The sequence below is a fragment of the Vipera ursinii genome (assembly GCF_947247035.1).
Source record: "Vipera ursinii genome assembly, chromosome: 1".
Lineage (NCBI taxonomy): Eukaryota > Metazoa > Chordata > Lepidosauria > Squamata > Viperidae > Vipera > Vipera ursinii.
This window is the reverse complement of record NC_139512.1, coordinates 239,408,324-239,480,412: the sequence shown is the minus strand read 5'-3', so window position 1 is coordinate 239,480,412 and position 72,089 is coordinate 239,408,324. Positions and strand designations below refer to the sequence as shown.

General features: G+C 41.3%; 1 protein-coding gene across 5 annotated transcripts; it reads left to right on the top strand.

The window, feature by feature from the left end:
* Positions 1 to 35,690: 35,690 nt before the first annotated feature.
* TENT5A (terminal nucleotidyltransferase 5A) lies at positions 35,691 to 45,754 on the top strand. Of its 5 annotated transcripts, none has more exons than XM_083377463.1 (3): positions 35,691 to 36,372; positions 38,954 to 39,522; positions 40,661 to 45,754. In XM_083377463.1, exons 2-3 carry the CDS (start codon positions 39,073 to 39,075, stop codon positions 41,438 to 41,440), a joined length of 1,230 nt encoding a protein of 409 aa, XP_083233589.1. In that variant the 5' UTR covers positions 35,691 to 36,372; positions 38,954 to 39,072; the 3' UTR covers positions 41,441 to 45,754. The 5 variants fall into 5 exon arrangements, with proteins under 5 accessions (XP_083233589.1, XP_083233591.1, XP_083233588.1 ...); XM_083377465.1 differs by having other exon boundaries at positions 35,691 to 36,467; positions 38,957 to 39,522; XM_083377462.1 differs by lacking the exon at positions 35,691 to 36,372 and adding an exon at positions 38,363 to 38,545.
* The last annotated feature ends 26,335 nt before the right edge of the window (positions 45,755 to 72,089 follow it).

Here is a 72,089-nt window from a genome sequence, read left to right as displayed (position 1 = left end):
AGACTTGCCTTTCTCCATATGTGCCTACTGGAGGAAAACAGACTCTTGCAGCCTGCTTTAATGAGTGTCAAGGCACTGTAAATTTTTAAAACAAATGAAAGGCCTTAAGCAGAATGGATGAAGAAAAGCTGTTAACAATGAGGGATTTTGACATCTAATCTTTCTACAGGTGAACAAAATCCATTGGAAATCCCTAGCACATTTTCTGGGGAAAGAGAGGGAAGTCTTTTCAGAAACAGAAGCAAAAGATGAATTGATCCTCACGGCCTTACTGAGAGACGTTGTGAAAAATAGCTGCCAGGTGAATCACAAATCAGGGATCATTAAAACCAAATCTGAACCAATTTGTCTAAATGATTTGGATCAACTGTACATACAATAAATTATCTCCTCTTTCCCCAGGCTGGAAACTCTCCACCTATCTTCAGTATAACAAGCCTTAGTTAAATCTGAGCATGTGCAAAATTAGAGCAGATGCTACATCTTTACCACCCTAGTCAGTGCAAAACCAAGTACAAAGGAGCCAAACCTAACCTAGTGAGTTAAATCAGGGCTTTTCAACCTTTTCACCCATTGTACCACTTTTAGGATATGGCAACATCCGAGTACCACCAGTCACCTAGCAAGGTGTCAAAAACTTGATGACCAAAAAAAAAGAGGAAAAAAGTGATGAAGTACAGATAGTCCTCGACTTACAACAGTTCGCTTAGTGACTGTTCGAAGTTACAATGGCACTGAAAAAAGTGCCCCCTGAGCCACAGCCGAGCAAGACACCTGCCTGCCTGCCCAGCGACGCTCTTCCTCCTGTCCAAGGTTTTCATTGTTGTGAGCATTTCTGCTGAGGACTGACAGCGGGGGTGGGGTGGGATGGGGCTGTTTGGTTTTTATTCCCCCCATCTACTGGGTGGTTACAGCAGGTTTTGGTCACTTCACGTGACCTTGGGACACTGTGATCATCATAAATATGAATCAGTTGCCAAGCATCTGAATGTAAATCACAAGACACTGGAGATGCTGCAACATTCCAGCTGATTGGCGCTTCTTCTCGGCTCAGAAGTGCCAGGATCAGCATCAAGCTCTGGCTGGAACCTGGCACTAATCCTGGCACTTCCGCTGAGCCCTGACAGCCCTGAAGAAGTGCTGATCCTGGCGCTTCCACTGAGCCCTGACAGCCCTGCAGCTCCAGCCATCTCTTGCTCAGGCCTGTGCAGTGCTGCCACCAGTTCAACTCATTCTCCTCCCCCGCTACCACTTTTCTAGGATGGTTGCGTACCACCTGCCAGGTCCCAATGTACCACAGGTGGTACCCATACCACTGGTTGAAAAGCCCTGAGTGAAATCATACTTGTGAGAGCTTAATGACAGAACAAACATGATTACAGGTAATCCTGGCTTAGTGACCCTTTGAAGTTACCAACTTTATGACTAGTCCCTGCATTTATGGCTGTTGCGGTGTTGCCATGATCCTGTGTTTGAGATTGGTTGCTTCACAGCTGGTAGCTGTTTTATAACTATTAGAGCAGGCAGTGGTCTTGTGATTGTCATTTGTGCACCTTACAGTAGTTTCTGGCAAGCGGCATCAATGGAGAAGCTGGAAGTAAGTTGTGGTCACCTGATGCCTCGTTTAAGAACTGTGGGTGACTTGCTTACTGATCATAGCAGAAGAGATGACCCTTGGTATGTGATGTCTTTCTTAACAAGTGCATCACTTCAGCAATGGAATTGCTAGTCCCAATTGTGGTTGTTAAGTAAGGACTACCTATATACCAATAGCAATGAAGCCTCTTTTTTTCCTTCTCTGTAAGGCCAATGGTGGGATTCAGCCAGTTCGCACCACTTCAGCAGAACAGGTAGCTAATTTTTTGTTGCCCAGGCCCAGAATGGACTTCTGGAAGTGGCATCCACACAGAGAACCGGTTGTTCACATATTTGAATCCCACCACTGGGTAAGGCTATGTTTTATTGTCATTTGGGGATCATTTAAATTTTTGCAGCCCAGATATGTTATGCCTAAATTTGGGCACTGATTTCAAAACAATCTTGCTCTTACCCTGACTGGTCATTTCATTTCATTTCTTCCTAGGTATTTCCCATTGCCCTGTTTCTCTGCACATGGTGCACCCATTTCTCTCCAGAAGGGAAATTAGTTTTAGGGTTGCACATTATTTTTGCATGGAAAAATGGCATTTAGAAAATGACTGGATACATAAGAAACCTTTGACTAAGCTAAGTGTTGAAAGGACATGGAAGATGGCTATAATTGTCAAGGATGTGTACCAGCAGGTAGCTGCTGTCCATGGAAAGGTTAGAAAGGAAGTACAAAAAACGAAGTATACCAGGAAAGTTATAAGCAGTGAAAAAACTCACTCTCTCTCTTTTTTTCTTACTATGTTAGTTGCAAAAGGAAAGAAAAAAGAGGGGTGGTTTTTTCCAGGATAACAACTGGTGATAGGGAGCGGGCAATAGTCTTCAACTCCTTTTTTGCTTTGGACTTCTCACCAAGGGGTAACAGTGTTCAAATGGACCTAAACAGAACAGTTGACACAAGGAGGAAGTGGCAAGCCCAAATAAATGGTTACGAAACCCCTGGAATACATTTAAGCCCACAGAATCAGACTAGTAATATCCAAGAGTCCTGAGGGAATTTGCAAATGTTAGGTCCAAGCACCTTGCTGTGCTCTCTGAGCTTGGTTGTTTTCTTGCAGATGTTTCACTACCCAAACTAGGTAACATCATCAGTACTAGTAAGTGTAAAACCTGAGGTATGAACAAGTGTAAAACTTGTTGTTGTGTTGTTGTTAGCTGCGAAGTCGTGTCCGACCCATCGCGACCCTATGGACAACGTTCCTCCAGGCCTTCCTGTCCTCTACCATCTTCTGGACTCCATTTAAGCTCATGCCTACTGCTTCAGTGACTCCATCCAGCCACCTCATTCTCTGTCGTCCCCTTCTTCTATTGCCCTCGATCTTTCCCAGCATTAGGCTCTTCTCCAGTGAGTCCTTCCTTCTCATTAGGTGGCCAAAGTATTTGAGTTTTAGCTTCAGGATCTGGCCTTCTAAAGAGCAGTCAGGATTGATCTCCTCTAGGACTGACCGGTTTGATCGCCTTGCAGTCCAAGGGACTCGCAGGAGTCTTCTCCAGCACCACAGTTCAAAGGCCTCAATTCTTTGGCGCTCAGCCTTTCTTATGGTCCAACTTTCACTGCCATACATTGCAACTGGGAAGACCATAGCCTTGACTATACGTACTTTTGTTGACAGGGTGATGTCTCTGCTTTTTAGTGTGCTGTCTAGATTTGCCATGGCTTTTCTCCCCAGGAGCAAGCGTCTTTTAATTTCTTGGCTACAGTCCCCATCTGCAGTGATCTTGGAGCCCAGGAAAATAAAATCTGTCACTACTTCCATTTCTTCCCCATCTATTTGCCAGGAATTGAGAGGGCCAGATGCCATGATCTTGGTTTTCTTAATGTTAAGTTTCAACCCAAGTTTTGCACTCTCCTTCTTCACCCGCAACAAGAGGCTCTTTAGTTCTTCTTCACTTTCTGCCATTAGAGTGGTATCATCTGCGTATCTTAGGTTGTTGATATTTCTTCCGGCAATCTTAATTCCAACTTTTGATTCATCTAGCCCTGTGTAAAACTTACTTGATGATATTACTTAGTTTGGATAATGAAACCTCTGTAAGAAAACAAGCTCAGAAAGCACCAAGGATCCCTCATGTACAAATAGGAATGCAAATAAGAAATAGTATTAAAGTTACATAGCTAAGTTAAAAATGAATACAGGAATAAGAGGAAATAAGCAAAGATGGAAAGCACAGTCAATAGAGTGAAAATGAAGATAAGGAATCTATTATTTAAAAAATTAATGAATGATTGAAGAGGATTAAGCAAAAGTTTCCTGTGGTTTTCTAGGCAAAAACTTAATGCACCCATATTACATTCAGTCCTAGGGTTAGAAACTTACCCTGTGTTTATGTTATGTCAAACTCCTCAAACCCTGTCAAGAGACTCTGTATTTTTTCTTTCTTTCTTTCTTTTTTGTGAAAAACAGTACTGCCTAGCAGGAAACCTCAATAGTTCTGTTTCAGAAAAAGTGATGTATGTTTGCTGTTGTTATGTACAGATTGCTGCAGAATGATGAAGCACTGTTTGCTCTGCTAATATTTTTCAGGCATCAATATTAGGGCTGTGCAAAGTATGTGAAGGAGGTGGTTTACAAAGGACTTTGGTGCAAACACAGCATTTCTCTTTGGAAAGGTAGAGTAGCAGCAAATTTTGCAAGGCCCATCAGCTGCCTCAAACGCTGGTCCATTCTCTGCATGAGAACAGACAACCCTTTTGATGAAACCCAGGTCAAGTGAAGTGGCTGGGCACCCCACTGCATATGCAAACATCAGGGAACAGTTTTTCAAGCAGCCATGCAAGGCTTGCAAAAGTTGGCTGTGTTTTAATCCTTCCTTCTGGTTCATGCACAGCTTCATTGACTGACTGGAAAACATTTCACAAAAACAGCCAAGGCTCGTCCCCACTCACAGATCATGTGGCCAATGTAATTCTCAGAACCAGGTTATGCAGTCCGAACATGATATATACATTTTTTTTCACTAACAATATCAAATGTATGAGCACTCATTGTTTTAAACTGTTGTAGATGCAGGATTAATTTGCTAATGTTTGAGAAAATATTCTGTTTTGATATTGTCCATCCCATTAGATAGACCAACCACGTAATCAGTTCTATAGAAAGACTTCACTGAGATTGGCTGTAATAACAGAATCTTGCAAGTATAATTGTGCTCTACTCTTCTCCCCTCTTCTACCGTAGTAAATCAGGGAGGTATTTGTTTGAGTTGTTTCTGAAAATTTTCTTGTTTCCTAGGACTTAAAGAATGCCCCATCCCCCTTTGCCTAGGTAGCAATTCTTGCATGTTTCCATCAAGGTCATCTTCCTTACTCTATACAATTTACAATTTCTTGTTGAATTCAGATTCCTGGATGTGGAAGCCTGAATTTGTGTAGACATGAGGAAACCACACTAGATTATATTGCATGTGTAAAACTATTTCATAAATATGCACTTTATCTATGGAATAACCATACATGTTTTAAGAACTAAAGAGCCAGTATGATGTAGTGGCTAAGCTGTTTGAACAGAAAAATCTCCATTTTGCCTTGGAAGCCACAAGGGTCAATATCTCTCAGCTGAAGATAAATTCCAGAGATAAAAGGGAGAGAAGAAAGAATCAGTTTTTTCCACCTTGAGTTGTTGATAGTTTGGTGGACTATACAGTTCTTGATAGTTTGGTGGACTATAAAACAACAAACAATTTGTGCTGGGAGAATACCATAAACAAGCCAGCTATAATTTCATCGGTTATCTACCAAGTGTAGGAAAAGCAGTTGCAAAACCTGGTGGTGATGGTGGTGGTGGAGTCAAAAGAGAGATCAGCCTAGAATCGCTATGTAGCCACAAATGGACCAATTCCAACCCCTCTTGAATTCCATTGACCCCTTATCTAGCACCAAAACAGTGCTAACGGTTAATTGAGTAGATTCCCATGCACAGGCATGAGTAATAATGAATCAGTTTAATTGGAACTTCACATGTGGTCCTGGTCTTTTGTGCCTGACACAAGTCACACCTTAGTGAGAGTTGGTCAGATGTTGAAAGAAGTATCAATAATGCAATGCAGACATCTTAGTATGATGAAGTTGGGATTACGGCCACAAAGGTAATACAGCTTGTGTTCATAAATAATTCTAAACCAGCACTAAGCATGGCTTTTTGAAATGAGCTACTTCATCATAATATTAAGTCTTTATATAGAACTCATGCTAAATGAAAATAAACTACCTGGTAGCTTAGTTTTATGAGCAAGGCCACAAGCTACGATATGCTTCCAAATACACACCCTATGTATCAGCGTGCAAGAACGACTCTTCTTCCAAATGGAAAAATAATATAAATCATTTAAGAGAAAGATTTTTGTAGCAAACTTTTTCATTTATATGCAGGGCTAATCTTTGTGCACTTACTCTGAAGTAAATCTTTCTTGTCTTCAGATGGTTACTCAAAAGCCAAACAGGATATATCAATTCAGTTATTTCAGCAAAAGCCTCATGTCTATAAAAATGAAATTAATAAATATTTATGAATAATGATAATAAATTTAAAAAAAATAAACTGAAACATAGTGCAAAGAGAAACGAACAGTCTCATCTTTGTCTTTTAGCTGTTATTTCCCACTGACTACAGTATAAACTTAGTTAGTATTATAGGGAGGGGATTTTTTTTCCAAATTCAAGTCCTCCAGATCTATTGAACAAATACACTCTTCATCATCATCATCCTAAAGTATATGGCCACTGACTTCCCTCTATTTTCCATTACTGCTATCTGATGCGTGGGGTGATGGGAATTATAGTTCAACTGATCTGAGGATATTAGTTTAGGAAAACTAACAAAAGAGAACTTTGCTTAATGATAAAGATAAAGGTTTCTCCTGTTCAGTTGGGTCTGACTCTAGGGGGCAGTTCTCACCCCCCATTTCTTAGCTGAGGAAGCCAGCGTTGTCTGGAGACATTTCTGTGGGCACCTTCCCACCAAAATGGTACCTATTTATCTACTTGCATTTGCTTGCTTTTGAACTGCTAGATAGGCAGGAGAACGTTTGTTTATCTACTGTAGATTCATATATATTGTCCAAAATAATGACAAATACATAAGGTAATGTGCATGCTAATCAATATGTATATTAACAAGTACAATAATAAGTACTTTTGTTTTTCAGACTAAGACATTTCAAAAAGCTGGCAGCAAGTTTTCTTAAACGTTGTTTGGGTTTGTCTGACATACGGAATGCAAATCTGGTTCAGCATTTGGGGACAATAAAGTGGATTACATTTTTCATGAGAAAAATAAAAAAAAATGTTCGGTGACTGTTCATTTTCATTTCATGTCCTGTGAGCACTTTCAAAAAGGGTTTTAACTGTTTCTCTCATTTAAATTTGTTAAAGTAGACAGCTTTTGAAATCACTTCATTAAAATGTTTGGAAAGCAACGTAAACTGCAGTGACCTCATTAAGATTCTGTTTGGGTATGTCTCTTGCTTACATCTTTTTTTTCCCCACTACATTTTCAAGAAACATTCTGGAAAATAAAAATCTCAGAGTGTTGTTCCAAATAATGTTTAGACAGTACAAATTTCTCTCCTTAGACCTGCTTTGTAAGTCATGTCTTTGCAGAAATTGCCTGAGAGATTGCAGGCTGGGTTTCTAGTGCCGTTGGCAGCCCATCAAGTGGCAGCTGTGGCTAGAAGAACCTTTACACACCTTTGGGTTAGGTGACACTTTTACCCATTCCTGGACTAGGAAACTCTGTTGTCATTCATGCCCTCATGATCTCCTGTGTGGGCTTGTGCTGCCCTGCTCCCCCTCCCCACTCTCACATATGGCAAGAGTCCTACAGATGTTTGTTCAAATCCTCCAAACAGGAAAGCACCCCTGTTGCACAGGTACAGATTCCAAGCTCAGTACAGCAAGAGTCACTGGGTAAGCGAGTCTAATGGGCACAAAGTCCAGGAAAGCAGTCCAGCAGTCAAACAGGCCAGAATACATGGCAAGAACACACAAGGCACAGAACTGGGCATGTTGCTCCAGCAATACTCAAGTCCTCAGGGCAGAGTTAAGTAGGCAATGCTGGTGCGGCCTTTCATGAAAGGTGAGGTTGCCTCCTCATGAATAATCTAGCTGAGCGGCATTGTGCCAGTCTTCTCTCTGCTCTACATGTCCTTGGATCAGGAGGAGGGGTGGACTCCATGTCCTCCTTGTTGCTAATGGGTGGCAGCTGCTCCCGGTCCTTGCCTGGAACCTCCTGGCCAACTTGCTGCTGCTGTGGCTCACCTCTAGCAACCTTGGAGGGTGACAGTCTCCTTGCTGCTGTGTATTTTAATTTTTCTATTTATGATGGAAGGTTGCTTTTAATTTATTAAGATTGTTCACTGCCCAGTCACTTCTGAGATGGGTAGCCATAGGAAGGAAGGAAGGAAGGAAGGAAGGAAGGAAGGAAGGAAGGAAGGAAGGAAGGAAGGAAGGAAGGAAGGAATTTGTACTAGCTCTGTTCCCAAGAGGAACATGTAGTAACTTGAAACAAATTATCCAGTCCCATTACTTTATTCACCATTTTAAACCAACCGATTGTAGAAAGTCAGCACCCACCCTCCTAGAGAAGGAAATATTTTGGTGAATATTAAAAAAGGCAGAACATTATATTTCCCCAAAGGAATAAAGAAGAAAAATATTAGGAGAGGCAGAAACCAACCCAAGTTTCCCCAGGCAGAGGAGGAGGAGGAGGCCGGCTTTTAGAAATGCAGATTTGGGGCACACAATTCATAAGCAAAATACTTTCCCCTACCCAAAATCTAAGGAACATGACCTTTAGGACATAATAGGATTAATTCAACACCCTCTTCAGACTAGCAAAAGACACAAAAGCCCACCTCATTGCACAACTCAGAAACATTTCCACTTCAAAGGCTCAGAGCCCTATAAAGATCCATCCACTCTCAACTCCATTAGTCAGCTGTCCCAGAACTATATACTGCTGGTAATTCTGCTCATCATTAAATCTTCTTTCCAAACAGCCAGCCTCCATTTTATTTCCAGTGTCTTAGCCTCCATTTTATTTACTCCCAGCTTGGAACTGGACCTGATGATTTTTCTCTCAACACAATAGCCTGTATTTTAAGAGAAGGGATTTTTTTTTCTTCCCCATAAGTATACTGAACAGTGTAATTGAATTTCCACTTGCCTTCTCTAAGACTTTTTTCCAAGTACCTCTGCCTGGGATTGGGTAGCAATGACTTACTGCTTGGAGCTAAATTTGAACTTTATAAATGCATTAAAATAATAATAAAAAACCTCCCACGAAACTCCCCAGCAAAATAAGCTCAATGATTAATCAGATTTTGCAGAAAGTAAAGAACAAAAGAGATACCTTAAAATGTTTATGAGGCAGACACATATGAAGCCAGAATGAGAAAATTACATTATTGCTTTGATTCCAATGTCATACCTTTCTAGAGCATAAACATAATTGTTTATCTATGGTAATTGCTCTACTAATTCAGCCACCTCTGTTTAAAAATGCTGTTTGTTTTGGCAGAAGCAAAATGTTCTTTTTACTTTTATTTTAAAGCAGGCTGTAGCAGGATTGTAGGGAGGATAGGTTGTGTGCAAATTTGCCTTGAAGAGTATTTATTCTTCTAGTGCTGTGAGGGAAAAAAAAATAGCGCTCTTCAATGACACTTTCCAAATCAGGGAAAACTGTTTTTACACTAAGGATGCTCTCGCCTTGATTGCATAGCAGTCCACAGAACAGTGGGAAGTGACAAAACAGACTATATGATCTCTTGACACAAAGCAGGTGAGTTGCACCACTGATATGAAATCACTTTAAGTATCCAGGGGTGAAATTTCTCGTGTTGCTATGATGCATATTTTGTTTTCTTGGTTATTGCGTATACCTGTGTTTGAGTGATGCACATTTAATAATTATTATTATTAACAACAGTAACAATAATAAGTTGGAAGAGACCTTGGAGGTCATCTAGTCCAACCCCCTGCTCAGGCAGGAAACCCTTTACCATTTCAGACAAATAGTTGTCCAGTCTCTTCTTAAGAACCTTCAGTGTTTGAGCAAGACAAAGTGTAGTTCTAAATTGCTTGTTCCTTTCCTATGGATGGCTGATCCTAATAGGCACCTCCAGTGTGGTACTCCCTTACTGCGGCCCCCAGCCAACTGGCAGAGCCAGGACTTCAGGCCCTTGAAGAAGGTCAGGAGGGTCAGAGCCAATCTCACTTCAGAAGGCAAGATGTTCTAAAGGGCTGGAGCCCAGTTGCAGCAACCTGGAGTTACATAATTGTGCTTTGTGCCTTTTCTCCCCATTTTCCATGAATAAAGGCACATTGGATGAGCTGGCCCTGGACTTATAGCCATGCAAGTCACTTGACAGCTACGTGATTTATTTAACAACTGCAGTGACTTGTTTAATGACTCATAAAAACAGTCGTAAAATCAAGTCCGGTCACATAGTAGCTTAACACACAATGACCAACATTCCAAACTTAATTATAGTCATAATTAAGTCCATATGTGAGGTGACCAAAGCATGAGTAACTGTGAGAAGGGAGTCACAGTCCATGGAAAGGCACTATTGGTCCTTTTGCAATTGAGAATAATGAATTAATGGAAATGCCAGTAAGTTTCCATTTTTTCATTGCTTCTTCCTAAAACTTATAGGTATGGAGTCACTAATTACTTTAGTACAATACCCACATGGTATCTAATAATTAATAGCATGATAACAACAACAACAATAATGTTGGAAGGGACCTTGAAGATCATCTAGTCCACCCCCCTGCTCAGGCATGAAACCCTATACCATTTCAAACAAATGGCTGTCCAGTTTCTTCTTAAAAACTTCCAGTGTTGGGGCACTCACAACTTCTGGAGGAAGGTTGTTCCACTGATTAGTTGTTCTGACTGTCAGGAAGTTTCTCAGTTCTAGGTTGCTTCTCTCTTTGGTTAGTTTCCATCCATTGCTTCTTGTCCTGCCTTCGGTACTTTGGAGAATAGCTTGACTCCCTTTTCTTTGTGGCAACTCTCCTGAGATATTAGAACACTGCTATCATGTCACCCCTCATCCTTCTCTTCATTAAACTAGCATATCCAATTCCAGCAACTGTTCCTTATATGTTATAGCCAGTGGTGGGATTCAAATATGTGACAACCGGTTCTCTGTGTGGATGCCACTTCCGGAAGTCCATTCTGGGCCTGGGGAACAAAATACTAGTTACACTGCTGGCTCATATTTAAGTGATTGTCCACTAGGACTTCAAGATCCCTCTTACAGTCACTACTATTGAGCAAGGTACCCTCCCCAACGTTCAAGTCTGTCCAGATCCTTCTGTATGTTTTGAGGAGAGGGGCATTGTATCTTAAGAAACCACCATTTTATTTAGTTACAAATCCTTCCTTAATTCTAAGAGCACATTTATTTATGATAGAACTGGAACAACTCCAGGAAATCAATACAATTCCTGATATTAGAAGATGTGCAATGCAACTCCAAAAGATGGTACGGTAGTCTAACTTCTACTTAAATTTAGTTTCTCCTCTGGTGTCCTCTGTCCCCAAGAACAATCTATGAGATGATCATGTAGTTTCAGCTTTTAGGAAGGGTGTTTAGTTGGTCTGCTTTTAAAAAAACTTCCATTATTCTAGCCCTAGAAGAACAATTTTTCCAACTTATAAAGACTTGATGAAAAAAGAGAACTACAACTGAATGTGATCTTCATACTGTTGCCATTTAAATTCCTTTACTTCAAAATCTCAGATAATGAATTCCAGTGGTGAAATCTAAAAGGCTTAAAACATGGGAGGTAAGCTGGAACATTGTGAGAAACTGTTACTTAAATCCCATAGATTCAAACAATAATCTTAGACATCTGGAAAAATGATACTGGAATTAGGTCTGGAACCTTTTATTACTGAAATTTGACTCAGAGATAATCCAGAGTCAAAGGCAAGCTAGTCACAAGTTTGCTATGTGTTAAGATCCACATGCTCTTCTATGACTCTAATATTTGTTATCTATAAAAGCATCAAAAATAGTTAACATGTCATGGACAGGAGTTGGCTAAAAGAACTATTATACAAAGCTGAAAGGAGAAATCTACACTTGATCTGCAACAATATGTTACGTCATTTGTTCTCTTTGAGTCAAGGTTTATGCAAATTTCATATTATGGTCAAACCAAGAAATCCAAACCTGATTGCAAGGAATAATTCTCATTTTCAATCAAAAGTGATACATTTGTTTGTTGTTTTTAGTCTAGCCTTAGTGAACATACCTAAATATGATGGAATGTAGCAAGAAGGTGGATTCTAAGAGGGAAGGGTTACATTCCAGAGGAGTAAGAGACAATTCAGTCCTCCTATCATGTGTGAGAGAAAGAGGGTGAGGACAGCCCCTCCCGAATTGTTCACAGTGTATATTGTGGATGCAATATACAGATAGTAGAGTGCTCAGTCTGGCAAGAATTTTAAAGTGTGAAACAATAAACTCAGTTTGGAAGAATCACTACAAAGCATTCTTGGTTTTGGGCCTTACACTACTACCTCTTCCTCTTCCTATTTTCACCACAACACTATGAGATTGGTTGGGCTGAGAGAGACTGACTAGCCCAAAGTCATTTTTCTAGTCCATTCACAGTCTTCTGGTTTCTAGCCTGGTGCCTTAACCAAACTGGCTCTGTGTACTACTAACAAGACTGCCAGGCATAGTTTGCTGGGTCCTGAAGACATGACTGTGTCCCTGGACTTGGGACTGGAATGCCTGTTAGAGCCCGTGAATTAGTTTGATTGAGATGTTTGTATTGTATTTGCATTGTGATCGTTTTTTTCATTGGTGATGCTGATTGTCTGTTTGTTTTGTGTTTGTTGGTAGAGGGGTGGCTTCTTTTCCCCCCCCAAATTGTTGTTAATGTAAAGGGCATAAAGAATGTCCTTGAAGGACAATAAGACAATCTATTATCAAAGTAATAATCAGACAAGACTAGCTTAAGTCTTTTCCAATTTAGAAAACACCTCAGATAGACCCCTCCCTAATTCACAGAAAGATGAAGCGAGGAGGGCGGGAAGCACATTCAAAGGGGACTCTGATTGTTCTGGTTGATCGACCATCTCTCGGGCCAGGATCTCATCTTGGACCTCCTGCAAGCAGAGGGCCACCTTGAGGCCATCTAGTCTCACCCTAACAGATTTTCAGCAAATGCCTATCAAAATTAAGGGGAAGGCAACACTTGCAGTGTGCTCTGGGAGATTCCAGGGGCAATTGGATGTCCTAGTGGTTGAAGGGCAGAGGACTAGCCTCATAGGGTTAAACTGGTTCAAGCCCCTGGGCATCAAGATAACAGGAATACATACCACCCGAGCTCACTCTCAGCCCCCGTCCTTCGAATCACCAGAAAGAATGAGTCCGGAACGAGAGCTGGTTCTCCTGGTTCTCCTCATAAACAGTCACTCGAAGACAGACGAAGTCAATGTTGATTCCACAGCACAATCAACGCTGCTAAATAGCCGGCAAGGCCAACACCCACCACCACGCCCTTAATTGCTTAATCACCCCCTCACCCTACTTAACCACCGCCTCCCTTGGCCCCTGCCCTTTGGCACCCACCCCCAGGTACGTATCCTCCCCATCCCCATCCCCCCACCATTGCAGCCGGTAAGCCACCCCCCAGCCCAGACCACCCCCCTTTTCCCCTCGGCTCCGCACACCCTCGCCACCCCCCTCAGGTCCCCAGACTGCCGCGAACTGCGCCGCTTGGACCACTCGCCGTTGGTGCTTGCCATGCAGTCCCTTGGCAGGCGAAGAGGCCGGCAGGGCTTCAGAGCGAGCCGTCTGCGGGAACGGGTTTCCAGGGGAACGCTGTGCTGGTGTGCGTCCTTGGCCCCTCCCCGTTCCGCCGGTAGGCCCTGCCGCCTCCTGGGCCACCCTGGACCTCTTCCTTGGCCCACTGCATCAGCGCTGAACGACGGCCGGCTGCACGATCTTATGGCTGCTCCCCGGCCTGCCGGAAGGCCCCGGTGGCTGTTGGGGCATCGAGGGACGTGCGGGTGGCTGCTGAGCCATCTCAGCGGCCGCGCTCTTCCCTGGCTCATCGGACGGACGCCGGCAACTGGTGTCGGGGTCCGGTGAGTCACTCCGTGGCCTCACCGGGTGTTGGGCGGGTGGCTGCTGGACCGTCCCAGGGGCCGCGCTCTCCCCCGGCTTGTCGGAAGGCCGCAGATGCCGACAGCTGGTCACGGAGCCCAGTGAGTCACTCCGCGGCCTCACCAGGTGTCGGGTGTGTCGAGCCCGACATGCCGCCCCCCCTACCAAGGGTCCTCCTGCAGGTGTAGAAGACGAAGACACACAGTCATTCACCCCGCATACACCGCCACCCCCCGTCCTCCTGGCCTGTTAGGGTGGGCGCGGTGGAACGCCCGAACTAGGCATGGAGCGTGAACGTCTTTCCCCGGCACCCACGTTGCCTCCTCCACCGGGTACCCCTTCCATCGGAGAAGGTACTGTATGGCGCCCCTCTGCACCCTGCAATCCAGTACCTCCTGCACCTCGTACTGGTCGGCCCGAACTGGCCCGGGGGCCCCCTCCCCTGCCGCTGCAGTAGCCGCGGGAGCGGGCTTTAGCAGGCTACTGTGAAACACTGGGTGGATCTTACCCAGGAACTTCGGCAAACGCAGTCGCACCGTTACTGGGTTCACCACCTGTACCACCCAGAACGGCCCAAGGTACTTGGGTCCTAGTTTTCGGCACGGGACCTGTAGCCGTAAATACTTGGTCAACAAGTAAACCAGGTCCCCCACCTGTGGTGTAACAAAGGGCCATCGCTTCTTGTCTGCCTGTGCTATGGTCGCAGCGGCAGACCGTCCCAAGGCTTCCTTCACCACCCCCCATGCGTCCTCGACCTGTCGCAACCACTCCCATGGCGAGCATGCGGGCCCCTCCTCATGGGCACATTCAGCGAAGGGGACGAAGTCGCGGCCGGTGACCACCCGGTATGGAGAAAAGCCAGTACTGCTATGAACCGCGTCTGAGATCACACGGCGCGGCACCCCGTGCAATTGGTACACCTGTGTGATAAACAGCCACGCCAGCCGACGGGCTGATGGTAACCCCTTGCAAGGAACAAAGTGTGCCCGTTTGGAAAACAGGTCGACTACTGTCCAGATGACGGTGTGGCCCTTGCTCTCCGTGAGGTCCACGACAAAGTCCATGGCTATGTTTTGCCATGGCCGGGTAGGGTCAGCCACTTGCTGCAGCAACCCCAAAGGTTTTCCAACCTGGGGTTTTGTGGTAGCACAGACATGGCAGCGCCGTACATACTCCTTGATGTCGTTCTTCGTGCGGGGCCACCAGAATTGTCGGCGTGCCAGATGTAAAGTCTTCATGAACCCGAAGGGTCCCACCTGCTTGGCATCGTGACAGCCGAAAAGGACCCGTGCCCGCACAGATTTGGGGACATACAACCGTTTCCCGTGCCATGCCAGGCCTTCCCGCATGGTCAACAGTCCCGGATTGCCCCGCAGCCAAGCGTCCTCCTGCAGGGCCCTTTGGAGCGCCTGGTCCAACCCCTCCTCTGTCACTCGTCCAGCGCTCTCTGGTCCATCCCCCTCCTCCATCAGTGCTGGGATGAGTGCCTGCACCACCTCCTCCCTCTTGCTGTCAAATTGCGGCATGCGGGATAAGGCATCCGCCAGAAAGTTCCGTCCCCCCGGCACATACTTCAACACAAACTGAAAGCAACGGAAGTACAACGCCCATCGGACGTGTTTGGGTGACAAGCATTGAGGGGTCTGTAGGGCCTCCAAGTTTTTATGGTCCGTCCACACCTCGAATGGACGGGAGGCCCCTTCCAAATGGTGCCGCCAAGTCTCCAAGGCCCAACGCACCGCAAAAGCCTCCTTCTCCCACACTGCCCAGGCCCGCTTGGTGGGAGTCAGCTTTTTGGAGGCATATGCGCATGGCTGCAGGACCCCAGAACAGTTCCACTGGAGGAGGATGGCCCCAAGAGCAACACATCCGCCTGCACTACATAGGGCAAGTCGGGGTTTGGGTGCCGCAAAATGGGCTCCTTAGCGAAGAGGGACTTCAATTCCTCGAAGGCCCGCTAACACGCCGCGGACCACTCCAATCTGAGCCCTGGCCGTGGGTGTATCTTCAGTTGTGTTCGAAGAAGGTCTGTTAACAGCAGGGCGATGGCCGCGAAGTGTGTGATGAACTGTCTGTTGAAGTTGGCAAAGCCAAGGAAACTCTGCAACTGTCGACAGGTCCGTGGGGCCTGCCATTGTTGAATGGCGTGTACCTTCCTGGGGTCCATCTCCACTCCTGCTGCCAATATGCGATACCCAAGGTAGTCCAGCTGGGCCCTGTGGAACTCGCACTTGGACAGTTTAACGTAAAGCTGCGCTTCCCGCAGTTTTGTTAATACCTGTCGCACAAGAACAACATGCTCGTCCAAGGTGTCCGAGTAAATGAGAATGTCGTCCAAATACACTAAGACCCCTCGGTACAAGAATTCATGCAGGACCTGGTTGATCAACTGCATGAACACAGCTGGGGCCCCCTGCAAGCCGAAGGGCATCACTCGGAACTGGAAACTGCCAAGGGGACAGTTGAATGCAGTCTTCCACTCGTCCCCGGCTCTGACCCTAACCCGGTAGTAGGCCTCCCTCAAGTCCAACTTGGTGAACACACGGCCCGTCGCCAAATGGGCCAATAGGTCCTTCATCAGAGGAAGGGGATAGAGGTGCTCCATGCACACCGCATTAACCCCCTGGTAGTCCACACATAAACGAAGGCCCCCGTCCTTCTTCTCATGAAAGAGCACCGGCGGCGCCACTCGAGACCGTGCAGGCTGGATGAACCCCCTCTCCAGGTTCTTGTCGATGTACCTCCGTAACTCCTGCATCTCTTTTGGTGACATAGCGTACATGCGGGGCTTGGGCAGTCTGGCACTGGGTTTGAACTCAATGGCACAATCCGTGGCCCAGTGGGGCGGCAACGAGTCGCATTCCCGTTCGTCGAAAACGTCCATCAGATCAGAGTAAACCCGGGGCACGTGTACCTTTGGGCCCTCCGCAACCCTGCAAGCCTTCTCCCGCTTCCCCGTGTCATCCGGGCCCAGAAAGGAATGGTGGAGAGGGGGCTTGGGACCCAAGCCCAAACGAAGATGACAGCAACCCCCCTCCCACCAGATCGTGGGGCCCCATTTGTCCAACCAAGTGAGCCCCAGGATAATGGCTTCTGTCATGGAGGGCACCACGACAAAGCGCAAGGTCTCCCAATGGGCCCCCAACTCCAGCCCGACCAGTTCAGTAACATGGGTGATAGGAGCCCCTCTGAGGAGCGACCCGTCCACTTGCTGGAAGCGAAGAGGGGTTACCAGGCGTCGTAACCGGATACCCACTGTGGCCGCGGTTGCCTGGTTGATAAGGCACCGGTTGCTCCCTGAGTTGATCAAAGCCCTCACCGCCCATCTTTGCCCCGACAGGGGGCTCACCAGCACCACTGGGAACACAAAGGGACACAGCCACCCGGAACCAGTCCTGCAGATGGGCCGGCATCCCCCGCACCACGCAAGCCCGCCGCAAGGCACTGTCGAGCCCGGCCTTAAAGTGATGCACCAAGAGGCGTTCTGGCCAGGAACGCAGCATCCTGGCCACCTTCCGGAACTCCCCAACATAGCGCACCGCCGGCCTTCCTTGCTGGCACAGGTCTAACACCTCAGCCTCGGCCGGGAGCACCCGCGAGATATCTTCAAAACGGGCCCGTAGAAACTCCAGGAAGAGGCCAAGGTCCCTGAGTTCACGGGCATGGTCACAGTATAGGTCGGCCGCCCAGGCCACGGCTTCTCCCTGTAGACACGCCATCACGGCCACGACCATCGCCCACTGGGACGTGTAGGCTGGTCCGTATTGGTCCATGTGGTTGATCACCTGGCTCCAAAACATTGCCAGGCGATCTGGATGTCCATCACAGACCGCGGTCAGGGGCGGCAGACCCCACACCGCTCCCAGACCCCAAGGACCCGGCAGCAACCCCTGGACTGGGGGCCCCACGTCTGATCATAGCGGCTGCTGTCTTGGTCTTCCGCCTGGCCCGTCCCAGGGAGCCATGCCGCTCGGTGCCATCGTTGCGGGAGCCGGGCCTCCGGGAAGAGGACCTCTGTGGGCCTTGGTTTGTCGGGGCGGGCCCTGGAACCGCGGGCTGTCCATACGGAAGCGGGGCGGGCTGGACCGCCGTGTAGGGACACCTGGGAGGGGCCACTGCCCCGGGTCTGACTCATCTGGAACAGACCAGAGACCAGGCTCCCGACGCCTCACTTCCCCGAATCGGTCCCTGAGCACCTCCACGGTATGGCTACCTGGGGCGGTGGAGTAGCTCCATTCCTCTCCGCTGTCCTCTGTGTAACACCGCTCTCTCCACTCTGTAGACGTACCTTTGGGCCGGGTCGTCTGGCCCTGACCGGGCCCTTTGTGTTCCCCAGCGGAGTGTGTCCACCAGTCGCTGCTGTGGGCCCGATCTCCAGCCTCCTGGGAGCCCGGACCAGGCCTTTGAGAGGGGGAGGCCTTTCCTTCCGCCGCACCGAGGGCAACACCTCCTCCCCCACTTGTACTGATCCTTACTGAGTTGTAGCATAAACCCAAGGAGGTAGCTATGTGTTATAAGAGCTGAACAACCCACTCCCCCCAATAGGTGGTCTTCTTAGACTTTGGAAGCACAGTCTTCCTAGGTCAGGGGTAGGCAACCTTGGCTCTTTTATGACTCATGGACTTCAACTCCCAGAATTCCTGAGCCAGCCATGCTGAGGGGAAAGGGAGAGGTTTCCAAACTGAGCCATGCTGGCTCAGGAATTCTGGGAGTTGAAGTCCATGAGTCATAAAAGAGCCAAGGTTGCCTACCCCTGGCCTAGGCATAGGCCGCTTTATGACTCATGGACTTCAACTCCCAGAATTCCTGAGCCAGCCGTGCTGAGGGGAAAGGGAGAGGTTTCCAAGCTGAGCCATGCTGGCTCAGGAATTCTGGGAGTTGAAGTCCATGAGTCATAAAAGAGCCAAGGTTGCCTACCCCTGTCACTGATGCAATATGGCTGAATTGGGTTTCACAGCTTGGAGTAGAAAGCTGGCTTTTCCTGATCATCTGGATCTAGAATCAGACAAGGAGTAGAATACCAAGGCCCTTTCATAGAACTCATCTAAGTCCAGCCAAACCATGGTTTCAGGAAGTCAAAGAGCATGTTCAAAGTAGTAGGGAGCCCTGTCAAATCCCTTCCAAATGTTTGAAGATTCTTCTAATGCTTTGAGGAACAGAACTCTGTTTACAAGTTTCAAAGAAAAGGTAATTTTTCCTTTGAATTAGATCCAAAAATAAATGTTTATTTTATTCTCCACTTTCAAGTAAAGTGGTGTCTGTGCAAAAGGTGTTCTTCACATGTGTGTATGTGACTGCTACGTCTTGTAAAACTCTCCCCCTCTTTGCTGTTATATGAAGCCTCCAAAATTCTGCCTTTCTTTGTTGCATCAAGGACCTTCACATATCTCTTTCTGTTGTCTTCTGAACATTATCTAAGGTGAGTCACTCTACAAGTATTCAGCTTCCCCCATTTTTCCTTCTTTTCTTTTAAACTCCATGACTTATCTGTCTCTTCATTCAGTGTGCTATTCCTCAAAGCAAATGCCGCTCTCCCACTGAATTAATGTAACAATATTGGAACCTCTTGTATTTTTCTCATTGAACTGACAATGTGATGAATTCTTATAGATTATTATCCTTTGAATGCTTTGTATGTTAGCTTTAAATACTCTGTGCTATAGTCCCCATAAATTGTCAACTGCTTATTATTTGATTTCCATTATACCATCAGTCTCAAATTTCAGGTAACAACTTTTTTAATTTCTGGAACATACAAGTTTGTTTATGTTAATATATGTTAGAATTTAGTGTAATGTTCACTCCAGAATTGCTGCTGAAACAGGCGCCAGTTTGCAATAAATAACTTATTTGTCAATATTTGAATAGGACTTTTTTCAGTCAAGGGCCAAAGTAATACAGGGAATAAGTTCCTTTGATTTGGAATTATTCTATATATAATGAAAAAATTCCAGGTCTTTCTCTCTTCTGCTATTAATGTTTATAATTACATAATTATTTGGTTATAATTATTGGTTTTGTATATATACTTCTGTTTCTTCTTTGTATAAATGCTATTTTCTTCTGTTTGTTAGTCTGATATAATAAAATCTGATACTTTTCAAATATTTTGAAAAGAACACTAACAAATCTATCATGGCATAAGCTTGCAAGGACTTCATCAGATGACTTATAAACCTGAAATGTCAAATGTATGACATTACCTGTGTTTCCCCAAAAATAAGACTGGGTCTTATATTAATTTTTGCTCCAAAAACACATTAAGGCTTATTTTCCGGTTAGGGTTTATTTTGGGGAAAACACGGTGTTAATTATATTGAGATCAGCAAACAGGAACAATTGTCATCAAGGTATCTGTGACACTACTGAATTTTTGATTTTCAATATTTAAAATCACTTTTTAAACATTAAAAAAAATCACTGAAATCTCATGAAAGTGTGTGTTGCTAAACGGTATAAGGTTTTGAATACCTTCAATTTGTTATCGTTGCTGTTATAAAATGATCATCCAATATGTCAACTAGTTGAAAAGATTTGTGCTTCCCCTCAACTCATTTTTTTTAAAATTAAGGCATTGCCTGCCTTAATTATCTTTATTTCCCTGCTTTCAAAACTTTAGCTATAAACCTTTTTGTCTCTTAGATCTATAAAGTGTCCATCAGGTCAGTTTTTGAGTTCTGTGTAGCTTGCTTGACAAGGTTTTTTGGAACTGGTTTGCTGTTGCCTCCTTCCTAGGGCTGGGAGTGACTGGCCCAAAGTCACTCAGTTGGTTTGTGCCCAGGGCTTTTTTCCTCATAGAACGCTCAGAACGGAGTTCCGGCACCTTTTTTGGATGGAACCTTGTAGGGTAGGCAAGGCGGGTTGTATGACATGTGTGAGTTCCGGCACCTTTTTCTTTTACAAAAAAAGCACTGTTTGTGCCTAATCAGACTTGAGCTCAAGGTCCACTTGTTTCTAACCTGGTGTCTTAATCACTACCCCAAACCGGCATTCTTATTTACAAGAGAATGAAAAGCTCATTCTCTTTGGTATCATCTCAAGACTCAGGGTCAGACCAGGTGAATTTATATAACAAAATTAGCAGAATGGATCAAATAACTTGGCTGCAATGAATGGGAAAACACCGTGTCCACTGATATTTGAATATTTAGATGCTGTATTTGTTTAGTTTGGAGTGCACAGATGATTCTACTTAGGAAAAATACTATTTCAAAGACTGCAATCTTTTGTGTACAATTTTTTTTAAAAAAGCTCTTCTTACCCTTTAACATTATGATATCAGTTGATCTTTCTATACACTATTACCTGAATTTGATCTGAATGCTAAATAGCTCTATTATTTTCCAAGAACCTTGTTTTTACTCATTTTTACAGGTCAGCAGCTAACTAATCAGTCACCTTCCTGAAAATTAATCCTATTTAGCTAAAGAATTATTGGCTTAGCTCTATATTATAGAGATGTTTTTATAGAGCTTTGGCTTCAGTTTATTAGAGCAAATGATAATTCTCTGCTCTCCTTTAAATGGACAGAACACTAGTTAGATATGAGTCATCTGCACATCATTTGACCCATCTCTATTTTTCTTAATTCACTTGTCCATCATTAGGACATCAATAGCCAAATAGTATCTTAGTTACAACTCATCCCTGCTGTTTTTAAATTGACATTTTAGCTGGTGCCTACAAAGAAACCATTTCAAACTGATAGGTAAGCTCTTCCACACTTAACTATATTTGGAAACATAATGAATTTGAAATTATAACATAGTTCCTCAAAGTTTCCAACAAGGAACCAATCTGTACATTAATTAGACAGCTATGCAACATTTCTTTTTAGCCTACAGTGCATTCTCATTTCGGAAAAATGTATAACAGAGTTATAAACATAAAAGTATATATCTATGGAGATTCTCAATCATCCAGGCCATGGTTATCCCAAATGTGCTTTTCAAAAGGTAACTGGACTTTCTGGAACTGAAGAAGCTTCTTGGATGAAAAGCAAAACATTTTCAAGAAAAAAATCATGAAAGTCCAGTTACCTTTTGAAAAACCCCTTTGGGATAACCATGACCTGGACGATTGAGAATCTCCATAGCAATATACTATGACACTGTCCACTGTCAGACTTGGTTAAATGTCCAGGTTCTGATAGAAAAGACAAAATAAATCAGAACTCCAAGGCCTGAGATTTTCTCAAAGAACATGTTTATTGGTTACTTGGTATCAGCACGGTCAAAAGTGAAACCATGTCTGAAATCCCCTTCAAAGAGAGACAGTATTACAAAGTTGAACTTCCCACTCCAATGCTATGCAATCAGCTACTTTCCCAATAGAACAGTTTGATGGGCTTTCTTATGAAATGCTCACACCCCCTATCTAACAGACATAAATGACCTTGGTACCCATGGGACAATAAAATGTTTAGACTAGTAGAAATCCTCCCCACACCCTTCTATCCTTGTGGCAACCTAGAATGAGCAAAATGGCTGCAGCCAGGTTCGTTGTAGAGTTGACAGACACAACATCAACATGAAGTATTTTAGAGATGTAAGACAAGGAACATGAACATGAACTCCAAAGAAGTAGATACATTGCCTGTCAATCAGAATTGACTTGACTCAGTAGAATTTTCAGGTTTTGAATAGATGATGGATTGAAGTTAGAACTTACTGCCTTTCTGTGGCAGTACCAATGCTTTACAATAGCCTACTAGTGAAAATTAGGCAGTCCCCCTCCTTGTTGGCCCTCAGGAAGAAAACAAAGCTATTTTGGAAGATATTCTTCTACTTTAATAGCTTAGCCATCTTTATTTTTGTTTTCTCATTTATATTGTTTTTATCTGGGGGTATGATATTATATTTTAATAATACTATGGGTATTTTAAATGTTTGTTATATTTTATACTAATAGAAACCACTAAGAGCCATTGAATTGTAGAGAGATATAAAGCAGATGGAAGGAAGGAAGGGAGGGAGGGAGGGAGGAATAAACACTTGGCCAGTTTTACTTTCTTTCATATTTACATTTTGTCAACTCTTTATCAGGGCTTTTTTTCTCATAGAACGCTCAGAACAGAGTTCCGGCACCTTTTTTGGATGGAACCTTGTAGGATAGGCAAGGCGGGTTGCATGACATGTGTGAGTTCCGGCACCTTTTTCTTTTACAAAAAAAGCACTGCTCTTTATTAGATTCTAATTGGAAACAAGCCAACCTATTCTTATCCCACAATGGTCAACAAGTTGTGTTTAGGGACAATCAAACTTATAGATACTTCAAGCACCAACCTAGCTTTATTACAGACAGATTGGCCAAAGTATTTTCATTTTTGTAGACAAACAAATACATGAGTACATTATATATTAAGATGCCTTATTTCAGATCAATATTTATCCCAGGCTGTTTTTATATGCTGACTAGCAATGGCTCTCCAAAATCTTGCATAGAGATTCTTCTAATCTCTTTGTAACCTCATCCCTTTTATGGACATAGCAAAGGTCGATAATATATTATAACTACAAAACCCTGCTTTACCATAAAGCTATGGTTTCTTCAGTAGGAGTGTCATCTGTTTTTCTGCTGGTTACTGATGGTTTATTTTTGACCTGAATAGCATAATATTTTTAGTGTTCTATCATTCCTTCAGAGCAGCCAAATATACCGCCTAAAAAACATGTTTTGTGGCAATTTAAACCAACACATTCCATAAGTTTCCAAACGACTTCAATGAGATAGCCAGCTGCTTGCATCTTAAGTATTTTCCAACCAACCAAACAGTTAATACTTTCAGGCATTTTAGTTCAAGGCATCAAACCTGCCAAATTTTAAGCAGATTGAAAAAAAACAACCATATTTACTTTATATCTGTCATTTTCTTTGTTTATACTTATTACTCTTCCATGTAACCTTCCTTTGACGTATTCAGGTTGTTCCAAGTTTTGATTTTTTTTAATCTCAAAAGAAAATAATTAAAAATAAATCAAGCAAAAATGTATAAACAATAAATGGATTTTCATTAAGAATCCATTTGTCTAAATTCTTTTCTTGTTTTTCTTTCATCAGAATAGATGCACATCCCTCTGGTGCGTCACAAAATATATTTGCATGTTTGGGCACAAAAATGTTTAAGAGCTATTCTCTTTTATTATGCTAGTAAATGAATAATGCTGAATCTTTTATAGACAAAATTCCTTTGTAGCATGAAGTGTCCTTTCTAGTTGTAACTATATTTATTTGTAAAACAACTAAGTACAAAGGTCAATTTTCCTAATTACAAGGTAGGAGGAGTTTTGTCTAGTATTTTATTCAGCATATAAATAAAGATACTAGATTTTGAATTTTCACATTCCTCTGGTTTAAAATCTTTACATTGTTCTTTATTTTACCAATCAGGCAAAATTTCTTAGTGGATCAAATGGGACAACAGGGTGAAAAATTTGCGGGGAAGAACTAGCCTAATGCTGAAGGCAAGAAACAAATCCAGGGCCTTATAAAGCCAATTATTTCATTGTTAATTTTTATTAAGACTTGAAGAACCTCCATTCTATTTAACTGTTTTCAATTTTCTTTCAGTATTAATAGTCCAAATATACCCGGAGAAAATTTTATCACTTCAAAAGGCATTTTTTTTACTTATTTATTCAATTTATATGCTACTCTTCTCACTCTGAAAAGTAACTCTGGGACCCATTTGTAACTCAAATGATTTTAGCAGACAATCCTCTCTATCCTTTTACACAGTGTTCAAGATAATCTGCTGAAAACAGTATGTCATGAAAATTCATATGCTGAAATTAACTGAGATAATGTATCCCACACAAGGGACTGACTTTTTTTTAGTGTTAGAATATAAAATGTAACATTTGCTGCACATGAATTATTCAGAAGCAGTTATAATTTGTAATAACAATTAAAAATAATTAAAATATGTCCATCAGCTGGAATATATTGAAAAACACTACCTAAAAAGGAAACAAACTATTCTTATCTCAATGAAAAGGCTTTGGGGTACAAGGTATGTACTGTACAGTAATATGCTGGGTAACAGATCAAGTATTTTGGCCTAATAAGGGATAGTTTGCCAATTTTCAAAATTGAAGCCTACTCCAATTCTTTAATCAGTTGCTGCATTAAGATGATTCTATTCCCATGGACTCTTACTGACTCCACATTTCTTCTCTATGTTCAGTGATAAGTTTTCATCTTTTTTGAAATGAACAAACTAGAGATGTAAGGGAAAATCTGAACAGTCTTTTAGTCTCCATGGCTAAGAGATACCTTACATATTCTAACTTTCTTTTTAATATTAATATTCATTTTGAATATTAAGCTCTTTTGTTTGATACCAGTTCATTGGGTAGATTTAATGCCTGAGGCAGTGCCTCATCCAAAATAAATTTTGATCATCTCTCACTTTCTCCTAATGATGTCAAAGAAAGACGTATTTTCAATATTAATGGAGATGTGTCAGTGGACTACTTCATACAGAAGGCAGTAAGGCAAGATGGTTTGAACTGAAACCTGTTTCCAGACAAGTTTTCAACACAGTATGTGAAATTCAGAGCAAGAAAGATGATTAGGGGACTGGAGACTACAACATATAAGGAACGTTTGCTGGAATTGGGTATGTCTAGTTTAATGAAGGGCGAGGGGTGACATGATAGCAGTGTTGCAATATCTCAGGGGCTGCCCCAAAGAAGAGGGAGTCAAGCTATTCTCTAGAGCGCCTGAAGGCAGGACAAGAAGCAATGGATGGAAACTAATCAAGGAGAGAAGCAACCTAGAACTAAGGAGAAACTTCCTGACAGTTAGAACAATTAACCAGTGGAACAACTTGCCTCCAGAGGTGGTGAATGCTCCAACACTGGAAGTTTTTTTAGAAGAGACTGGACAGCTATTTGTCTGAAATGGTATAGGGTTTCCTGCCTGAGAAGGGGGGATGGACTAGATGACCTCCAAAGTCTCTTCCAACTTTATTATTATAAATATTTTATTTGCTAAACTTATATATTAGGAAATGTTTGTTATGTTGGTTTGGGAAAGTATTTGCCCACTTTTTCTCTGAATTGAAAATGGGACAATTGTCAAGTCAACTTCTGATTAATACTCATGAATATTTGTGTGTTTTCTGGGGGAGGGGGAGGGGGGTGGGTAGGATTGGGGTTTGTATTGTAACTTTTATAAAACTTTTTAATAAAAAAAATATTTGTGTGTTTGCTTTATCTGTTGTTTATTATAGAGCAGTGGTGGCGAACCTATGGCACGGGTGCCAGAGGCGGCACTCAGAGCCCTCTCTGTGGGCTCCTGTGCCTGCCTCGGAGGTGGCAACTGTCCCGCTTCAACCAGCCGCCTGCTAACTTGCCGAGGTCCCACGTGGCCGGATAAATCTCAGGATGGCTGGTTTCCCTCCCCCCATCCCATCCCTCCTGGCCTCGCATGCTCTCCTTTTCCCAGGCATGACCCACTGCATCGCCTCCTCAGTTATTGGCCATACATCCATCTCAGAGGCGGCTTCTTTGAACTGCTGGCGATGGGCTGCGGAGCCCCAGAGTGTGCCGGTTGAGGGGCCGGCAGACTGTGGCTACTGATGGACACCGTTGGCCCTCATGTGCTTGCTGGCCTCTGTGTGCGAGGGCCAATGGTGTCAGGCAGCAGCCGCCCCGGCCCTTGCCTTCCCCCATGGCAATGGCACCCCCGCCCTGCCTCACCTTATCCCACAGGATGAGCCTCCTTCCTACCGCCACACCTACCAGAGACCCCCTGGATCTCCCCCAACCCTGCCCACCCCCCACAGGTGTCCCTCCCCACGAGTGACATTGAGGTGACCACACCCACCTTGGTCACACCCACCCAATCTTCCATGACCACCACAGCCACATCCACCCATCCATAGCCACACCCACCTGGCACCCAGCGATAAATAAGTGGGTTTTGGGTTGCAGTTTGGGCACTCGGTCTCTAAAAGGTTCACCATCACTGTTATAGAGCATGGCTGTTTTAAATAAGAGAACCTCTTACATTGAAGTGTATGGGGAATACTTGCTCAAATCTAACATTCCAGAAGTTAAAGTTATTATGGAGTTGGTCTTTTATTCTGCGTTTTATTCTCTCTGAATAAACACACAGAAAAGATATCAAATGTTGCCAAGAAGCTGTTGATCTTCTGCAACACAACAGAGTTTGTGGCATGTTTGAATATTAGCAAAACTATTTTCTTACCTTTTAAGTTTGGCAGCCACCTCCCCCTTTTAAAATCAGTTAAATATATATCCTGTGACAGAGAAGTTAGAAAATAAGTAATGGATCGGTGATATGACTATCTCCACCTGGATTGCTTGGGGGAAGATAGTCATCTCAGGGACTTACATTGTTACAAAGTTTAATGTGATTAGTTTGGTTGGGAGATGTAACTTCTCTCACAGCCTTTTGAGATGACCTTCATTTTACTCACTGACTGCTAATTTGTTAATACAATTCAAGATTTCAGAATTTAAGGTTTTTAGGATTGAGTTGAAATCTTCATTGTGTAGCTTACCAAAACTTTTAATTCATCTGTTATACCTTTGTGTTGATTATTGCAATCTGCTCAAATATAGGCATCACAGTTCTGTTATTAAAAGCCATTGTTTAGCCACAAGATCTTTTTTATATTTCTTGTAAAGTAGTTCGTTTTGTCTCTTTTGAAATGTTTTACCTAGTTCTTCAGTTTGCTTCTCGGAGAATTCAGTACCCTTGTATGGTACATTATTATAATATGAATCATCATCCCCATCTGCTGCCAGGAACGACTTCCCATCGCCCTGTGCACTCACACAGAGAGGGCCTCCTCAGGGTGCCGTCGGCCAGACAATGTCGGTTGGCGACCCCCAGAGGGAGGGCCTTCTCTGTGGGGGTACCTGCCCTGTGGAATCAGCTTCCCCTGGAGCTCTGGATGACCCCAGACCTCCGGTCCTTTCATCGTGACCTTAAGACATTTCTTTTCCAACAGGCCAACCTGGACTGATGATAAGGGGTTTTTAATATGGTTTTAAGGTTTTATTGGTTGTAGTTGGGGCTATAGATATAGTTTAATTTTTAATATTTGTATTTTTACTTGTATTTTACTGTTAAGTTTAAGTTTATGTTTTATTAAATTTTTATACCGCCCTTCTCCCGAAGGACTCAGGGCGGTGAACAGGGCATATCATAAAAATACAAAAGTTAAAATAGAATTAAATTAATGCCCAAAATAAAACAATAAAAATATACAAATAATTAAAACCTAAATTAACTCCCCATCAGGCCAGGCCAGCTTGTTCGAATAAGTGGGTCTTTAACCCGCGCCGGAAGGAGCGGAGATCCGGTGCCATCCGGAGCTCAACCGGCAGTTGATTCCACAGAGCCGGGGCGCCCACAGAGAAGGATCTCCCCCTGGGGGCCACCAGCCGGCATTCTCTGACCGGAGGCACCCTGAGGAGGCCCTCTCTGTGGGAACGCACAGGGCGGAGGGGAGTTGACGCCGGCAGCAGGTGTTGTTAGCCGCCCTGAGTCCTTCGGGAGATAGGGCAGCATATAAGTCCCATTAAATAAATAAATAAAATAAATATTCCTGGTTTAAGGAAAATGGGAGAAAATGCAAATCATCATTCATTTTGGAGAAAGGTTGTTGCTGCAGTATCCTGAATCTATTAGCAGAGTTCAAAACACTTGAATCACTTAAGTCATTAGGTTACTCACTTGTTCCTTTGTTAGTGGTGAATTTCCAATTTTCAATTTTTTAGAGTTTTTAAGTTAATGCAAAGAACCAGTAATAATCCCATGTTTCTTTTTCTCCCCCATGTTATATGGCTGTTAGTATGTATTTGCATATCAAATACCACAGTATCAGATAATAATAATAATAATAATAATAATAATAATAATAATTAATAATTAATGATAATAATAATAATAATAATAATAATAATAATAATAATAATAATAATAATAATAATAATTCCTTCTCTTAAGTAAGAAACACAGCCATGGTGAGAGCAATACCCAAACCAATAGAAGAGGAAGAACTGAGAAAAGTTACTTAGCTGGCAAATGAAACGTCTGCTGAAAACAATTAAGCTTAGACAACACCAAGGACTCCACTAATATGCAAACCATAATTACAGAGGTAAAATGTCTGGCTGCTGCCATGTTGTAGATGCAAAAAAAAATATTTGCAAAGGGCAAACCTCCTTATATTGTTAACTGCAAACCTGATTTGAGCATTCACTTTCAAACCAGAATTAGGTTTTTGCGAAATTTCTACTCTCATCACCCCAAACAAACACCTTTTTTCTTTGATTTCTCTTCTGAAAAACTGGCCGCCTTGTAACGACTTTGGGCAACCGTAATGAAAGCTTTACGTCTGGCCACTAAAGTATGCAGAGCAGGTCTGTTCAACATGAGATGTATAGATCCAATTCAGCCTTGAAGCATAAGTTCGCCTATTAAGACCACAATGAACTTCCTGCTTTGGTAGCTATTCTAGGTAGGTTCCAATACAAGAAAAAGCTTTAAGGTCACCTGATTTTAAATTAATCTGCCTGTGTTGTAAGATTTGGGACAAAGGCAGTGTTCTATTGGCAGTAGAATTTCTGATAAGGAAGAAATGGTAATATATGTAAGAGTAAAATTTCAGAATTCAAATTATAAAATCAAAAACATAAATTAAAATTAGATGCTGATGACCATTCACATTCACCCAAAGGATTCCTTAGAACTGGCAATGGAACATAGATAATAATACCATATAATATCAGGATATTGGTTTGACAAGAATAAGTCAGATGATTTATGGAATTTATCTGAAGAGGAAAAACAGCAGTTGAGATAAATAGCAGGATTTAATATTTGTGTTAAAAGATTTCAGACTTTGCCTAACCAGAAACGATAAAGACTTAAGCAATAATAATCAATTATATATCTGATTTAAAAAGATAATGCATATTTTAAAATGCAGAAACCTAAATCTATCTTTCTTCAGTACTGAACTTTTTTTCATGAAGGCAAATATTTGATCTGTGGAGAAATATTACTTCATGTAGATTGCAAGATTTAACCTTTAATAAAAAGATGTAATCTTTTGAGACTGGCTCATTGGAATAGTCACAAACCATTCATTATCTTCAAAATGATAGTGGAGTTACAGAAGCAAAGTAGGATACTTAAGTTTTGACTATATTATTATTATTATTATTATTATTATTATTGTTATTATTATTATTATTATTTATGCTTATACAGTAGCATAAAATTCACAGCTGTACTGGTTTATATACATCTACCTACTGAAATGATTCAGAGACGGTACAGGTCAAATACTGAATGATTAAATTAATGCAGAATTAACAAAACAGTTGATATACAACTATACGATTGTCAATAGAACAGAGATATTAAATTCAGGGTGTTCCAAAAAAGAGGTGGATATCTGAAGTTGGATTATTCTTTTATATCTACCGGTAGTAGCAATGCCACAAAGTTCAGCAATTCTGGAAGATGCTTCATTATGGGATGAAAAAAGCAAAATGGTTTCACATTCTTGCATTTTATATTTCCAGAAAATATACTGAGTTGGCTTTATACATGATAACAGTTGCTAGAATAAGCTACATCTCTCACTGGGATTTACAATCAATTTCTTGGTTAGAAGGCTGGCAGATTAATTACATCTTGAGAGTATGCATCAGTGTCAAAAACTTAATTTGGAACCCATTAACGGTCCATAACTTCATGCACAGACTTCTCTCACATCTGAAATTTGGATTTCTTTTAACACAAAATTTAAAACATTACATTCTGATTGGTTGTAAAGGCCCTACTTCATATTAGAAATTCTTGTCAATTTTTATTATTTCCTTATTAATTTGACTGACAATTCTTATCAGCTGTTTTCAACAATTTCTGATTTGATTCCAATCTTAATTCTTAAAGCATTAAACTAATATGAACGGCAACATGGTAAAGTAGTTAAAAGTGCTGGGCTAGGAGCAGAGAGGCCCAGTTATTAATCTTCCCTTAGGCATTGAAGCCAACCAGGTGACTTTGGGCCAGCCACTCTCTCTGTGTGTCAGGCTCTGCAACAGGCCACCTAACAAACAGAATCCCTTACACATCCTATACTCATAGCTGTGCTGTTTGAACCAGTTAAGTGCAGTGAAAAAACAAGGAGGCTGTGTAACAAACACTAAGAAGAACAAAGTGCTAAACTGACATAAATTTTCTTGTAGGTTTCCAATTAAAGATTACAGCGCTTACAAGAATAATGATGGAATATGTTTCTTTTCCCTATCAAGATATTATAATTTTTAAAAGAACTCTTGAATGCATTAGTTTTCATCTCTGTCTCTCTTTTACAATAAAGACTTTAACAAATGTCTCACAAAATATCATGAAGATAACGTATGACTATTATTCTGTCTGGAAGCATAAGTCAACTTGTCAGCTCTGGAACCTGTACCAATCCACCTCTCATTTTTCAGAATCCTTTCTGAAAAGAAATTGCTAAACCATGGTATCTTTTGCAGCTTGAATAGAGTTGCAAAATTGGTGAGGTGTTTTAGGTATGGTCCTGCATATTTTAAGAAATATTCTTCTTAAAAAGTTTATTTTCAAATTTAATTGTCATTGTTTTGGGAACTGCAGAGCTTTTTTAATTCTTCCAATTACTTTTATTTCTGTTACCCTTTTTCTAAGCAAAAAAAAACTTCCTATGGGCATAAAAGTTATGAGAGATATTTTGCTTTGCAAATTTGGTATCAGTATTCTGAAAGTAACAATATGTGCCAAAACTGGAATTAAGTGAATATACTCACACACACTTAGGGAAGCCATCATCTATCCCTATTAACCTATAATTATGAAAAGGATCACAACCAGTAATTAAAATGTCTCTTTTTAAATTGCTTCTGACTAGATTTTGCATTACCATGATGTAATAATGGATAGTTAGGTTTCTATTCTTTCTCTAAAGCACTCAGTGCAATTGCCTTACTTAATACTTACAATATAGCTTAGCACATTGATTTGTGCTTCTTAGATTGTAAGCCGCCCTGAGTCTTCGAAGAAGGGCGGGATATAAATGGGATTATATATATATATATCCTTCACTGTATAGAAGGATAAAAGTATTATTCAAATATTTGTTTTTTTGTGATTAGTTTCTTCCATAATATTCAAATGACTTTTCTTCCTAGTTCTGAAGAAAAAGTGCCATAAGTGCCATAAGCCTTCCAAAGGCTGATAGAAAAATGTATACACATTTTTATCATTGCAGTTATAATGTTGTGAACACCAGGAATACATATAGACATGAAAAAAGCAATTGAAATGCTTTCCCCCATGTTTTGTGCTTAAAAAGCAAGGATTGGCACAGTTGCAATACTTCCTTATCTCAGACAAAAACACCTGATTCTACTGGAGAAAATTTGGATTGGCAACTAATGTTACTTGCCTGTTTGGTTTTAACTGATGTGTCCTGAATACATTACATAAAGAAAAGAGACATGCGTCTTCATCTGACCAAAACCAAACTATGTAACATTTTAGAATTCAAGCTTGCTATATTGTTTTTCTATATAGTCCATTTTAATTTCAAACACAACCAAACTATTATAAAAGTTTACACGTGCTTAATATAATGGACTTCCTTCTTCCACTTGCTATAGAGGAAGAATGCTAAAATTAAAATGTGTTAGAATTTATGAAGGCTATGTTGTACTGTAGCTAATTAAAACCTAAAAAACCCTACAGTATAGAGCTGTGCCCTGAATCCATGTTTCTACAGAACAACAGTGAAACAGGTTGTAATTATTATGTTTAATGTAATCTTTGGCCCTGGATTTAAGTAGCAGCTTTACAGAACTTACAGGAGCCTCAGTTCCATGCTTTTAGACAACAACAATAGAGATTCATGATTTTAGTTGTGAATATATGTAATTGTGACTTAATGGGGGAATTGAAAGTTTCTATGTAAACATATTTGAGGAGGATGAGTGAGGAGCTGTGCCTTCACTAAGGGGAACCTGTGGTTGTGCAGATGTTGCTGAACTACAGCGTATAGCATTGGCCATGGTGTGACTGCATGGAGCTTAGTTCAGCAACCAAAGACCACAATTTCCCCACACTCTTGGATAAATGTTTTGGTAACAAAACAGCTCCAGGACAATATAACTGACATTCCTTAAACTCTGCTGAAGATGTTACCTAGCCTGGTAAGGAAACATTTGGAAACCAACCCACAAGCTCAAAGAACAAACCTTCACCCTCAATACAAACTTTATTATTTATACACTGTGGTGATGCTTCAAACCTATGATACGATCATTTCTGATTTTTACAATTTGAGATTTCTATCTATATTCCATGAGAATACACCTCCTCTGAAGCGCAGTGTGATAATTTGGTGACCAAAAGCCAACTGATCTCTGGGTTTTACACCACAGTGACATGAGGAAATTAATATGTGATTTCCACTGTTCTGTGGGTAACAGACTGATCAATGGATAGCGGTGGTTTTGAAGGCTCTTCAAAGAAAATCCTAAGGCACTTTATAAATTTAATCTTTTTCTCAGCTACCCCGTTTACCTTTAGGATCGGTTATTCTCAGGTAAACTGAAGTTTTTCTTCATTTAGATGAGTTGAAAAATAAAGGATAACATCGCTTAGGAGCAGAATTGTTGTTTTTTTTTTTGAGCAGCAAAACCAGCCCTGACTCCAAGGAGGCCAAGCTCAGGGGAGAACAACCTCCAGCCCCCCCAGCAGGCGAAGGCAGTCTAATAAGTTGTATTTGGCTTCTTCGCCGGTAGGGGACAGCATTGCCACATAACCCGTACCAAAGCGGCGCACATAGGCAAAAGTAAATCAATGGGGCGGAACGAGCGCAGCGCGTGCCAATCTCCGGCGCGCGCATTGCCGGCAGGGGCGCCCGAACCAACTTTCCTTTCGGCCGTCCGAGGCGATCGGACCGAGAGACGGGAATTGAGAGACCTGGCAATTTCAACCCGTCTTTGAGGGTTGGCAGATTTTTTTTTTTTTTTTGGGTTGTACTTCAGCAGGTTAACTCGACTTCTCTAGGAGAATTCCCCTTAGCAGCTTGGAGAAGGGCTGTTAGAAACCACCAGCCCTGCCCGAGGCTGTCTTCTCCTATTAAAGGTACTAGTCCGAATCTGGCTCCTGCAAGAAGTACCGTACGTTATTTCAAATGGCGGGAGCGGGAGGGAAGAAAGCAGGAAGTGCCGGGAAAGGACTCTTTTCGAGCCGGAGTCCCCAATGCCCGTTGGGGCGAGGGAGAACACAAGAGTGGGGCGGCCGTTGCCGAAGGTGCTCAATTGCCTTTATCATTTTCCACGACGCTTTCAGGCGGTCATTAAAGAAGAAACGGGCTGTTTTTTTTTTACCTTGGAAAGCGCGGGAGTTGAACACGCGTAGCGGCACGTTGTCGATTTTTTTTTTCATTCCATGTCAGTGTACCAGAACTTCTGGACGACGTATAAATTATTTTTTACAAGATTGGTACTGAAAACTAAGGCGGGAGGACGTGGAGCGCCTAAGCCTTCGCTTTTATGTAACGCTGGAAGGTTGGGGGGGGGGGGAAGAGGGGGGGGGGGAAACTCCCCTTCTGGACTGGGCTGGCAAGCGTACTGGTGTCAGCAGGCATCCGGAAGCAAGAAGAGCCATCCGTGTGGCTTGAGACACCCGAAGGAAGGATGTTAGTCCGGCGCTGTCCGCCCCTTCCAAAGTACTAAAAAGGACTGAAAAACGCCAGTCGTCTGATTTGTATTTTTTACCAAATGAAAACTTTTTATTTGGACAGCTTTTACTCCGTGGCTTATCGTCGGAGTCCCTGTGCGATTTAAGCAACCGTGGCTTAACACGATGTGGGCAGCAGACGCGGCCGCTTGCCTTAATAAATAAATAAATAATAAATAAATAAATAAATCGTCGCTTTCTTTTTCTCCCGTGTGTGGCACATAAGACGACTCGGATTCAAACCGGCGTTATTTCTGTGCCGAAGCTGAGTTCAGGAACGTGTGAAAGCCCCACTGAAAGTTCAGGTCCTGACAGAGGTCTTCAAACTTGGCCCTTTTATGACTGGTGGACTTCAACTGCCAGAATTCCTCAGCCAGCGTGCTTGGCTGAGGAATTCTGGGAGTTGAAGTCCACCAGTCATAAAAGGGCCAAGTTTGAAGACCCCTGGTTCAGGAGCCTGAAAATCTTTCCCCGGTGAGCAACAACTGCCGCCAGCACACACACACACACACACACACCGCGTCCTCTTTTTACGGCGGCGCACAGGGGAGAGGGGAGGGCAAGGCAGGTTTTGAACCCCCGTCACAAGATTAATCTTTATTATTTATGTTGTTTGCCACCGTTGGTTTATTGCACAATTCCTGCGGTTCATAAGCTGCTGCTGCTGCTGCGAGAACCTGGCCGGCCGAGTCCTGAAGCTAAGACGCCTTCAAGGCAACGCCTCTTAACTTGGCGGCGCGCCATCGCGCCCCCCTTCGGCGAACACAGGCACACCTCCTGCTTTCGAAGGACAGATTGGTCTGCCTGGCCGACCGCGATCCCCCTCCTCCCCAATCCAAGATCGGGACTCTCGGGGAAAAGGAAGTAACCGAAAAGGCCTTCCTAGCTTTCCTTGATCCCCGCCGCGGAAGGCTCCAACCGCGGAAGCTTTCAGCTTCCCTAAAGCAGCAACCCTCGTATGTGGGCACGTGGGCGGGCTCTTCTCTTTCTCTCTCCCCCCCCCCTCCTCCTCCTCCTCCTCCCTCCCCCCCGCCCTCTGCGCGCACAAGCTCATTCACACAGATCTGGCAAGCTTACGTTCGCCCGAGCAGCTTTCCAATTGGCTCGACACGCTGGGAGCCTGAAGGCAGGAAAATAAAAGGATCGCGGCCAAGGCGGCGGTGATTGGCGAAGCTCTTCGCACATCACAGGTCTTTGGAATCGCCCTACAGCTGTTGCTGGAACGTCAGGACCCGTGACGTTGCTGCCCACTCCTATTACCGCTCTTCCAGCTGCTGGGTTGACCTCCCCCTCTTTTTTTTTTTTAATCACCCATGGTCTCCTTCATCTTTCCTTAGGAAGCGTGACAGACACCTTTGCGAAGCTCTTCGCACATCACAGGTCTTTGGAATCGCCCTACAGCTGTTGCTGGAACGTCAGGACCCGTGACGTTGCAGCCCACTCCTATTACCGCTCTTCCAGCTGCTGGGTTGACCTGCCCCTCTTTTTTTTTTTAGTCGCCCATGGTCTCCTTCGTCTTTCCTTAGGAAGCGTGACAGACACCTTTGCGAAGCTCTTCGCACATCACAGGTCTTTGGAATGGCCTTACAGCTGTTGCTGGAACGTCAGGACCCGTGACGTTGCAGCCCACTCCTATTACCGCTCTTCCAGCTGCTGGGTTGACCTCCCCCTCTTTTTTTTTTTTAATCGCCCGTGGTCTCCTTCATCTTTCCTTAGGAAGCGTGACAGACACCTTTGCATCTGTGCACGACGCCTCGGCCACGTACCTTGCTCTCTTGCCATGCCTTTCAAGTCCTGCGCATCAACATTTAAAGAGGATTTGGCTGTGCGCAGGTAGAGTCCTTCGATTGCCGCGCTTTAACTCTTTAATGTTCAGGCCATTGCATGATTGCGTACTGGAGATTTGACATAGCGGGGGAAAAAAGTGAGTTATCTGCATTTTATTCTCCCCCCTCCCTCCCCCAGCCTCCCCCCGTGCATGCATTAGCCAATTGGAAACTTTTTTTTTAGTAATCTTAATGCTTAATAGATTACATTATGGATTTTGTAAAAAAAATCCTTTAATAAAAGGTAACAGTTGCTATTAAAGCGGACAACTTTTGCCTAATGTTCTATTCTACGCCGTTTATTTAAACGCTTTTTAAACTGCGTGACCTACTTGAATACAGCGGCGTCCCTTACTTCTTTGCCTCGTTTGCTGTTTGGCGCTCAGCCCTGTCTACTAACTTGTTAAATCGGGGGTGCCTAGGAATTTTACTTTCGGAGAATAAATGCGGAGGGCAAGAAGGTGGCCGAGGCGACTGTTTTAAATTGGGTTATCCTGTACCTGTGAGAAGATGCGCCGGCGGTTTGACACGCAGATTTCACCGGCCGACTGAAAGGTCGGTCCAGTAAATAGTACCCCGATTATTTATATTATTACATTACTCTTTCTACTGCCTACAGCTACTCTTTAAAAAAAAAGAAATAATCGAAACATTTCAGCCAACTTCCCTCCAACTGCTTTTATGTTTAGCTCCGCACCAGACATTTTTGTCGTCTGGATTACGATCTAATTATTCCCTGCGTCGCTAGAGGCCTGTCCTAAGACGCCTTACGTACCACTTCCACCCCCCTCCCTTTCTTGCCAGTTAACCATCAGGGAGCCCACCGGAATATAATTTGGAGTTGGGTGACTGGGAGTATCCGCATCTATCACAAATCAGAGAGCTCATACATTCCTTGAGTGCTCTCGCCCAAGATGTCTCTTTCTTCAGTTGTGTAGAGAACACACACACACACACACAGGAAAATGTGCCTAGAGGGATGCTGAGCAATCCTGCTCCCCCCTCCTCATTTGTGTGTTACCTATTTGTCTAGCTGATGTCTGGGTTTTTCTCAAATGTTCAGACAGTACAACGTAAAGTAGCAAGTGCGCAACGACCGAGAGCTTGGTCCCCCCCCTTTTTTTTTCCCCTTAGTCCCCTCCTTTTCCTACGAACCTACATGAGAATTTTACTCTTGGTGTCTACCTAAAAAAAAAAAAAGCCCCGTTATGTCGTTTAGCCTCCGATTCTTTCCCAAGTTACATCTCTTGTAAGCAGCTCCGAGTCAAGGTATGCCGTGAGACTGGGTGGCGAATAATTTTCACAAATAAATAAATAAATAGGAAGGGGGAATTTGACTAGCGGTTGGGTAAGGGGCCGGTTTGTCTCTGCCATTACAAGAGCCCTTGCTGCTTCGAGCAGCCGAACGCAGATGTCGATGCTAACTTTAGCAACTACCGCATCCATTCAGGCTAAGAAGGGCTTTCAGAAGGGACAAGTATCATTCCTCCACCCCCGCGAGACTGGCTGTTGTACAACTCCGCGCTCGCTCTCCGCAGGGAGAGCCCCAAAAAAAAAAATCTTCGCAGGCTTTGGCTGCTGGCTCCGAGGACCACCCTCCACCCAACCTACCCCTCCCCCACTTTTCGAGGATCCCTGGTTGACGATTAAAGATTTCCCCCCCCCCTCCTCCCCTTAGAGCTCCCACCGCCTCCGGCCCCATCGCTGGCAGATTTTCCGAGCAGCTGCTTCCAGGAAGTTCCAGCAGAATCCCCCCCCCCTATTCGGACTTTCACCTTTCCTCCCCTTGCACTGGGGACAGTTTTTTATTGGAGGGGGGGGGAGAAGAGGCGGAGGAAGGAACTTTAGCAAAAGCTCTGCGAAAAAGCAGCTGTTGAAGCAGAGCGATGGGCGGGTCGGAAAGCGAGAGAAGAAGCGTCCATATGCAGATGAGAGGGGCGTGGGGAGCGGAGAGTGATTCGGGCCCCGGAAGAGCCAGGAGGAAAAAAAAAACCCAACCCGTATAAAAAAGTACTTGGGAACGTTTTCCGATCAGAACTAGCAAATAGCCTAGAGACGGAAGGGCGAGCTCGGAGCAGCTCTCTGGAGAAGCGCGAAAGGGGCTCGCTGGTGGACGGACCGCGGGCCACGGTACATGGCTCCGTAAATAACTCCAAACGGGGCTGCTCCTCCAACTGCGCGTAGGTGGACGCTCGTCTCTCTTGCCTGTCGCTCCTTCTCTTTCTTGCCAGCCCTTTCAGGGCTTCCTCGCCGCCCCTTATAGTCAGGCGGCTCGGTCACGTACACGTACATATCTACATTCGGCAGGTGGTCGAGAGAAAGCCCGGGTGTGTATACCGGTAGATGGGGAGGAGGGGGGGCAAGTGGTTAAAATATTTGTGCCCCTGGTCAAGTCCAACCTGGTGGTGGCGGCGGCTACGCTTCGTATCTCAACGCAGTTGACAACTCGAGGGAGTTCGATGAATGGGAGGGGGCGGAGAAAAGCGACTGCGACCCTCCAGGCTTGAGGATCGCAGCTATAATTCCGTTTGCTTTTGCATTTCTTTCACCCTCCTCCTCCTCCTCCTCCCCACCCCCACCCCCGCTAGGAGCGAAGGAAGAAGACGCCTTGAAAAGGAAACGGTGCCTTTGTTCATTAGTTCTGCCTGTATCGTTTAAACACACACACACACACCTCTCCACACCGTCCTATAATTTAAGCTGGACCATGGCAGACGACGAAAACGGTCTTAGCGGCAGCTCGAACGAGGTCCCTCCGGAGCCCTGCGCGGGCAGTTGCGAGAACAGCCGCTGCAATGTGCTGACTTGGGAGCAAGTGCAACGCCTGGACCTTATCCTGAGTGAAACCATCCCGATTCACGGCCGGGGCAACTTCCCCACGCTGGAAATGCAGCCGCGACAGATCGTGAAGGTGGTGAGGAGCCGCCTGGAGGAGCAAGGCATCGGCGTGCGCGACGTGCGACTCAACGGCTCGGCGGCCAGCCACGTCTTGCACCAGGATAGCGGCCTGGGCTACAAGGACTTGGACCTCATCTTCTGCGCCGATTTGAAAGGCGAGGCGGAGTTCCAGAGAGTCAAAGACGTGGTCCTGGACTGCCTCTTGGATTTCTTGCCGGACGGGGTCAACAAGGAGAAGATCACGCCGCTCACCTTGAAGGTAAATTAAAGGGAGCGGACGCTCGGTCCCGGCAGGTGGGGCTGCTTTAGAGGGACCAGGGTGAGCCTAGAATAAAAAAAGAGACCTCAGTTTGCGTTGGAAAATGCCAGTGACGGCTCCAGGGAGGATTAGACGCATCCGTTCGCTCTGCTCTTCCTTATGCTCATTGCCAGCACCGTCTTTTAATAGGCTTCCTCCCAACTATTAATTCTCCTTTGCTTAGGAAGAGCCGGGAGATCCATAAACGTTAATTATAGCCCTGATCTGTAAGCTGAATTAAACCAAAGAAACTGGGCTTGTTTAGTCTCCCTGGTTTTTCTGTGAGCTAAGTTGTGTTCATTAGTTATTTCTTTTCTTCCTTGGGTTGTGTGGATGGGCCCCGCTAGAGGGAAACATTGCTCCTCCGTTTGTTTGCCTGCCCTTCAGACAGGGAATAGAGAAGCCAAGAGCCATGCCGCCCCAGGGCTGTGGAAACACACTGCTGGGATTTAGTTAAGGATTTTGAGAGCCCTAGTCTCATTTAACAGAGGTTCACTGAAGCCAAATGGCCTTTTAACAGAAGTTGGGGATCATCCAAAATCTTGAAGTTACTACTCTGCAGGAATTATCTTAAGCTTAAATTTTATTTAGGAAATTTTCCAGTTTCTCCAAAAGGTAAAACAACAGTTTTTGATTTTAAAGACATAAAAATAGGAGAACTAGTGTGTGATCCACCTTATTTTTTGCCGTAATTAAATTACAATTTTCCAAGATAATTCTACTGTTCTTACTTTGTATGCATTTTTATTACACCTTTGGAGGAAACTACTAAATGACACCCTTACACAGAACATCCCTTTCGGGCATTTATCATGGCATGAGTTTCCCCTCCCCCACCTTTCTCTGATCTTTAACCACTGCCTGTCTACAGAGCACATAACTAAATGTGTCCACATTGTCTCTTTCTTATGCCTGAGCTCTGGGGATGGTAGGGTAAAGCTGGGATCAAATGCAATTGAAAGTTCAAAAGAGGAAGTGCTGCTACTGATTTCCTGACCTTTTCTTCTCTCTCTCTCTCTCTCTCTCTCTCTCTCTCTCTCTCTCTCTCTCTCTCTTTCTTTCTTTCTCTGTGGGGGGGGGTATTTGTTTCAAATTGCAGGAAGCCTACGTACAGAAAATGGTGAAAGTCTGCAACGATTCAGATCGATGGAGCCTCATCTCATTATCCAACAACAGTGGCAAAAATGTGGAGCTGAAATTTGTGGACTCTCTGAGGAGGCAGTTCGAGTTCAGTGTAGATTCTTTTCAGATCAAGCTGGACTCTCTCCTCCTTTTTTATGAATGTTCTGAAAATCCAATGGCCGAAACTTTTCACCCGACTATAATTGGGGAGAGCGTCTATGGGGATTTCCAAGAAGCCTTTGATCACCTTTGTAACAAGACGATTGCAACTAGAAATCCAGAAGAGATCAGGGGAGGTGGTCTCCTTAAATACTGCAACCTCCTAGTGAGAGGCTTCAGGGCTGCCTCTGAATCTGAAATTAAGTCCCTCCAGAGATATATGTGCTCAAGGTTTTTTATTGATTTCTCAGACATTGGAGAACAGCAGCGCAAGCTGGAGTCTTACTTGCAGAACCACTTTGTGGGACTCGAGGACCGCAAGTATGACTATCTCATGACCCTTCATGGGGTGGTGAATGAGAGCACAGTGTGCCTGATGGGACACGAGAGGCGACAGACTTTAAATCTTATCACCATGCTGGCCATCCGGGTGCTGGCTGAGCAAAACATCATCCCCAACGTGGCCAATGTTACTTGCTACTACCAGCCAGCCCCTTATGTAGCTGATGCTAACTTCAGCAATTACTATATTGCCCAGGTTCAGCCCATGTTCCCCTGTCAGCAGCACACTTATTCTACTTGGTTGCCCTGTAACTAGCCAGTTTTAATAAGACTTGGGGAACGTCTTTTTCCAGCAAGCAAATAAAGGGGGAAGGTGGTTCTCCTCTTTTAAAAGTGGGAGGTTTTTTTAGTGCAACGTGATTTCCTCTTTTATTTTTCTTTCTTTTCTTTTTTTTTTTTGCTGGAGGAAAGTTCTTCTGGTTCTTCTCTCTGGTGTTAACTGAGCATGACTTAGAAAAGAACCAAAAGCTATTGGATTCCACCCCAGAGTATGCAACCTGTCTTGAAGAGCAACTAGATCGCCTTGAAATAAACCTAGGAGAAATGGTGGGTGACAATATGGGTTGGCAATGCTTGCTCCCATAGCTATGGCAGAGCGAAAGTTGGCAAAGTGTCTTGATTTTTTTTCCCCCCTGAAAAAAAAATCTTGAAATCAAAAAAGGAACCTTAAGAAGAAGAAGCAAAAAAAAGAAAAAAAAAGCTAAATATGCTTTCAGGAATTAAAAGTTAGATGCAGAAATATACAGTTATGTTGGAATAAGGTGTATTTTGGAATTCTCTCTTTGGAGCATGCATTATGCTGCCCAGTGAGGGTTGCCACAGAATGTATAGCTTGCTTGGATAGAATGCTTTAAGAGAAATTGCTTGCTCAAAAAAGAAAAGGAGAGATGGAGGCTGAAAGAAGGGTGGGGATGGGAAGGATTATGGCAAATTTCATTATTTCCAGCTGTGTGCATGCTTCACATTTTTAAAAAAAAATGTGGAAAGCAAGAAAACCAGCTGTAGCAAGCTTCATATGCTTTAGGACCAAAGATAAATTCTAGTAAACACGGGATATGGTAGATTATGAAATATAAATATATATATATATATATTTGTATACACAAACTTTAAACAAAAGTGCCTGATTCCTTCAGAGAATTTGAAGTGAGAAAAATATAGTTTTGTGGTTTAATCTTGCATTTTGTTTTTTTTATCAGGGACACAAGAAACTTAAAAAAAAATAAGCTTGTGAATAAATGGTGGAGGATATTCCTATTTGTTTTCCTTGCAAATACCTATATAAAGGTTATATTGTTGGAGTTCTGCAATCTTTGGTACACGATGTGTATGTTTATTGTTTTGTGTGTGTGCGTGTGTATAACGTTATATGTATATATTCACATGTTTTAAAAATGGTAGGGAAATGTAGCAATGTTAAGGAATGTTTTAAATGTGTGTGTGTGTTCCAGCCTGCAACAGGATATAATGATTGTGAGACACTTTGCAGAGATTCCCATATCAGAAAAATCTTGACAAAACAGGAATCGGATGATAAAAGTAATTAATTGGCCTATTTGTGAGCCATAAGGGTTTGTAATTGGACAAAACTTCTTAACTCTAAATTATTGTACCTTAATATAATGTGGTTTGAATGTTCAGCTTAGAAATTCCTTGACTACATATCTCTCTGGTGGAGTAAGACACCAACTGGAATGTGGCTCAAAGAGATGGCTCCCCTCATTCCCAAATATTGTTTTACTTGGTGATTTAAATACTTATGATTAATATTTCTTTTGAAAAGCAAGCAGAATGCACTGTGCATTCCACGACCACTATAACTTAGTAAATGTGAAATGAACCATTTGTGTTGCACGTTTGTGTGTGTGTGTATGTGTCTGCAAACGCATACATACACTATCAAACATCTTTGATTGCCACCCTCTATTTTGCAGCTTAATATTGTGACTTATTTAAAAGGAATCGTTTTTTTACTTTCTCAAAGAATCAATCTACTGCATGTTCTTCCATCCCCTTTGTGTTGGTTATCATATAGAAGAGTCCTGAGTTTGTTTGTATTTTCTGCCAGCAAACTGGTTTTTAAAAAGAAATGAAATCTAGCTTTAATGTTCAAATACAGAGTTAAGAGATCTTTAAGATAATTAATTAAGGAACTTATGTGTGGATTTAAGGCTCTGATGCTTTACGAATTGTGTTGGAGCCTGGCCTGTCTGCTTTCCCCCGTTTTTAATGGTGTGACGTTTCCAGTAGTGATGGAGGAAGGCCTCCAACACATATAGAATCAAATGTTATTTAGATGCATCCTTATCAGCGATAAAACAAGATGACATATTTATAATGTAAGGATTAGTAAGTTGCTAATCAGACCATCTATCCTTGGCCCCTGGAAAGCTACTGGCAATCTATTTTTCTCTTACTAGTTTTTAAATTACGAAAGATTTCCCCAAATCTGCAATAATTTTGTGTTAGTCGAATAGGATCCCCATGTGTTTACGGTTCTCAAAGTTTGTCCTCTCTGTGAATCCTGTGGGGAAACCATATTTTGTTCTTTTCTTGAAAGCACTTTCTGCTTGCCTTGGCTTTTTCTGATGCCTGATAGGTATGATTTTTTAAAAAAAAAGCTTATTTCAATTAGTGGGCTTAGTTATAAAACAATGCTCGCATTTGTTAACCCACTCTCATCTGTGGCGAATGAAAAGAGAGGTAAACATTTGATAAAAATCAGACTTATTGTCTGTCTTTAATTCCTATGACCATCCAGAACAGAATAATGAAAGATTCCAATCCAATTTATGTGGAGTGGACGGTAGGAAGTGTGTGTGTGTGTGTGTGTGTTTGGGGGGGGGGGGAAACAGACCAGGGAGCCTTCTGCAACTCTGCAAGCTCTTCCTGGTGGAAAATGAGCTGAAGGCTGGGGAAATGGGATCAGCTGGTAATGTGGTTTTATCTTTTCCTTACCACAGTGACTTTGCTGCAAAAAAGAGAGAGTCATATCCACTCTTTTAAGGGGCTGGGGATCACTGGCAGGACCTCGGCCATAAAAAGCTGTTAATATATTGCATATTTTCCTTTGGAGTAGTTTTTCCATTTTTAAGAAATCATTATTAGTCCAGGCATTATAGGTCTCCCAGCCAACACACTGTACCATATTCCATAGTTCAGATTTTAGTTGCTGTTTACAGCAAATGGGGGTGGTAAAATCCTGGCAATTATTTTTTTTCCTTCAAGTGCTCGGTAATTTTCATTAGGCTACAGGCATGTCCACACATTTATATTGGGATGGGGGGGGTTGTAATTGGTGGGGGCTTTTAGTAGAAAGTGTCTGATGCTACTGACTGCTGGCCAAACAACTTAAAATCTGTATTTTCCAAATCATTAAATTTTTGTGGGCACATACTTAGCTCTTGCTAGGGTTTGGCAATATCTATCTTCCTTTTTCAATTTTGATAGACTAATCGTTTGAGGAGAAAATGCTTAATACTGCTTAAGATCCTGTACTATTTCTTCAGTAGATTTTAAAAGTTGTTGCAGTGCTTAATTTAAGACATCTCATTTATAGCTAAATTGATTGGGGTTCCAGTGAATTATCTCTTGAATCATGGAAGATCTAAATTTGTTCTACTTCAACAGTGGCTGGAAAGAGAAAGGGAGAATGTAAGGTTTTGTATTCTATTGAATTTTAAAAGAATAATTTTAGTAGTGCATATTTTGAAAATCTCATTTTCCCATATCTGTTGTGTGGATCTCAAATGATTGGAAGTGTTACTTCCAGTCCCAAGTTGTTCAGTGAAATTGTACTGTATATAATCTGCGATATGCACACATAAAACAAATTCTTTGAAAGGAAACAAGCAAAAATTAAGTGACAATAAAAAATGCCAGCAGGATTATTGTTTTCATAACTCATTTTATTCAAAGGCTTTAGAACTTACTTGCTGCTAGGTATTGCACAAAGTTTCATGCACACCTTATAAAAATGCCTATTGTAAAATGCTTTATATGCAAGTTATATTATTGAGGGCTCTTATTCATTCAGAGAAAGCTTTAAAACAGTTTGTGGAGTTTAAAATTGTGTAAAGGAAAAGAGACAGAGAAGGAAATATATCTAATGACATATTCAGCACTTTTTTTCTTTTTTTTATTTTGTTTAATTTGTTTTCGGATGTCTTTCCAGTTTCCATTGCAATGGAAAAAAAAATCAAATGTCAATGTATAAGTTTTGCTGTTTGCTATGATTACAACTACTTAAACTTTGGAAAGCCTACGCATTCTACAATGGGCTGTACATGGCACTGAAAGCCCTTGAAGTCAATTCCATTCTCCCAAATTCTATAGAATTCTGAGCTTGTAGTCTTCAGCAACGCATCCTGTTACATCCAACTATTCCTCCTGCTATGGGAATTTGTTGACTCTGGGTTTGGTGGGAGGCTGAACCAAGTAAAGGCTGGAAAACAGACCCTTTTAAATAACAAAAGCATTTGCTTCTGGGCTAGAGGAAACAGATTGTGAATTTTGTTTACAGCATCCAATATTTGGAATATTTGTAAATAAAAATGTTATTTTTTCTATTTATCTGTGTCTGATCTTTCCAATGTCAAAAACTATTTTGAAATCCATTGTCGGTTGAGTTCTGCTGTTGAATTGTCAAAAAAGGGGTTTTACTTTATAGCATGGCCTTAATAGTAGTTTGGCTTACTGAAAAATGCCATTAAAGATGCTATGCAGCATGGGGAAAAGCCTTGGCTTTCTTCCAGCATGACTTTTGCAAGCACTTTTTGAACTGAATTTTTCATGGAAATGCATATGCCAGTTTTCTCCAATCCAGTGGCCAGGTGTGTTTGACTTGCAATATCCATACTAGTTGGGAATTAACATTGTGATATCAACCCATCCTGAGGGTACCAAGGTGGAGAACTGGATTAGTCATGAAAATATGCCTTTTCATTCAACTTCCAATCTCAAATCAGGATGACAGCAAAACCTATCCATTTGCCTGTCATTTGATACTGGGATAAAAGGGATTATCTAAATCAAGGTGTGTCTTCTTAACCAAATGCCTCTTCCACGAAAAAACTGTAAACCAGAGATGCACATTTACAGAGAATAAAATATTTCAGTAAGAAGCATCATGACATATAAGCTTCATGGAACAGTTGCATAGCCACTTCAATGTAAGTCTTAATTTTAAATATACGATAAAGGAAAATAAGTTTATACAATTTTCTTTTCCCAAAACTACAGAGATTGGAACACATTCATGTACTGACACCTGCAGTGATTTTAAACTTTGTACTTTCTTTGTATTTGCTTTCTAACAAAGCAAATAAAAATACATAAAAGTCTGAATTTCAAGAACATAAAAATAAGTAAAAATTAACTGTATAAGGGAAAATTGTGGAAAAGTTGTGTGATTTTTATAAGCATGTTAGGTACCAAATAAACTTTGTCATAAATAAAAGCACTAATTATTTTTCCAGCCATAAGGCCTCTATGTGATGAAAGCACAATGACAAGACTGAATTTATTACTAAATTAATAGATTGTAAAAAAAGAATAAGAAAATGGCTGAGAAACATGGAAGTGTGATGCCTGCTTTATGAAGCAGAAATAGGATATATGTTTTCAGGGAAAGAAAGGGGGAGATCTTAGCATTTGAGAGTACCCAGAGAAATACTTAAAACTTCAGACAGTTTTCTAGTAAAGCATTTGTTGTGTTCACATAGCCAGCATAATAAGATTATTTTTTGTTTATGCACTGAAAATCCATCAAGGCCCACTGGCATCACAAAGGTGCATCTGATTTATGACATGCCAGTGCCCAGAGAATCCTGGGAACTGTAGTCAAGTTGCTGAGAGCTTCCTCCCAAGCTACACCCAGCATTCCCTTCAGAAAGGGAACGACTTTGGAAACTTATGTTTCTCCATATTAGCAGTAGTGCTAAGTATCTTTCTTTAAGAATGTGCCTTGGAATAACTCTCATGGATATTGTACATGCTTATGGAAATATATTTTTAAAATGGGGGGGGGGAAATCACCCAGAATTTTCAAATAATTTTTCCCCTTACTGGAAAGCTCCTTCTCCATGCTTTTGCTTCCCAGGATCTGGATTGTAAACTGAAGGCATGAGGCCAAAGTGAAGGATCAAAGCATGTTTGGAGATGGGTTGTGAATCCATTAGGTAAGGGGATAGTCAAACAATCTGTTTGCCATTTCATGCTGCTTTCCAGTCCCTCACCCAGGACCTGGAAGACCATGCTCTCTGTTCTGCTAGCTTTGAGATTTAACATTAATTTATAATTCTAGAGAAAAATCTTACTCTGAAATTTTGGATAGCTTCTGGCATTAGGAATAGCCAATAACAACATCAGTCTTGGTTAATTTATGAGAAACAGATTCATGTAAATATTCTAGAGACTGGCCATTATCTCCCATTGTTAAAAAAAGAGTTTTATTTTGGGTTGTTAACATTCAAATGCTAGGAGCTAGATGAGCATGAGTTATCCTCTGAAAAGCTTCCAAAGCTTAATGCTATGAATTATTAATGCTAAGAATTTTTTGGTTTAAAAACTCGCAGAGTGAATTCCTTGAGCATTAATAAAATCAGGAACACTCTTAAATTCAGTTGTTCAAAAAAAACAACAACTGTAAAAGTGTTGGATAGAAAACAGAAAAGATGAGTCTATAAAATTGGCAGTGTGGGCACGACATCTACTGCATCCCCAGTGGATAAAAGTAGATGACTTTTCTCAAATAATATCAATGTGCCATTAATAAATAAAAAGCTGCAACAGTTCACAATATATAAATGTTTCTTAAATATTTGTGAGTATCCGAAGATTATTTTCACATTTAAAAGAGAGTGGAGAGAAAGCTCTCAGATGAAATCTTTTATATCCTCACTAACTCAAGCTTGGCTCAGCCTTCCAGCCTTCCCAGGTGTGTAAAATGAGGACCCAGGTTGTTTTGGGGGGGTGGGGTGGGGGGCAATAGGCTGACTCTGTAAACGGCTTAGAGAGGGCCGTAAAGCACTGTGAAGCGGTGTATTAAGTCTAAGTGCTATTGCTATACTGATACAAATTTTTACATTAGTCTGAGATTTTGGAAGCTCATCTCAACAATCCATTAACTCTCCACTGTACCCAGCTGGTATTTGAATGCTGAGAACATGAGTTTGAATTCAGAAGACATGCATGAAGATTCTACACTTGAATATCATAGGAGGATCCTACGGTACATAGGTGGACCGGCAGATTGAATCTGCCTCTCTGCTCCAAAACACGTGGATGATTTTGCAGATGCTGAAATGGGTGATATATTGATGGAGTCAGAGAAAAATATATTGATACTTCCAGACTGCACCTTCCCATGGACTGTGAGCTACAATTGTTAGAGAATTTGCAGGAACCAACAATCCAGATTGTGCTACATCTATCTAATGCTTGCTACACCAGCTGCCCACTTATTTTCAAAGCTATTTTAAGATACTGAAAGACACACATGGTTGATATCTGGGTTTTTTTGGGAAGTCCATTTCTATTTCTATGAACCTGACAAACTTTAATATCTGTATCCATGGCCTCACTTTCTGATTCATCATTAAGAACAGCATGAAATATGGGTACTCTGGAAAGAGACTTATCTTGAATGAGGCATGGTGGTGCAATGGCTAGAATGCAAGATTGCAGGCTAATTCTGCTGACTGCCAGGAGTTCAATCCTCACTGGCTCAAGATTGACTCAGCCTTCCATCTTTCCGAGGTTGGTAAAATGAGGATCCAGATTGTTGGGGTAAATAGGCTGACTCTAAAAGGCTGTAAAGCACTGTGAAGCGGTATATAAGTCTAAGTGCTATTGCTATTGCTATTGCTTGTTTCTTTGATAAGCCCCCTCTAGATGATATGCATAGTTGTTTTTGCTTGCTGTTGAAGGATTTTTAAAGCTTATTTCTTATTTCCTCTATGGTGAACTATAACCTGCTATGCTTATAACTAGTTTTATCACTCTGAAAAACATACTGTAAATGCAATAAATGTTATTCCTTCCTTTTTTTATTATGCATTTAAATTATTATCTATGATACTTCTGTAATGGCTTGCCTCCAGAACCCAAGGCAACAGGCATACTCTTCTCCTTCCCCTTTACCCCCAAAATACTGATATACAGAATAGCAATTAGCCAAGTCAGCTGGTAAATTTTGTGATGAATGGGGATTTGAATCTGAATCCTTTATACTAAACTAATGATAACGGACACTTTTGATAATATATACCTCTGAGCCAATCCTGTTTATACATAGTTAGTGCACTTGATAAAACTGGTTTTCTTTTGGGGGAGGGGGAGAAACCAACCATTTCTGATACTTTTTCAGTTGTTCCACCCCACCCCATCAGCATGCACAAAATAATGGATGCATGCTGATGCACGACAAATGTTAAGCATACAAAACCAATACAAGAGAATTAAAGCTACAAAATTGTTAGCACAAATTGAATTCATTCATCAAAATAATTTCAAATCAAATGTTGGAAGCATAGTGGTGAAGAATCAAGTGGGAAGACCTGACTCAGACCCCACAGCTTGTGTGCACTCCCAAATCCCCTTTTCTTTATGGATCAAATTTTGTTTGGAGTCATGCCACTGAAATTTGCTGGCATATTGAGGAACATTAGGAATGCAATTTCCCATGGCATTTTGTGAACAGACTTTGTACAATCTAGACTAAAACAAGTAAACAAGAAATCATATCAGAGCAACTTCAGTCTCCAGATGCAAAAATGTGCTGGCTTGGGGAAGAGATAATAATGTTGGGATCAATGGTACCTTGGCTGGCATCAATTCACATATTTGGGTTTGTTGGGAATCAGACTGAGATGACAGGTTCTGAATCTGAAGCCTTCAATAGATTCCTAACAGCTTGCTAATAATTCTGTCTACTTTCTCGGTTTGCTATCATCCAAGATTTTTTTAGCTGTAGTTTTACAGAATGCGTACACAATTATCTTCTAATATATTTATTGTTCTAAACCTACAGAGGTGTTGTTGTAGAGAAAATAGGAGGAGGAAAGTGTGTTGGATATGTTCGCTGCCTTAAATTATTTGTAGAAATAATAATGATGAGATGCAAACAAGTAAACAAATAAAATTTATGTCTTTACTCCAGCGCATAACTTTTTCTATGGAATTCTTCCCCAAGATGGGTATTTTTTTAAAAAAAATGGATTTTACATTTGAGAATGACAAACAGCAATAGGTAACATCCACTGTTGTCCTCTGTGCCAAAGCAGAGCCCGCTGAATGTTGGCTTTTTCTAGTTTATAGGCCAAAGAATAAAGAAATAATTTTTCAGGCAAAGCACTGAACTGCAACCCTTCCTGCATTATTCCAATGACAAAATTTCCCATCCTGGAATCTGCTAGATGTGTTATAAATATTTATCCATAACAATTATGCATAATCCTATAATTCAATATAGCATCTATTTCATTTAAATTTATGGAGACTGTTCTCCAGTGTATCTGGAGGGTGTGGAATGAAAATCATCTCCCAGTACTGTTACAAGGAAGTCACACTGGATTGTTACGACCCAGTTGGTCAAGGCAAGGCAGGCCTCTAGAGAGTCCTTTATTGCTCTCAATAAATGTTCCAGCAAATGGCCTTCCAACAATGGGTAAAGCTCCACCCACATGCTATCCTGAAGACAGCCACCCGCAGTCCCCCAAATGACAGCCCCTATACTACAAATAAAATCCACAGAGCAAGAGCACACTCACAGGACAAGTCCAGTCCTTCCAGCTAAGCGAGTCCACAACGCAGAATCCAGGCCCAAAACCAATAGCAGCCCTCAAGGCAAAGACAAGGTTCAAGGCAAGAAAATAATAATAATAATAATAATAATAATAATAATAATAATAATAATAATAATAATAATAATAATAATAATAATAATAATAATAATTTTATTTGTATACCGCCCTTCTCCCGAAAGACTCAGGGCGGTGAACAGGGCAATACATGTTAAAAAAACAAGAATACAAAAGTTAAAAGAGATTAAACAAGATGCCCAAAAACTATAACAATAAGTTAAAATACATAAAAAACAATAAAACCCAAACCCATCACCCATCAGGCCAGGCCAGCTTGTTCAAACAGGTAGGTCTTTAGGCAAGGCAAAGGGCCAACAGCAATCCACAAGTCAAGGGCAAGGTCCAAGCCAAAAGGCAGAAAGTAGTCCTCAAGGTTAGGCAAGGCAAAAGGCAAAGGCACGAGGCAAAGCCAGGAGAGTGTAAGCTAGAACAAACAATTGTTCCTGGCAAAGACTAACACCCCACAGCTTCTCCTTAAGTCACTCCACTCCAAGTGTTCCTTGTGAAGAGGGGTGAGGCGGCCTTCTCCAGAGTAGCCTTGCAGCCCTTCTCTGGGCTTGCGTATGCTCTGCTCTCCGTGCCCTTGGATCAAGTGAGGAGGCAGCTATTCCTCATCAGAGGGGATCTGCTGCCTATCAGCACCACTGCCTGTCAGCAGCTGTCCCTCTCCTGTGTCTGTGAAGGCAGGCAGTCGAGAACCTCTCCCAATGCCTGAGGAGCTTGGGACAGCATTGTCCTCAGACCCTGGCCTCCCCAAACATGCCAGACTTCTCCATATGCCATCCCTGTCAGATGTTCCCGGTTCCAACTCCTCCTCCAAACCGGGCCCCGATGGAGCCATGACACTGGATAAATAGACGAATGAATAGTTAACCTTTATTGTCATTTTTCCCCTGTGGGCACAATGGCACACATTAAAAATGAAATTTAAATGCCATGCAGAGAGAGAAGAGTCTGTTGTCTTTAGCCTCTTGCTGTGGGCCACCAAGATGCACTCTGCCCCTCTTATGGCTATCGCTCTCCAAAGACTCATAACATATTATTCTGACTGGATGAGCAAAATAGCATAGGTGACCAAATACAGCAGTTGCAAAGTTCCAATTCTCATTTTTTTGCGAAATGTAGAACTCACAGGATCTCCTGCTGATTGGGATACAGTTGCTTCTCTCCATGGGTCACCTGGTTTTGTTTTCACAGAGCCTCTTATCCCTGCAAAAATGTTTATGCAAATATAATAATGCAGATAGCAGTGCTACAATATTTTCCTTGTGAGATGGAAGAGATACAGATATCCTGATGAGTCCCTTCACTGCACCCGGATGGCTTCTTAGAGATATCCCTGCAGCTTTTTCAAGCCTCTTTGCTAAGCCAGACTGGTGAAGTGACGTGCAGCCTGTGTGATACAAGGATTTTATAAGTCTGAGGAGGAGCCATGTCAAACCCCAAGTAATGGAATGTTCTCTCCAGAATCTCCTATGCAAACTATAGATTGATTTTCCAGTACACAAAATACCTCTCCTTAGTGCCAAAACTTTCTGGTAGATCCATTGATGGCATCGTAAAACTGCCAAAAGTGCAGTCTTTTTCTTCTAGTAAAATCCAATCCACTTCTGACAATTGTCAAATTATTTTCAAGAGCCCTGCATAGTAGCACAGCCACGTTTGATCGTGTGCTGCTTGCGGTTTGCTAATCTGCCAACGCATAGCAAAAGTTCAGTAATGTTCTCAATAATTCATGCTTAAAATTAATATCTGACCTTAATGATTTTATAAAATTCACAGCATAGCCCATGATGCTTTTTTGCATAGTTTAAATAACTTAAGCTTAAATAGGGAGTTCCTGAGAAGTTTTAGAGGAGGTACCAAACTGATCGAAAATCACAAACCACTTTAAGAGGCCTAGTTCAATGAAATATCTCTCTGATAATTGTTCAGAATCTGATACATGTGTAATTAAGGTGCCAATAGTTTACATTTTGGCTGCAACTATAAAAAAACATTTTTGAACTCCAAGTTGGCTTAAACTGAACTTCATTGTCCACTCCTATTTAAAATAATTAATCTCTCTTGCTGCAATGTCATTTCCTATTATGAAAGACTATTAGCAAACTGTCTGCAGCATACATCAACAAACAGTTATTCCTCAGAACAGGAGATGAGGTATCTCCATCCTGTACCTATTGGTGAATTGTTGACTGAACGAGCCCCAGATAATCACAGGTTGTTCCACAGTTGACTTCCCACTTCACCCATCTGCTCAACCACCTTCCATAAAGGATTGTAAAAGAAGTGAACCCAGGAAGAACCTTATAAAAATAAGCCCAGTGAAGCTTCCTTCAAGGCTGTTTCAGTCAGTGAGACTCTGACAATCTTCTGGATCAGGTGAGCACATCTGCCCTAAAGTGCCAAGAAGGGCTTGGATCAAGCCCATAGGTGACAGAGGGCATCCTTGGCACATCACAAGCATTTCCAGAAAACATGGCCAATTGTTACACCAGTCATTCCTTGGAGTGGCCCACGAAGGGTGAAGATTTTGGAGATTTTATAAGTTTTATCAGCAAAATGCTGTGCAAATTGGCGTGTGATCTTGATTCCTCTCCCCCTCCCTAAGGGGAAATTAGCCATGTAAATAAGGAAGGTGGATGATAGCCCACCCACTCAATAAGGAAAGTAGAGATGTTTGAACAGGGACTACAGGCCATATATGAACAACTTTACTTTTCATCTTCCTTTGCTGTCACTCCAGGTATCACTTCTGCCTCTTTATTTCCAGGAAATCATCAGTAATTTGAGGCCAACAGAGAGAGACCCCAATGGGCAGTCTTATTAAGTGCCTGTTATCACTGACCTGTCTAGTTAAAAACTTAGTGCCAGATAGTTAGAAAACTAATGGGCCTTTGAATGCATTAAATGTTTTGGACCGAACAACTGAATGGGTCTGTTTTGTCTGTGAAAGTCACAAATGGCATTCAGTCTTAGCTGGACTGATCTGATTTGGTAGCAATAGCAATAGCATTTAGATTTATATATCACTTTGTTGGCTGTAAAATTAAAACACTTTAAAAGAAATCCAATCAGTTAGAGTTGCAATCAGAAAAGAGTTTATTGTTTGACAAAAAAAACACCTTAAAAAGCAGTTTGCAAAGTGCGGTGAACTCAAGTAGCATAACGCAGTATGCCACGCTGTTTAGCCACACCTACAATGGTTTCATAGTTCAGTTTTATACACCCTATCACGACGCCCCGTTCCCTCCCCCCAAGGCCCCATTGGCTTAGGCTTTGGAGGTTACAATCTATCAGAAGCAACTAACCAAAATACATTATCTCCGCCCCTGTTTGCTTACATTAGACTAATAAGATCCCTACCCTCCTATCCTGTTTATTAAGACACTTAGCAATCTTAGAGGAAGGATGTCTTCCATCTTCTACACCTTCCAGACCAAGTAGTGGTACCAGGCACCAAAAGGTACAGAAAAACAATTCCTAGATGATAACTCACACCAGGCTCCACTGTAACTCCTGTTTCCCACCCCCCTCACTTGAGGCTTATAATTTCCCCCAATATACATAAAGCATCTACTCAGGCAATTGATTATAAAATAATGATTATAAAATAAAACAATGATTACATGATAATGCTAAAAGTATCTACATTTTATTTTTAAACTTCCTTGCTCCTGCCAGTTATTTTCCACACTTCTCTAAGTGGTTTACAGAGTCAGCATATTGCCGCCAACAATCTGGGTCCTCATTTTACTGACCCTGGAAGGATGGAAAGCTGACTTCACCTTGAGCCAGTGAGAATCGAACTCCTGGCAGTCTGCAGAATTAGCCTGCAATCTAATTAGCTGTATTACACTGTGCCACCCACAGATCTTAGTGATTTGATCACAATGAAAGAGAGACGGAAGCATGCACAAATCTAGTTCACAAAATAAATGCTCTGAGGCAAAGGTGAATTCCATTGTGCACTATATTTGCTATTTGTTTTCTCCCAGAGAGTACTTGGAATAAACCCATGGTTTCTATGAGGGCCCTGGACTCCTCAGCTCTCTTGGGCATCGAGGATGAAGTCTCTCAAAACCTGTAGAGAGGAGGTCTTCGACACCAGCCTGAAGACCATGTCAGAAATATAAAGAGGGATACTGACAAACAGTAGGGCAGCTGGTACACCAAGGTACCCCAATTTTTCACTTTGGAATCCATTCATTGTACCTCAGAAGGAGAATTCCTTGTCACAGATAAAGCATCTTCAGAGATCAACATTCCTACTAAAAAAAACCCCAGCCTTTGTACTAAAGCTGCTGAAGGGGCAGTTTTAAGAGATCCATATCACCATGCATATCCATCCAGGTCTCACTAATACACATTAGATCTGCCTGCTCATCCACTACCAGATTATGGATTATGATATTTACCATCAGCACTATGAGATCATGCACTCCAGTGGTCCTAGCCTCCACCTAAAGGTTAATTGGATTGAAATGGGTCCATCACTAAATTAGAAGTCCACCTTCCCAAAACATGTCTAGGACAACTCGATGCAGCCAACTCACCATGGCCAACTTGCCATGGTCAACTCGCCGTGGGGCAATTCGCCATGGGACAAGAGTTACAGTAAAATCGAAGAAATAGTGGAATAGAATCATTAAAGAAAGGATTCCAAAGGAGGGACAAAATGAAAAGTGAATGACAAGAATTAAAATAATTAAATAAATAATTAAATTGAATTTTTGAATTATCTGCGGCAAGTTGTCCCATGACAAGTTGGCCACTGTGAATTGGCCATGGCAAGCTGGCCACAGTGGGTTGGCTGGGGCAAGTTGTCCCATTTCACCTAAGAACTGCCTATCCAGAATTCCTGGCCAGATGTTTGTTTACACTGATTTCAATGTATCTACTTTATCTCATTTGAAGAAGATGTGGTCCATTTCTTCAACTGTCTTGTGTACAGTGTAATTGCCTAGAAGAAATTGTACTTGTACTTGTGAGTCTGATTTGGTTTTAGAAATTACTAGTTATGGTAATCAGAAATGGAAAACCATTGTTTAAACAAAGCAAAACAAAGCAAAAACAAAAACAAAGCTGAACCCAGTGTTGTAAATTCCAATTCTCAGCATTACAATGGGAATAGGAAACTATTATGCTCAGACATAGATTGATACCATTGGTCTGATCTCTATTACCATATATCCAATTGCAGAGTTTTTCTACCAGGCAAGTTCTTTGTAGGGAAACATCACAAAATATGGTTTAGAGTTACTCACTGCAAACATCAAGCTCCGTGGTGTTCTAATAATACCCTTATTGGTAACTGAATAGAATAATGTAAAACTCATCAAAAACTTTATAAAGTTGGGCACCCACAAAAGCTGTCTTGCATCACTCTTGTGGGTTTCTGTTTCCATCGTAAACAAAATTCCTTATGATATTATTATTCAGTCTAAGATTTCCATTACTTTATTATTTGTCTGTGGTTTACATTCACAAAAGACAACATGGTGAACACTGTGGAACTGCAATGTTTCTCTGTGCTCTTTGGGCTAATGGATTGTGGAAAACATTGTGCTGCAGTACTGTGTGTGAAATATCTTCCATTTTAAAAAAGGTGAAATCTTGTATGAATCATAATGATACCCCACTTAAGGACACAGAGTCTTGCACTTATAGAAACTGGATCCATGCTCTCTCACAAAAACTGCAGTAAAACGAGAAATTTAAGAACTTGCAAAGAGTAGTAATTAATTTGTCTGCAAAAGTGGTCACTGGGTTCAAGAAAAACATATCTTGAAGCTATAAAAGTATTTCCCTGAGCAATCAACAGTCTATTTCAGTATCCATTCCAGATGTGATCGTCGTATCATGGGCAGTAGCCAATAATAATCTCTTTGCTCAGCTTCATCTATGTTCTAAGTTGAATTCTTCCACAAGTCCAAAAAACCCTTTCAGAGTTGATCAATAACGTAACTTGGTGGATAGTGCACTTTTTGATCGATTTCTCATAAGCCACCAAAATAATGTAATCTCTTAGCCACCATAGAGATACATTTTTTTTTCTCCAGGATAATCTAATGCAACTGGTCATTCAGCTTTTCCAACGATGCATTCATTGTTACTGCAACAGAGCTCATTCATTTGACTGCTGGTCATTCTCTCTTTTTTTCTTCTTTCCTTTCACCTTTCCCAGTGTTACAAGTAGTTGCAGGGTCCAATCAGGGTCTGTCACTGGGACCAGGAGTTTAGTCCTTCAAGCTTTAGGGCTCATTTTGGAGAAAATACTCAGGGAACTTCTCTCTAGCAGACTTTTCTCTCTAGCAGAATTTTCCTGAGGATGGATGCCAGAACAAGTCCAAAAGCTCGGAAGACTAATCCTCTTGTCCCAATGACAGACCCAGATTGGACCCTGCAGCATTATCCTGGGAGACGTATATTCGTCTTCATTCGTTAAAAGTAGTCTTCAACTTACAACTGACTTACAACTATTTGAAGTTACAATGGCACTGAAAAAAAGTTATTTGTGAGCTATCCTTACACTTATGAACCTCATAGTATCCTTACAGTCATATGATCAAAATTCAGGCACAACCATCCTATATTGGTGATGGTTGCAGCACCCCTGGGTCACATGATCATCATTTGAGGGGGGGGCTTCCAATAAGCAAAGTCAGGGGGGGAAAGCTGGATCTGCTTAATGGCCATATGATTCACTTAATCACCATGGCAAAAAGTCATAAAACCAGGCATAGCTCACTTAACAGTTTGTATCATATTACCTGAAGATTACCTGTGTAGAGTGCTCAAGAGAAATACTTTTTTTTGCATAATGTGTGCAAGATATGATAATTTGAGCCTGGTTATTTGTGCCTCATATGAGAACTCTGGGAATGAGTCATTCTTTGTTTTTTTGATTATAGATCATAGACTGTCACAGGAAAAAAAAAACACCAGGTAGACTTCTGATCTTTGTAGGTATAGAAACGTCCCAGAGTATGCATACCTGTTACAACAGGGGTGTCAAACTCGCAGTGTCAACGTGACATGTCGCGACGTATCGTGACTTTTTCCCCCATTGACCGAGCTGGGGTGGGTGCGGTTTTGACATGATGCATCCAGCCCACGGGCCGGCAGTTTGACACCCTTGTGTTACAAGGTTTTGCTACTATTCCAAGTGTGATCTTTGGCTTATCTCTTGATTGCTGGTTTTTTATAGTACCTAGTCATTCCTAAAAGGTAGAATGCATTCACTGCTTCAAAGTTTTCACTGTCAGTTTTGAGGCTGGTTGCTGTACACAGCTTGTCACTAGTGTGGTCTTCTTTGCATTTACGGTAATCCTATTTTTTTCACTATGCTCCTTGACTTTCATTACTAGAGGCTTGCAGATCAACACTTATTACTGTCATCAGTCTAGCACAGGCTAGTGATATTTCTTTCTCCAGTTTTAAACCAATTTGTATCAATTATTCAACATATAGATGGATAAATCAGTGGAGATTATACAGCCTTGTCTACCTCATTTGCCAACCTGGAGTTATACTCTTTTATCTCTGGTTCTGTCTGGACTATGGCTTCCTGACCTGTAGATAGGTTTTTGCATGAGAAGTGTGAGTGTTTCTTGTACACTTCTTCCATTTTTATAAGTACATTCTACAATGTTATGTTATCAACACAATCAAATTAGTGAATGATAAACTCAGACAACATGTTTGTTGAATAAGTACTACTGAATTGTATGAAAAAATTAATAAAAACTTTATAAAAAACAAATGCCTTTTTTATAATCAATGAAGCACACGCTAACTTCTTTTTGGTATCTGTTGGTATGTATCCCATTGGAAAAAACTGGAGTGTTTTTGACTTTTGTTATCTGTGTCTCATTTTCTTTCTCTTTCCATACAAGTAAGGTAAAGGTAAAGGTTCCCCGGCACATGCGTGCTAGTCGTTTCCGACTCTAGGGGCCAGTGCTCATCTCTGTTTCAAAGCTGAAGAGCCAGCACTTGTCCGAGGACATCTCTGTGGTCATGTGGCCAGCATTACTAGACACCAAAGGCACATGGAACGCTGTTACCTTCCCACGGTCACTATTTTTCTACTTGCATTTTTACGTGCTTTCGAACTGCTAGGTTGGCAGAAGCTGGGACGAGCAACAGGCGCTCACTCTGTTATGCGGCACTTGGGATTCGACCCTCCATACAAGTAGGGTGCTTTGTATTCAGCCTTTATTTCATATGTCCATGAAGATCTAATCTTAAAGCCTTAATGTTCTCCAGGCTTCTTATTTGTGGTCAGTCTAGAGCACTGCACTTTCTTCCTTAACTTATATGCAAATTAGCATATTATTGTTATCTGAGCAGTTCTGTGATTATTTTCTTCCACACTGAATGGTTGTATTTTTTTTAATAATTTGTGTTTATTTTACATATTGTCTTTTTTTAAACAGTGAAATTTGATTGTAGTGAGGATTATTTTTCTTCTGAAAGCATTCCGAAGGGAGAGAGAAGATGCTGAGACTTCTCCTCACTGCCTTCCTATGGCACAATGCCAGGAGATGGCATTATCTAAATTATTTTGAATTTTAGCATTGTTATTTTTTTTAATTACCAGAAATGTAACACGAAGTGAGAGTGCCCTATTTATCTCTCATACAAGAGTTAGGTGGTAGGCACCCAGGAAGGTAACCCCTGGTAGATACAGTAAATGGGCCATGAGGAACTACTAAGAAAGAAGCTAGGGAGGAGAATAAACCTGTCATATTTATAAAAAGGGATATTGTATGGGGAAAAAAATTCAACAGATTCTTAAGATAATTGTAAAATATTTGGTCATGGAATATACACTAAGCAAGAAAGCACATAGTGAAGAATGATCAAATATGTTGTAATAATGCATATGGAGATTACAAACACAGCTATGCAGTTTTAGATCACTCTGGAAATTTTTTTGCTAACTCTCCTACACCATCTGTGGAGACTTAATGCATTTGGATTTTTTTTAAAAAAATATCAATCCATACTGAATGGGAAGTGGCACCTAACTGGCAGTTCACCAGCTTCCATAATATTCTTTTTTTTTAAAAAAATATTTTATTGATTTTTAACATACACCTTAATATTTGGTAAATAGCATGTTGTATGGGTTAGTGTTTTAAAAAAGATCAATAATTAATTTCTATAATTCTATAGTCCATATAATAGCTTTGCTTAATTTCCTCTTCTTCCAATAATATTCTCTTTTGCCAACCTTAAACTAATACAGTTCTTATTTAAATAAATGACATTTTCCTCATGTTTCTGGAAATAATAACCTCATCAATATAAAGCTTTTTTCATTGCTCATCTTGTTTTCCTCATCATAAATCCTGTTTACATTCTTATTTAAATTTGTTTTCCACACAATATTCAAAGTGTTCTTACTGGTTAAGAATTTCTCAAAAGTAGTTACACTTAAGTATTTAAGTCTTTTTTCTCATACAAGCCATCACATTTTTACATTTCTCATATCTTAAAGAAAAATAAGAAAAAAAGACAAAACAGAGAAAACATTTCTTTTATATCCCAACATTTTTATATTTCTCATGTCAAAAAACTAAACACAAAAGAAAAAAGAAAGAGGTAAAGGTAAAGGTTCCCCCACACATGCGTGCTAGTCGTTTCCAACTCTAGGGGCCGGTGCTCATCTCCGTTTCAAAGCCGAAGAGCCAGCACTTGTCCGAGGACGTCCCGTGGTCATGTAGCCAGCATGACTAGACGCCAAAGGCGCACAGAACACTGTTACCTTCCCACTGTAGTGGTCCCTATTTTTCTACTTGCATTTTTACGTGCTTTTGAACTGCTAGGTTGGCAGAAGCTGGGACAAGTAACAGGCACTCACTCTGTTACGCAGCACTCGAGATTCGACCCGCCAAACTGCTGACCTTCTGATCGACAACCTCAGCAACCTAACCCACTGAGCCTCCGCGTCCCTAAAAAGAAAGAAGGCATACTATATTACTTGAGGGGTTCATCCCTCTTAAACTAATCTTCATTTATATTCAAAATCTTTCTTTAATTGTATTCAAACAAATGTTTAATTTTTAAATATTCCCTATTCCTATCATCTAATTTCTTAATTCTCACTTTAGCCTTTTTTTTGCCCAACATCTTTCCTGTTCAATATGCTTCATTAAATCAAAGAATCTTCCCATAATCTTATAAATGTTGTTGAAGTACAAAAAGGAAAACAGGTAAGATATTTTTATAGGAAGGTTTTGCCTCTTCATATTCACTGAAAATCTTCTTTCTTTCTTTCTTTCTTTCTTTCTTTCTTTCTTTCTTTCTTTCTTTCTTTCTTTCTTCTTTCTTTTCTTTCTTTCTTCTTGATTTTAGTTTTATTTTTTGTCTCTCAAGTTCTCATAATTCTCCTGGCAAAATCCATTTTGCCAAAACTTATTTTGTAATCTTAAAGTGTAGTTTGTCTTTTCCATGTCCAGAGTTTTCTGTAATTTTTTCCCATCTGGGTTAAGTCATACTTCCTTATATTGTTAATTCCATCTTGAAATCTCTCTCCTCTGTCTCATATTCAGTTTTCTGTTTTTGCTGCTCACTCTCTATTTTTATTTTCTGAGAATTTTTATGTTGTAAAGTTAAATTGGAGATGTGTTCATTTAAATTTTCAAGGTTATTTTTAATTTCCTTGTGGTTTGAGATTATTGTTTGGATTAGTTGCAACATTTCATAGATCTTCTTCTGGAAAGTATTTGTTTTTTCTTGGTATATTCTTTCTGCAGATCTCTGGTTTTCCACAATAGGCAAAATTCAGGGTTTTCCTTTCTCTGCAAACAGCTTTAGAGTCACAGTTAAGTTAGTATTTGTAATCCAGAAAGGTCGATTCCTTTTTTTTTTAGAGTTTATAATTCTCACTTTGTAGAAAGCCCAAATTGTTTTCTTTTTTTCTTTTTCTTTTTATCATAGCTGTTCTGTTATTAAGACATTGAAGGTCAAAGTCAAATTCATCTTTTCCTAGGCCTTGCCAGTCCATGTAATAGAGCAGCTGCTGTTGTATATTTTCATCCACCACTAGATATCAGCACCAGTTCTTTCAGTAATAGACAATCATTTACTTCTACTTTCATGATATAAAAGGAAAATCTGAACAGATTCCATCAATTTCAAACTTATCCAAACTAAGTCTTATATTCTTTTCATTTCAATATATTTCTATTCCCCTTGAAAAGTTTAATTTGTTGCTTTCATCTGCAGGAGAGTGGGGAAAAGGTCCCCCTTCTTCTCACTTTTGGAGGCTTTTTGCTTTTGGAGGTTTTTCTTTCTTTCTCTTTTTCCCCCCCCAGGAAATCAATTTCCAAGTAGAAAAGAGAAAATCACTGTTCTTACCCCGTTCCAAACACTTTGTTTACAGTCAGCTTAGAGTAGTACTTTTGTACTTTGGTTGCTTTTAGCTTGGGCTAGACTCAGAAGTTAAGCTAGCCTCTTCTCCTGTCAGTTTCTGGAGGGCTTTTTCCAAACCAATCAGATCAACCACCATCTCTCCGCAATCGGTGGGACTTCCCCCCTTCTATGTTGCCTCTACAGGGCAACTTGAGGCCCATTTAGGGTCCCCTGGCAGGCAGAAATCAGCCACAGGGTGCAGAGCCCCGTGATCCATCGGCTGCTGCACTACTGCACAAAGCCAGAAGTCAGCTTCCGTAATATTCTTTGATTGTAGTTAAATTAAAATCTATACATATCCCTATGTTTTTAGATATTGGCAAGGCTTTTGAGGCTGGCAAATTCAGGAAAGAACCACTTGAATTTCTGGAATTATCTTTATTATTAGAAGAATAATGTAGGGGATGTTAGATATATAAACAAAATATTTGTGATAAAATATTTCTTTTGCAATTTGCTTCCATTTTCATACAAATGTCAAAACAGTGCTTAAAGGCATATTGACAACTATAATAGTGTAGAGATTTCCTGATGAAAAAATATCATTGCACATAAAATTATTCAGTTAAATCTACCTTTGTACTTCTAAAATGAGCAGTTTAAAAATCAATTCAAAACATAATTACTGTAACAGTGTGAAATAAAATAAACATACTTTAAGATTTATTCAACAGTTTTTAGCGATGGGCTGTATATATAAATATATTGTCCAAATTTGCTTAATTTCCTATTGAAGTAGAGTCCCCCCCTTTATCCTTGCTAAAAACTAAGGGCAGGGAAATACTTCAGACATTTTAGATACACAGCTAGCGGATCATTACTGATACTTTTGGAATGGTTTGGAGACTATTAATCATACAAAGTTCTCAGAAGTGTTTCATTCATTTTTTGCCATTGATCGATAAGGTCATTATCAACACAGCACATCCTTAACTAGCAGAAGCCCAGAAAATAGCTTACCAATCTCACTCATCATCTTTTTCTCCCCAGCTTATCTTTCTAAAAGCAACATCTGATAGCTGATTTCAGCCATTCAATCTCGTATTATCGAAGCCGTTGGAGAAAATTGAAAGAGTGATAGTCATAGCTATTTTGAGGGGTATTTCAGTCTGATAATTTGACCAAGATCTCCCTCATCCAGAGAAGGAACCCATTTACGTTTACCCAAAGCTACTTTATTACATGGAGTTATGGAGTTAATCATATTACTTGAATATGGATCCCCTGGCAATTCTGTCATCAGCAAACTCTACCTGAAATGAAGGATAAATGCTCCCCATTCAAAGAGATTGGTATGAATGGGGCTTAATTTTGCACACAAATGAGTCATTTTTAAGGGGGGAAAAAAGCAGTCTCTCTTTCTCTGACTATGGTCTGACTACGTCTACTGTGATTCAAGCCTGAATTATTTCCTCACTTCATGAGAGAGAGAGAGAGACAGAGAGAGTTTCAAAAATAATTTTCCAAAAGGGCAGGAAAAAAAAAGAGCCCGGTATTTGTCAGGAGCAAGAGAGGGAATGATGAATTGAAGCTTTAAAAGAATACAGAAACCTTCCCTGGCTGAAAATTAGAAAGCAAACAGTTTCCTCCGAGTACACTTGGGAACCATCTGCTGTGATTTACCCAGATGGAGCTACAAAAGCCAAAACTGTAAAAGCAACCATCATAGCACTGTTCAGCTCTTTCCAGGTAACCAAACATAAAGGTTAATAATGTTTTCTTCAAATGATCCTGTATGAGGAATTTATTCAAAAGCTATAATATATGTACTAGCTCAGTGAATCAATGTACTTCCATCTGATTTGCATAATGCTGCTGGCTCTTTCAACACTGTAAGAAGGATTTATCCTGAACCCAGAAGGTTAAAATAACCTGCTCTGCTATAAATCACTGTAAATCACTTGTTAAAGAGGGGACTGCAGGACTTTAATCCTTTTCTCTAAGAAGAACTTGAAGGAAAGAAAATACAAAGGGTGATAGGGGTATACTGGTCAATATATACTGGTATACTGGTCAACTAACAATTATATATATATATATATATATATATATATATATATATATATATATATATATATATATAAAGTATTTTGTCAAGGCTTTTTTTGAAAGCACCTTGCTAATTAACTCTTTCATTCCTGCTTTGGCCTGTCTCAAGGCTTATCCACAGGATATAGTCAACTATGACAGCTCATTATTTGTGCAAATTATTCAAATTGCTAATAAAGAATTTTGGGAGGCTGATATGGCCATTTCGAACTCTTTATGTTCTCATCAGTCAGTCATACCCTTTATCTGAGATTCGAACCTGGGCTGATTGTATATTAGGCAGTTGTTTTAACTTGCTGAGCCACAGGTTCTTTCTCTCTTTTTATTAGCAGAAGGCAAGGCAAATATATGTTAAGTATTTTGTCAAGGCTTTTTTGGAAAGCACCTTGCTAATTAACTCTTTCATTCCTGCTTTGGCCTGTCTCAAGGCTTATCCACAGGATATAGTCAACTATGACAGCTCATTATTTGTGCAAATTATTCAAATTGCTAATAAAGAATTTTGGGAGGCTGATATGGCCATTTGTTTATATTCTCATCAGTCAGTCATACCCTTTATCTGAGATTATATATATTATTGTTAGTTGCGAAGTCGTGTCCGACCCATTGCGACCCTATCGACAATGTTCCTCCAGGCCTTCCTGTGCTCTACCATCTTCTGGAGTCCATTTAAGCTCACGCCTACTGCTTCAGTGACTCCATCCAGCCACCTCATTCTCTGTCGTCCCCTTCTTCTATTGCCCTCAATCTTTCCCAGCATTAGGCTCTTCTCCAGTGAGTCCTTCCTTCTCATTAGGTGGCAAAAGTATTTGAGTTTTAGCTTCAGGATCTGGCCTTCTAAAGAGCAGTCAGGGTTGATCTCCTCTAGGACTGACCAGTTTGATCACCTTGCAGTCCAAGGGACTCGTAGGAGTCTTCTCCAGCACCATAGTTCAAAGGCTTCAATTCTTTGGTGCTCAGCCTTTCTTATGTTCCAGCTTGCACTGCCATACATTGCAACTGGGAAGACCATAGCCTTGACTATACTCACTTTTGTTGACAGGGTGATGTCTCTGCTTTTTAGTGTGCTGTCTAGATTTGCCATGGCTTTCCTCCCCAGGAGCAAGCATCTTTTAATTTCTTGGCTACAGTCCCCATCTGCAGTGATCTTGGAGCCCAGGAAAATAAAATCTGTCACTACCTCCATTTCTTCCCCATCTATTTGCCAGGAATTGAGAGGGCCAGATGCCATGATCTTGGTTTTCTTAATGTTTAGTTTCAACCCAAGTTTTGCACTCTCCTTCTTCACTCGCAACAAGAGGCTTTTTAGTTCCTCTTCACTTTCTGCCATTAGAGTGGTATCATCTGCATATCTTAGGTTGTTGATGTTTCTTCCAGCAATCTTAATTCCAACTTTTGATTCATCTAGCCCTGCCTTTTTCATGATGTGCTCTGCATATAAGTTAAATAGGCAAGGCGACAGTATACAGCCTTGCCGGACTCCTTTCCCAATTTTGAACCAATCAGTGGTTCCGTGTCCAGTTCTCACTGTTGCTTCTTGGCCCACATATAGGTTTCCTCAAGAGACAAATAAGGTGGTTTGGTATGCCCATCTCTTTAAGGACTTGGCACAGTTTGTTATGATCCACACAATCAAAGGCTTTAGCATAGTCAATGAAGCAGAAGTAGATGTTTTTCTGGAACTCTCTAACTTTCTCCATGATCCAGCGTATGTTAGCAATTTGATCTCTAGTTCCTCTGCCTCTTCGAAATCCTGCCTGTACTTCTGGTAGTTCTTGATCCACATACTGCTGGAGTCTAGCTTGTAGAATTTTAAGCATAACTTTACTAGCATGAGAAATGAGTGCAATGGTGCGATAGTTTGAACATTCTTTGACACTGCCTTTCTTTGGAATTGGAATGTAAACTGATCTTTTCCAATCCTGTGGCTACTGTTGAGTTTTCCAAATTTGCTGGCAAATTGAGTATAGCACTTTTACTGCATCGTCTTTTAAGATTTTGAATAGCTCAGCTGGAATACTGTCACCTCCACTAGCTTTGTTGTTGCTCAGCTTTTCTAAGGCCCACTTCACTTCACATTCTAGGATGTCTGGCTCGAGGTCAGTGACCACCTCATTGTGATTATCAGGGACATTAAGCTCATTCTTGTATAGTTCTTCTGTGTAATTTTACCACCTTTTCTTAATCTCTTCTGCCTCTGTTAGGTCCCTGCCATTTTGGTCCTTTATCATGCCCATTTTTGCATGAAACTTTCCTTTCATCTCTCCAATTTTCTTGAAAAGATCTCTGGTCCTCCCTATTCTATTGTTTTCTTCTATTTCTTTGCATTGTTCATTTAAGAAGGCATTCTTATCTCTTCTAGCGATTCTTTGGAATTCTGCATTTAATTGGGCATATCTTTCTTTTTCTCCCTTGCCTTTCACTTCCCTCCTTTCCTCAGCTATTTGCAAAGCTTCCTCAGACAGCTATTTTGCTTTCTTGCATTTCTTTTTCTTTGGGATGGTTTTGGTTGCTACCTGTTGTACAATGTTGTGAACCTCTGTCCATAGTTCTTCAGGCACTCTGTCTATCAGATCTAATTCCTTAAATCTATTTGTCACCTCTACTGTATATTGAACAGGGATATGATTTAATTCATACCTGACTGGCCTAGCGCTTTCCCTACTTTCTTTAATTTAAGCCTAAACTTTGCAAGGAGAAGCTCATGGTCTGAGCCACAGTCAGCTCCTGGTCTTGTTTTTACTGACTGTATAGAGCTTCTCCATCTTTGGCTGCAGAGCACATAGTCAATCTGATTTCTGTGTTGACCGTTTGGTGATGTCCATGTGTAGAGCCGTCTCTTGAGTTGTTAGAAAAGAGTTTTTGCTATCACCATCATATTCTTTTGACAAAATTCTGTCAGCCTGTGCCTTGCTTCATTTTGTACTCCAAGGCCAAACTTGCCTGTTATTCCGGTTATCTTTTGGCTTCCTACTTTAGCATTCCAATCCCCCATGATGATAAGGACATCATTTTTGGGTGTTACTTCTATAAGGTGCTGTACGGCTTCATAGAACCGGTCAATTTCATCCTCTTCAGCACTGTTGGAATGGTTTGCCTTGGATTCGAACTGAGATCATTCTGTCCTTTTGAGGATTGTATCCCAGTATTGCTTTTCCTACTTTTTTATTGACTATGAAGGCTACTCCATTTCTTTTGAGGGATTCTTGCCCGCAGTAGTATACCTGATGGTCATCTGAATTAAATTCACCCATTCCTGTCCATTTTAGTTCGCTGGTACCTAAGATGTCGATGTTTAGTCTAGTCATCTCTTGTTTGACCACGTCCAGCTTTCCTTGATTCATGGATCTTACATTCCAGGTGGAGAAAAAATCTTTACAGCATCGGACTTTCCTTTCACCACCAGACATATCCACAGCTGAGCGTCCTTTCGGCTTTGGCCCAGTTGCTTCATTCTTTCTGGTGCTACTAGTACTAGCCCTCTGCTCTTCCTCAGGAGCATATTGGATGCCTTCCAACCTGAGGGGCTCATCTTCCAGCGTCATATCGTTTTGCCTTTTGGTACTGTCCATAGGGTTTTCATGGCAAAGATACTGGAGTGGTTTGCCATTTCCTTCTCCAGTGGATCATGTTTTGTCAGAAGTCTCTGCTATGACCTTTCTGTCTTGGGTGGCCCTGCACGGCATAGCTCATAGCTTCATTGAATTACGCAAGCCCCTTCGCCATGACAAGGCAGTAATCCTTGAAGGGGATATATATATATATATGGATCCTTGGTTTTTCGGGTTTTTCCCCGCGTAGAACTAAAGGTGTAGGCGCAACGTTTCGACGGAATCCCATCCGTCATCATCAGGCTTTAGCTTCCTTCTTCTGGGAGAAGCATGTGGCTGTTTGTTCCTCTTTTTTAGACTGCCAGAGGGGGTGTGTTCTGTGGAGGTGTGCTCTGATTGGGTAGGGGACCAAGTGTGTTCTGATTGGGTGGGAGTGTGTTTTGAATGGTGGGTGTGTTCTGATTGGGTGGGGCGGGTGTTCTGAGTGGATGGGCTGGTCTCAGCTGCCAGCTCCAGACCTGAGCTGGTGAGTTGTGCTGCTTTTGTTCGGCTTCGTGTTTGTGGTTTGTGGAAAAACCCGAAAAACCAAGGATCCACATACAGGCACCCACGAAAACCTCAGAAAACACATACATACATACATACATACATACATACATACATACATACATACATATATATATATATATATATATATATATATATATATATATATATATATATATATCTTTGGTCATTCGGGTTTTTTCCCCACATAGAATTGAAGGTATAAGAGCAACGTCTCGACAAAATCTCATCCGTCATCCTCAGGTTGGTGGCTTCAGCTTTGTTCTTCTGGGAGAAGTGTGTGGTAGTGGCTGTTTGTTCCTCTTTTTTAAACTGCCAGAGGGGGTGTGGTCTGTGGGTGGAGGTGTGCTCTGATTGGGTGGGGGGTTAGCTGTGTTCTGATTGGGTGGGAGTGTGTTTTGAATGGGGGCTGTGTTCTGATTGGATGTGTTTTGAGTGGATGGGCTGGTCTCAGCTGCCAGCCTTAGACCTGAACTGGTGAGTTGTGCTGCTTTTGTTTGGCTCTGTGTTTGTGGTGGTGCCATGTTTCTATAGTGGGTGTCAGTTTGCTTATTGTGTGGCTTGGAGGGGTTTAAAGTGGCTGATGTTGCAGCTGTAGTTAGGTTTCTGTTTTGTGGTTGTGTGTTGTTATTGTTGTGGGTTCAGATTTGCTTTTTGAATGGTTGTGTGGTGGTGATGTCATGTGATGTTATCATGAGTTTGGGTCTGGTATCATTCTTGGTGGTTGGGACTCATCTGTCAATCAAGGCGGGTTTCCAAATGGCTGGTAGGCGAGAGGTATCATCTCGTTTGTTCATGCTGTGGGGCCGTTTTTCTATCTCAATGGCTTCTCTGATTATTCTGTTATTAAAATGTTCAATTTTGGCAATAGTTTTGGTTTTTTTTAAATCAATTTCATGTCCCGTGGCTTTAAAGTGTTGGAACAGGGATGAAGTTTGTTCTACCTTTCTGAGTGAGTTCCTATGCTCTTCAATGCGTGCACTTATTCTTCTGTTGGTCTGTCCGATGTATGTGGTGGGGCAGGTGGTGCATGGGATTTTGTATACTCCTTGGTTTTCTAACCCAATTATGTCTTTGGGGTTTCTGAGGATTGTGGATATTTTTCTGTCTGTGTAGAATGATGTTTTGATGTTGTGTTTTTGGAGGATCTTGCTGATTCTGTCTGTGGTCCTTTTTAAGTATGGGAGGAGGGCTTTGCCATTTTCTTGTTCTCTGTCTTGGGTTTTTGTGGGTGTCTCTCTTTGGATTAAGTTGGTAATCATGTTTCTTTGGAATCCATTGGCTGTTAGTACATTAGTGAGAGTGTGTAGTTCGGTTTTTAGGTGTTGTTCGTCAGCTAGGTGTTTTGTTCTGGAGATGAGTGTCTTGGCTACGGAGTTGATTTGTGCTGGGTGGTGGTGTGAGAGTGCGTTCAGATAGCGGTTTGTGTGTGTTTTTTATGGTAGATAGTGTGTCCTAGGGAGCCGTTGGATTTCTTGTAGACTAAGACATCAAGGAAGGGAAGTTGATTGTTAGCTTCTGTTTCCATGGTGAATTGTATTTTGGGGTGTAGGCTATTGAGGTGTGTGAGGAAGTCATCCAGTTTTTCTTTGCCATGTGGCCATTTGGAAACCCGCCTTGATTGACAGATTTGTCCCAACCGCCAAGAATGATACCAGACCCAAACTCATGATAACATCACATGACATCACCACCACACAACCATTCAAAAAGCAAATCTGAACCCACAACAATAACGACACACAATCACAAAACAGAAACCTAACTACAGCTACAACATCAGCCACTTTAAACCCCTCCAAACCACACAATAAGCAAACTGACATCCACTATAAAAACATGGCACCACCACAAACACGGAGCCAAACAAAAGCAGCACAAGTCCAGGTCTAAGGCTGGCAGCTGAAAACACATCCCCACCCAATAAAAACACATCCGCACCCAATCAGAACACAGCCCCCATTCAAAACACACTCCCTCCCAATCAGAACACAGCTAACCCCCCACCCAATCAGAGCACACCTCCACCCACAGACCACACCCCCTCTGGCAGTTTAAAAAAGAAGAAAAAACAGCCACTACCACACACTTCTCCCAGAAGAATGAAGCTGAAGCCACCAGCCTGAGGATGACGGATGAGATTTTGTCGAGACGTTGCCCTGATACCTCCAATTCTACGTGGGGAAAAACCCGAATGACCAAAGATCTACATACAAACACCCGCAAAAACCTCAGAATACACACACACACACACACACACACACACTAACAATCTTTAGTGCTTAGTGAACAATGTTGTCTGGGTTCATATATTTAAAAACAATAATAATTAATTTCTATAATTGATCAATATGTTAGTTGATAATATATTTCCTTGATCCTCTCTTCTTTCAGTAATATTCTCCTTTTGTCTACATTAAACCAATATAATTCTTAACATTTTCAATACATACAGAGTTGGGTATAAACATTTTTCTAGTATTTATATATATAACAATAACATCAACATATAACATCTTTTCTAATCAGCTTATGTTTCAATTCTATTTATAGAAGTCATCTTATTAAGTCATTATATGTCCTGTCAGTATTGAAACCACTCTTATTGGTCATATTTTTTTCAAAATGCATTTCCTTTGAATATCCAAACTTTTCATTCAAATATATCATCTCAATATTTTTACATTTCATATATTATAAAAGTATTATACTACTTATACATCTTATCCCTCTTTCTATAGGGCCCCTTTATGACCAAGCTTTATGCATTATTTTAACCATGTTCAAACAATCATATAGTACACCATCTAGTAATCTTACTATAAGGCCTCTTTATACCCACTTTATATTTTTAACCGTATTCAAACAAGTGTTTAGTCATATAGTATTCCATCTGGTAAGTTGAATCACATTTCTTAAATCTAATTCTAATCTTTTTTTGCCAGGTCGCTTTCCAAATCAGTAGGTTTAGCTTCCCAGGTTGTATTTTGTAGATACAAATTAAGTAGAATATTCATTTTGTTTTTTGTCTCCCATGCTTTAATGATTCTCCTGACAGCTCTTTAATCCATTTTATTAAATTGTCTTTTTTGTCTTCAAGTTTGTTTTGAAGTCCTGGAAGATAAAACATCTTTTTTATTTCCTTTGTTGTAGCAAAATTTTGTAGATTTTCTTTTATTTGTATTAAGTTGTAGTTCTCTTCATTTGTAGCTTCTATATTTAAATCATTTTCCTCTGATTTGTATTCTATTGTTTGATTTATTTGTTCATTCCTTATTATCATTTTTTGAGTGTTGTTTGTGAGTTTAGGTTAGAGATATGTACATTTGTATTATCAAAGTTGTTTTTAATCTCATCATGATTTAAGACAATTGTCATCTGAATCTGTTGCAGCATTGCATATATTTTCTCCTGGAATGTATTTGCTTTGTCTTGACTCATTGTTCCTGTAGAT

What these genes read in the sequence shown, in the direction of transcription:
- TENT5A (XM_083377463.1), top strand. Translation starts at nt 39,073, where the DNA reads ATGGCAGACGACGAAAACGGTCTTAGCGGCAGCTCGAACGAGGTCCCT. An exon ending in TCACGCCGCTCACCTTGAAG is followed by an intron (nt 39,523 to 40,660) that starts GTAAATTAAAGG and finishes TTCAAATTGCAG; the next exon opens with GAAGCCTACGTACAGAAAAT.